Consider the following 67,287-nt stretch of genomic DNA (forward strand, 5'->3'; position numbering starts at 1 on the left):
TCAGAAAGGGGTATGAACAGGAATATGGAAATGTGGAAAAGGACAAGAGGCAGCAGAGGTCATACACTAGGGACATCATGGAGGATTTGGCAAGCAAAATGTAAGCGGTTTCCACCATTCCAGATGAAGCATCCCCGATACACTCCAGTTAATAAATGTCCCTGGCTGAGTATTTAACCCTTATCCTCAGCGATTTCATTTCACCTCAGTGTTTTCTTGCAACTTATTCAGGAGTAGGAGGCCACATTTTGCTTCATTGTAATCTGTTTGACATCTTCAACATGGCCTTTGGACAGCAGTGGCTAGCAGGATTTGTATATTCCATACTCTGGCTTACTGCTTTTAAAAATGAACAGACACCATCCGCTAGCCTGCTCTACACACCGAATTCCTCTTCACCACAGGGTGCCATGCATTTGGTTAGCAGCTCTGGCTGTTGCCTACAACTAAGAGATGAACAAACCATACCACTGCCTCTTGGATGCAACTTCACAGAACCCTGGAATGCAGAAGAATTTAGGGGTCATGTTTCCATTGAGACCCTCGGGAACTTAATTGCTTCTGCCCACCGCGCCCCGCTCCCCCGCTAAAAAGATGGACATTCCATGTGCATTCCTTACACAAGCCCCAAGATCCTGTTTCTTATACAATCAGACTTTATTGGGGCTAAGGAGAAGAAGGAGGCGGGATGTAAGGGTTGCTTCAGTAGGGGTGTTTGAAGGTGTGTTCCATGATGGTCATAAGAGCCAGCCAGGTCTCCTCCGCCGTGGGGATGATCTGGGAGGCAGGCAGCAGGAAACCTCTGAGCCCAGTGTCTCTCAGCTCAAAAGTGAAAGAATACTTGATCCCCTGGCTGTAGGTCCAGTCAATAGTGCTCCCACTGGCTTGATCTAGGGCAGGAGCAAAGCCAGAGGAGAGAGTAAGTGTTGATCACTAGAAATATCTACACGGACTAAGTTAACACCCAAAGCGCAAAGCCCTGTGTAATTCCAAATAGAGTCAATGTCTTCTAGGTGCTGCTGTTAACACACAGTGGGGCTTCCAGGAAACTTTTGCTGGGTCTAAACGCAAGAGGCCCAAATAGGGGTCCAGCAACCAGTAATGGTTGTCCTATTCATTAGCAGGATGCCAAAAAGTCTGTGTAATTGCAAAAGCCTGTCTGAAAACTGTCTCCACCCAACAGTCAACTCAATGACACCTCTAAATATGCCAGAGCTCCCTGCTTGGGTAACCAGCAGTTGATCTCTGGGGACTCTGGTCTGCATAGGAAGTGCAGAGTCATAGTCAAAGCAAAGCCTGTCTGTCTTTCCTCAGGAGGGAAAAATCTCACAGGTTTGTGGAACACACTGGGTGACAAAGCTTCTTTTGTTGAACTAGGCAGTAAGAGAGGGAAATGGGCTTCACATTAGAGTTTTACTTCAGAACACTAAATACAGCAAAATCACTGGGCCCGGGGTTGGAAACCATTTCCAAAGAAAGCCTGGAATCCTAAACAAGTTTCTCCTTGGGTAAGACCACAGCCCGTTCCCCACTGTGGAGCAAGCATATGAAATGTGTACTCCTCCCGCCCTGGGACCCATAGCCTGCTTTCGCTTGCCAGGCAAAATCTTTGATGTAAAAAAAAATTCCCCAAACACTGCATACCACATCACACAGCACAGCCTTTACTCTAGAAAGTTCTTCTGCTTGGAGGCCTATTACCTAGACAGCCTCTCCTGGCTTCCTTCATTTCCTTCACCACTAACCCAAATTCCTCTCTGTCTGAAAGCCTGCCTCTCAGCCTGGTATCCAACCTCCACCCTAGAACTCCTGGTGCCCCTGGCCGGCTGTTCCTTCCCCTACATCTATCACCCGATCCACTGCGGTTTCTAAGCACATGCTCAGTCTTCCTGCCTGGAATGCTGTTTACTCCTTTTATTCACAGCTATTTTCTAGGCACGCAGGGTGAGGCCCGGTGCAGAGCAGATGGTCAGTAAACACCCCTGTCAACCGTCTTCCGCGTGCATGTAACAATGATCCCCCCAAGGGCATCCCTTGTATCCTGTAAGGAAGGGTGTGGAAAGGCGTATCTTAAACAGAATTTTATGGAAACCTATAAATCCCATCAGAGTTCCAACTCATCTGTGCAGGGGTCCAGATGTAGCCTCAAGATAAAGGAATAGATATGCTTGGAGGACAGATAAGACGCCCTCTGAACAGTGTCAGAGAAAACAGGATTCAATATCAGGAAGAGGCACTGCCCACCCTTCAAATGGTTCAGCCAGCAACTCCCAGATCCGAGGCAAGAAGAACCAACTGATGCCTGTTTCCAGGCCTCCAGTAACTTACAGATTGTATCAATGATGCTGCCATACTTGAACTTGGTCCCATGGAGAGATGTCAAAGCGGTCACAGCAGCCTTAGCTAGCTGATCCTGGGGAAAACATTGACCAGCACCACAGTTAGGGCCCAAGTAACTCAAGTACTGTCAGGGTGGCCCAGGAGTGGGCAGGAGCATCAGTCCAAATGCCTCTACCAGGGTCAGCCCTACACTGTGACAGCTTCATGTTCCCTCTGTCTCTTCAAGACAGGTGGATGGGGTACCCATCTCTCCAGTCATACTGCAGCTGCAGAGTCTAGCCTCGCCTCTTCCCTGTCACGCAACAGAAGTGACTCAACCACACGCTATGCTTCTGTGCCCAGCAAATGAAACAGGTCTACCTTGCTGGCTGGCACAAGCCATCCTGCCAGACTTCCCAAATCATTAGGAGCCTGGGAAAAGGTAGGCACTGGGTACCCTGGTAGGTTCTTAGCCCTTCATCAGCTCTGAGGGGTGAAACCCGGTTTCCTTAAGGTGGGAGCACAGAAGGAGCCTGGCCAGAGGGTGGTCAGCTCATCACCCACCAGCTCCTCCTTGTCAGGAGCTGGTGCTGATGTGTAGCCGTAGGGGTAGAGCAGGAGCTGGGAATAGCTGTGGATGGAGATGAAGGCCTTGATATTCCCATGGTTCGTCACAAAGTCCACGATGGATTTGACCTCCACTTCAGAGTTGGGAAACTTGCCACGGTAAGTGTCCGAGCAGGGGTTGCTACTAGCTCCAGGCTCTGTGGAAAGGCAAGAATACAGCTATGATTTCTTAAACCCCAAACTTTCATGGCTTCTGGTATATTTCATGGACTTAGTGGGAAGTGGGCCACAGGGAGGCCTCACCCCTCCCCTGGGCTAAGGAGCAGCCATCACACTGCCTGGGGGCCTGTCTTCTTTGCCAGCCAGGCTTTGGTAGAGCAGAATCCAGTGTACACAGTTATGACCAAGGATGGCAAGAACTGATGATACTAAGGCATCCCCAAGAGAAGCTCTCAGACCCAGATCGAGTCTAAAAGGAACTTTCTTTTTACAAACAAAGGCCCATGTCCCTGAGTGCTACCTCCAACCTGAGAAGCCCCCAGCAGAGCAAAGAGCCCAGCCACATTCTCCCTTACTCCTGGGTCAGGAAAGAGGTAAGCAACCACGCAAAGGAGGACAAGAAGTCATGTTGTTCCCATCCATGCCCCATGGGAAGTCTTACTCCCGAAGGCAGCATCCCAGTTCCTATTGGGGTCCACCCCAACGCAGAGGGAGCCCTCGGTGCGTGATCGAGTCTTGCGCCACATGCGATTCTGAGGGAGGAAAGAGGGTAAGCCAGGGGCCAGCACTAGTGGACTGCTATCTTGCTGCATTAGCTACAGAACAAAAGCATCTATGGAAATCAGGACTGGAGCAAGGATCTCGACTGAGGACAATGTCAACTCCCCAAGACATTTTGCAGTGTCTAGAGGTGCTTGGTATTATTGTAACAGTGAAGAGTTGCTAACAGAGTCAAGTAAGTAGGCTGTTCAACACCTACCATGCACAGACAGCCCCCAATAGCAAAGAATCGATAGAGCCTAGGCTGAGAGTCCCAGTCCCATGGGGACAGACCTACTTGCCCCTTCCTCTCTACTTGTGGGACTCAAAGGTACATCCAACTGTCCCTGGGAACAAGAGGCAGTTTGTACCGTTTTGTGGGTGTAGACAAAACCATCAGGGTTGGTGACAATCTCCAGGAAGATGTCCATGTTGTCAAGAATGGCTGTGAAGGTGGGGTCCTGGCCATAGTCTTTGGTGATCTGTTGGGTGGGCAAGGAAAAGACAGAATGTTAGTCATGTTGGTGCAATGGACATATCCCCTGGCTACCCTCCCATGGTCTGAAGAGAGCAAGAGTTCTCCTTATCTCCCCAGCTTTACCTTTTTTGCAAACCAGACCCCACTAGCCTGGGTGACCCACTCTCGGGAGTGGATGCCGGTGTCAATCCAGATGGCTGGACGGTTGGTCCCTCCAGTGCTAAACTGGAAAGAGGCAGGGAAATGGTTAGGGGCAACTTTTCAGCCAGGCCTGAGTTCCTCCCCTGCAAGAGAACACACCTGAGCCAGAAGCTACCTGCTCTCTTTATTTCTAAAGCTGAGGGGGACTGTTTGTGGGCCCATCCTTTGGGAATTATGGGATCAGGGGTCAGAGCTATAGAGCTCGGACTCTTGACCTCCAGCCTCTGGCCCTGTTCTGATGCTCAGATGCATTGTGGAAAGTCACCAGGAAAACACTTTATCTGGATGCCAGACTCCATGATCGTCTCATATTGCAGCACTTGGTTGGTAACACTGGGGTCACCTTAAACGTTGTGAACATGCGTACAGCCACCGAGGCCTGCACAAACGCTCAGACCTCCCCAAATATATGCACAGAAACTGTGTAGAACAGTATACTTTGTTTCTTGTCTGTGAGACTCCACACCCCTATATGGAGGTCCACATGAGGGCCCATTTTTGCCTGTGTGCCCTTGTCTATGTGTGGGCTTTGTTTACCTTCAGCACATTGATGGGACGGCCTTCAAAGGTGTTGCCGATCTGGATCTTGCTTACAAGCTGTGGATGCTCCGCCACCAGCAGGTCCATGAACTCATAGATCTAAGACGAGAGGAAAAGGGACTAATGGCTTCTGCAAATACAAGTGTCTCCTACGCAGAACCAGGCCAGCCTTGGCCCTGGACTGTATTCTGCCGACCATGAAGAAGAGTACGGTGGTGTGGGCAGCATCTCCCGGGGCTGTCCTCACCTGGTCCAGGGTGTGATAGGCAGAGTAGCTGAAAGTGTCGGTGGACAGGGCCCTGGCCTGCGAGGTGGACATCTGCTGCTTCTCCTCGTCCAGCAGTGCCTGCACATCTTCAATCATGACCTCATAGCTAATATCATGATATTCCAAGAATGCTTTCACAGACTGGACACTGGGGAAGGGCACTCGGACGTCAATGGGGATACCAGCCCGGGCAGGGTCCCTCCAGAAGTCCAACTAGGAAAAACAGAAGCCAGGACTGTTTCTGTGGGCTAGAGGCACATTCAGGGCAGCCGAGCAGGAGCCTGGGAGAGACGTCGGCACTAGAAGCTCCCACATGGCTGGAGCTGAGGAATGCGTGCTGGGAACAGAGGAAGAATGGGGAATGGGGGAGCTTGGGAACTGGACAAAGTCCAGTGTGCTCAGGAAATAGCCAAAATGGAAAGGTTTTAAGGAACAAGGCAAACAGGAAGCAGGAAAGTGTCCTGGTGTGTCATCGGATTCTCAGGGGCACTAAGATCTGAGTCTGGGGTCTGAAGTCATTTCTCAACCACTCAGTCTCATGGCCCTTTGCCAGCAGACTGGGCCGGAGCCTAGGGACTAACTGGGTGGTTATGGGAGTTGGTCCCGGACAGCCAGGAAGTCTTGTGGATTCTCAGGGAAGACAACACCGAGTCTCTAACCTGCAGATGCTCCAGGTCCTCCAGCTCCTTCACTTGCCGCACCTGGGCTTCATCGGCTGCAGAGATGCGGAGAACCTGGTGCCTGGGCAGAGTGGGAGGGGCTCTGAGAATCTGAGGTACCCCAACACTCCCCAGGCTGAACACGTAAAGGCACAAAGGGGGCCTGAGCAATGGGAGACCTGACCGTCATCTCTTCTCTCCCTGTCTCTGGAAGATTCTAGACTTTCATGCTATACCACTGCAGTTTAGACTGGGTTATTCCCAAGCCAACCAGACCTCCTCTTTCTCCTCCTAAACATTCCTTCTCAGGCTTTAATTCTCTCGGTGACCAGAAAAAGCTGGACCCTTCCAGACCCTGCCCTGCCTGCCTCCCCCCAGGCTGCTGTCCCAAAGTGGTGTCGGTCTGTCTTCTCTGTCTGTGTTTCCATGTGTCTGTCTCTTCTAGACGCCAACTTGGGAGAGCAGTTTTATCCCTGCTTAGAATCCCCGCTCCTCTCCACACCCTACCCCACAAAGTTCTCCTCGCCAAAAACTGCTCCCAGCAGCACACTCAGGATCAGCAAGCTCTGCATAGTGAGAAGGGTCCGGCTGAGGCCAAGACTGAGATCTGAGGCCTTTTTAAACACTGACAGGTTCTTGGGGACAGCTCCCTCACATCTGGATCAAGTCCCATGGGGAGGGAGAGGTAGGAGTTCCAAGCTGCGGCACCTTTCCATTCTTCTGATAAAGGATCGGGGAACAAGGCAGGTGGAGAGATAAGCCAGGCTTCTTCTACCTTTGACCATGGGGTCAGCTGTGCCTGAGATCTCCCAGCTGGGGCTACTCATCCAGTTTCCCACAGCCCCAGATACCTCATTGTGAGTTCACTGTATCAGAAACAAGGACGGACATATTTGTGTTTTTACGGTGTAAGGACCCATTGGATAACAATAAATGCACACCTTACATCAATTCCAGTGTCTTTAATTCACCAACAATGAATTTCACTTGATATCCATGGCCGTTGGCAAACACAGGATCTTCCTGATGACCGATATTAACTCTATGATCACACATTATCCTTCACAAATACTAGAGAGATTTCCCCCAAAGAGTTAAAGTGGCTGCTGAGTTCAGAGGGACCTTAGGAAAGGCAGGGTTGGATGCAGGTGGTGTGATAAGATAGTGACGTAGCCGCAAGCCTATTACAGAGCTGTTCAGGCTGCCAAGTGCTAAGCCTATTCAAGGTCCTGAGCTGGCTTGTGGCTTTCTGAGCCTGAATGATGGGATAGGGGTTGGCCATGCCAAGCAAAGAGGTCACGCTGAACAGAAAATCTAGGAAGAGCCCCAATAGCTTATTGCCCACCCGAATCATAACAGGCGTACCTGATGCTCTGACGTACCCACCCAGTATTTGGTGGCCCAAGTGACAGAGTTGTATCACTCACTGTTATGTTTGATAAGCTCAAGACCTCCCACCTCCATAGCATTGAAATACCCCGAAGCCCAGTGTTCCTGATTTAAGTTGGTACGTTCCTAGGTGGTTGATATCTTGTGTAAATAAGTTATTTTTCAGCCTGTACCTCATGGCCTGTGCCAGGTAGATGATGGCTGGGTACAGACATGAACGAGGTGTAGAATCATTCTGCCTCAGCACACTGCTGGGTTTGGTCTGCTCGTGCGGTTGTGCATGTGAGGGTCAGAGCATAATCTGTTCATATCATTGTTCATTAGGAGGTATCCCTTTGTTCTTGTTTTTCATTTGTTTTCTCATTCCTCATGCAAAAGCCACAGCTCAGGGGTGCCTTGTTCCGGGGGAGGACCACAGGTTCCACTGTTCTTCCATACAAGTTTTTATCAAGATACAAGTTGTTTTTCTGATACATGTGACGAGAGAGAGAGAGAGAGAGAGAGAGAGAGAGAGAGAGAGAGAGAGAGAGAGAATCTAAAAAGCCTACAAAGACATTCCTTCTTTAACTTCAGAAGAGAACAGAATAGGATGGAGAGGTACCGGCTGAGTTAGAAACCATGGCAATCTCTGTGGGGCCCTCCAGCTGTGGCACATTAAAACCCCAGGGCGCTTGGATTTCGTCTTTAAAATCAAGTCATGGAAACACGTCTCAGTCGGACACCGAGAGCTTCACATCAGATCTGTAGGGCAATCAGAAGCCACTGTGGGTATTGGGCTAGCAGCAGGAGGTAGCCAGGACAGTGTAGGTGAGGACTTTTTTTTTTTTTTTTTTTTTTTGCTGAGCCTTTGGTGTGGCAAAGTCACCAGGCTTGAGCTTGTGCTGGATTTTGGGGGGACAGGGGCCGTCTGCTAGTGGCATGTGTTTCCAGAAGAGGGAGCAGAAATTAGGCCTAGAGTAAGCGCCCCCTAAAGAAAGAGACTTTCCAGTGACAAGGGTCTTTGGGAATGTCACATCAAAGTCCAAATCTTTGCCTGTGACAAAGAAAGGAGCAGGCATGATCATAAGGACAGAGCACTTCTACTGAGCTGAGGGGATGTCCGGGAGGCTTGTCCCCATCAACAGAGAAGGTGTAAGGGTTTCCTCATGGAGGACATGAGCGTCAGCACCATGTCCGGCTTTCCTGTTTTCTATAGTGTATTTCCTGCTTGCATTCCAAGTACAGTTTTATGAACATCTCCTCTGTGGTCTTCCCTCTGCTTCAGGAAGTTGGGGGAGGTGGGCTGGGGGATCGGAGACAAATGAGAACCACATGGCTTTGTTAAACTGGCTTGGAAGAACAGGAGGCCAATTGAAGATCCCAAAAGAATCCCAGAGAAGCTAGCAAGAAGCTGGCCCAACACAAGGGCTTTGAGCCTGTGCTATTATCTCTGAGGGATGTTACAAATATGCTGGGAAGAACTTTGGAAGGCTAAATAGGTTGGAGTTGCTGAAGAGGGGATGTGCCTGGCCCAGTTCAGTCATCTGGAGGGGTAAGGGGCAACAGGAGACTGGCAGTGCGGCCACTAACTCAAGGAAGGGCCTATGGAAAGCAAGAATGGCTGTAGCCTAGGATGAGTTTACAGGTTCCACCTTAGTCAGCCCCTGTTCTGATGTGCCTGGGACCATGCTGGGATAGAAACCTCCCAGGCAGAGCTCTCAAACATCAGCATAGTGACAGCACTCTTCTGGAAAAATAGGGAAGGGGGCACTGAGGGACAAATTTGGACATCTGTCCTGCCTCTGTGGTTCTCAGAACCCAAGTATTTAAGACAACTTTTGGACAATGGTAGCACATTCCACAGCTCCGTGTGGTCTGGCCTGCCGGTGGCTGGCCTCTCTTCTTATCCTTCAGCGGGGCCCCTGATTTTTCCAGGAGGCCCCTCCTGGCTAGCTTGGGAGCTCTTCGAGGCCCAGTGTTCCTTGGACTCCCCTGCAGCCTGCACCCTCTAATGGACCCCAGCCTCCTGCTTTTCTAAAGGAGTGTTTAAAACCTTGGCTCTTTTCTATAGCCATTTTTCCTGTGTTTTTGTCTCTTGTGGGCTTGGTCAGAGGGGAGAGGAGGAGGCTGGGATGGAGGAGACAGCACCCGCGGCACTCCTGAATAGAGGGCAGGGCCCTTCACCCTGGGCCTCTGCCTCTGGCTGGCCTCACAAAGCCGCTCACATTCCAAACTGGCTGGCTGGTTTGTTTTCTTAAGAAAGCAATAACTGTGCATTCACTGTGGTTCTTATGGCTTTCCATATGTATAATCACTCTTTCTCCTGCACTTTTTCCAATTTTTTTAAGCTTTCAAATAAATGCTCATAAATTTTACGGGTGAAAAGGACGGAAAAATCATACCTAAAAGCGGCAGCTTGTTGGAAGAGGGAAGAAAAGGGGAAAAAAATGTAGAAAAACTGAGGTCCTGTTCAGCTTTACAAATGTGAGAAGATGGGAGGGGGAAATGGTTCAGGCTTATGAAAAAGAGATTTTAAAAATGATTTTTCCAGTGCTAGCACATCTGATTCTTGCTTGAGTTGTTGGTCAATTCACTTAAATTCTGGCCTGTACCTCCCTCATCCTCCTGAGACCTGGTAGGGGTCTCTCAGCATGTAAGTTGTGCAGATCTCATGATGCAGAGGCCCCATTCCTTCTGACCTCTGGATAAAAGGGTCTGGCTACAGCAATCTGGGAACTTCTAGATTAACTAGAACAAGAAACTAGTTCTGAGGCCCTTCCCACGCTCCCTCCCCCCATAGAAGTTGTCACAGACTCCATTGGGTGTCTTTCCAATATCCGTTCTTCCTTCCTCCTCATGAGCAGAGGAACTCTGCTTTTATTTGAAGCTGTGGTGTGACCAGCTGCAGAGCAAGTTCCCAGCCTCCCTTGTAGCTGACCGGCGCCACATGGCGCGGCTCCAAGCCATAAGATAGGAATTTAAGCCATAGACCGGCCGTGGTAGCTTACACTTTAACCCTTTGCTCTCCTTGCCTGGAATTCAGACTTGTAATAGCGTATAAGGCACCATCTAGAAAACAGAGGTCAAAACTCCAGCCATGCTTCTCATAAAGGTACCAACAGTGGTCCCACAAGACAATAATGGAGCTGAAAAATTCTGGTCACCTAATACCACTGTAGCAATAAAGCCTGTTTCATAAAGTCTTGGGAACGAAGTGCATCACCCCTGCATCAGGCTGCTTAGGGGAGACCGGCCTAAGCAGCCCTATTTGCTGCCAGGGGTACAAAGTAGAGTACGGACAGTTAAACACATCATGTGATTCTTGATGGAAGTACAAACCTGTGTCCCTGCTTTCTCTGCGTACCAGCCCATGGTTTTTATGGCCATTTAGAATCTACTTGTGATGATTTGGATGAGACATCTCCTCCACAGGCACGGATATGTAGAGTTGATGGTGGTGATGGTTAAGCAGGCCATGGAACCTTTAGGAGATGGAGGATGTACATCACTGGGGGGTAGGCTTTAAGAAGCGCTCCCCATTTCTGGTTGGTTCTCTCCGGTTTATGTTTCATAGGCCAGCACACCTCCATTATGCACTCTCCCTCTGGAACCACATGCCCTTCAGTAAGTTGCTTTTGATTATAATATTTTATCACATCAGCAAAGGGTAGCCAATACGGTCCTGTCTCTCAATCTAAAGACACTTGAGATAGCCGTGGGCAGGCTACTTGAGAGACAGCCAAATACGCCTTGCAGGTTGCAGGGGTGGCAGGGGTGGCAGGGGTGGCAGGGGTGGCAGGGGTGGGGGTTGTTTCTGGATCTGCTGGAGATTGAACTTGAGGCCTTGACCGTGCTGAGCAAATGCTCTACCACTGAAGCAAATCCCGAGCCCCAAGCCCCGTGCCTTGCCTCTCTTGATGATGTCACTTTTCCTTGTACTCAATCTCTTTTCTTTCTGTGTGGATTGAGGGCCTAGGTCCTGCCATGTGTATATGCTATGAAACCTGGATGTGCAGCAGCTAAAGCATCCAAAAGTCTATGTAGAAACACACACTGACATCTGCTCAGTGGTGAATGCACAGACAATACATTTCTTTGGAATGTCCCCACAGTTATGATACATGTATCTGTGTAGCAGGATGGCACAGCAGATAAGGAAGGTCCAGATCCCCACTGCATCAAAACCAATCACTGAGACAGCCTTAGACTGCCTCTGCCCAGTTAACCTCACCTGTTTTGGCCATAGTACCATGAGTTTCTTTCACTTAGAGCAGCGCTTATGTGAGGCTGAGGAGAGACTGTCCTTCCATGAATCGCCAGTGTCTTTCACAGGCCTGGGGCCTCTCCCAGGAGCTAAGGGAGAGTAAACAACCCAGATACAGAGCCTTCCCTCGAGGCTCTCAGAAAGAAACAAAATGGATTGGTTGCTAATGACCACAGCTTCCAAGGAGACAAATGAGGTCTTGGGAAGGAGGATTGTGGGAGACAGTCACCTATAGCCAATGGATAGTCTCAGGCTTAGAAGAAATATTAAAGGAGAAGACTGGGAGAATGTTTCAGAGAGGAGAAACAGCATGTGGTATCTCTTGTGGGAAGAACTGGGAAGGAGTTGGGGAAGAAGGGCTGCAAGGGACAGAAACTGGGTAGGAGAGAGGTGGGTTGGTCATGTGACCTTGGGTAGGATTTTAAATCATTGGAGGTTTTTGTTGGTTGGTTGGTTTGGGTGTTTTGTTTTGTTTTTGAGAATGGGCCACATTCATACAAGCAGGGAGGCAAAGGCAAGCAGATCTTGTGAACTCTGTGAGTTCAAGACCAGCCTGGTCTACAATAGTAAGTTCTAGGACAGCCAGAGCTATATAGTGAGACCCTGCCTCAAAAAAACCAAACCAAAACAACAACAAAAGACCACATCTACCCACCAATGTCATTCTGATCTTTTGTGGAAGTCTTCCCTGCACACAAGGTCTTGCCAACCATGTTGTGAAAACAGGTTCCTGACACCTTGTTCTGGGAGACTTGAAAGTGAGGCAGCTTCCAGGTTTGAGGCACAGGAGGAACTCTGGGCCCTGAGGGACAGCCACACCCTGGCTGAATGGCTGTGGTCTTTGCCTGTTGCTGATGATACCACCGAGTCTGAGGCTTCTCATCAAAACTACAGTCGCTTACAGTTCCACCTAAGATAGCTAAGAGGAAGCAATGTGCTGAATCCCACAATGTACTGGGAACTGGATTGGCCCATAGTAAGAGCTAGGAGAGAACTTAAGACCACATTACTAGAAAACCTATCAGCCCAGCCCTCCTGCCTCCAGAACAATGCTGTTCCAGCTCTAGAAGAAGAAATATCTGTCTCGCCCCAGAAATGCTAGTTAATTATGAAGATGAAATCTTAACACCTTCCTGATAAATAGGTTTTCACAGACTCCACTACTGGTAGCCTACTTGGACAAATGGTGACTGAAGTTTCAGACTGTGTGGCCTTGTAAGGGTTTTGAAATACTCTGAAATAGCATTCCTTGTTTTAAAAATGAATTTATTGAGTCAGGTATGCTAGTTCACAAGAGGCTGAGGCAAGAGGATTGCCATAAACTCAAGGGCAGCCAGGACCACACCAATGAGTTCCAGGCCAGATTGAACTACAGTGGTTGATTCTGTCTCAAATATTTTTTAATTTAAAAATGAGTTTATGAATACCAGTAATGTACTTTCCCATGATGATAAAATGAAAATATTTGTGTAGAAGGCATAAAAGTTATAACTATGGCTCTAGTGTGCAGAAGGAGAGGCCATTTTATTTATCTATAGCTTATGTTAACGTAGCTCATGACCCTGTATTTACAGTAACAGAAAATTGCAGGTTGGAAATTCCAGCCCGATTAAACCGCTTCCAGCTTTAAAAATCAAAACACCTCAGTTTCTTGTGGAAACTCTAACCAGAATGTTCTGACCTCCTCCATTGCTGGCTCATTCCCTGAAAATAATTCAGGCTCTTTAGGGGTTAAGTACCCCTAACTTCCTTGGGGTTTCCACAGTTGGTCTTTTGAATGTCCATAATATAGTCAATATGTCAGAATGTTATACAGGCTGTATTTTCTCTTTTTATCCTTCTCCTTGTCTCTCTGTCTCTCTCTGTGTCTCTCTCTCTGTGTATCTCTGTGTGTCTCTCTGTCTCTCTCTCTGTCTCTCTGTCTCTGTCTCTCTCTCTCTCTCTCTGTGTGTGTGTGTGTGTGTGTGTGTGTTGCTCAGAATTCCCAAAAGCTATAGCTCATACAGTTGCCTCTGATATCAGCCCAGCCCCCTTCCTCGGATGCGTAGTAATTTGATGCTTCAGCCCTGCAGTGAGTACGGGCCCTGTCTAGGTTTGATCTAGTGAATATGGGTTTGATCATTTGAAATCACCTTCCTCCAGCAAATGTCTCCCTTTTGAACAGGCTGTGTTGAAGAGGCTTATTTCTGCATCTTTCTACTTTCCTTCTCCTCTGTGTCGCTCAGGTACTGGTTTACAGGCATCCAGAATCCTCGCACGCACGCGCGCGCACACACACACACACACACACACACTCATGCACATGTGCTCACAAAGGGCCTGACTTTTGCAAGTAACAGTCTTGTTCTTAAAACTAGTGCTTCTGCCTCAGGCTGCTGCAAACACGTGGAGCCTTCAGTTGATTTCTTGCTCCTAGGACATAGCAGCAGGCCCTCTTCCTGCTCCCCAAAGGCAGGAGCTGGAGAAAACTCCTCACTAGGGTCTCAAAACGCTGTTCTCTTACTCTCAGTAAAGTCCACTCAGTACATGCCTGACCTTGATGGCCACAAACCAAGGACTTGTTCAGATTTAGACATGGGTTTAGTGAAATCCTTGAATAAGCCCCTTGAATGTGTCCTCCATCCTGTTCCCAGTCTGAGAGGGTGGAAGGAAAGGACTCTCTTCTCCCTCAAGGGGACAGAAAGTTCACCACTGGATATTCTGTTGTTTAAATCAAGCCTAATCCCCTCTGGATTTATTAAAATGTCAAAAACTGCTAGGGCAATGTATATTTTGGCTGTTCCCAGGGATTGGGAGCAAAGATAGGGAAAGGTATAGCTCAGGCCTCATATTTTCCTGAAGGCAGCAGGGGGTGGGGTGTTCCAGACTTGACAAACTGCCCTGAGGGAAAGCCTAAACATCCCAAAGATGGCAGCCAACACTTGAGGCAGGGAGGCCTGTTCAAAGTAGCTTCTATTTGCTAAGGGTCCAACGACAGTTTGGGAAGGGATACGTAATTCAGAGGACATTCAGGGAAAGGGGTGAACCCCAGCTGCTCTGGCCTGAGTAGTGTGGCTAATAGGGGTGATTCAGGGTGTGTTTCATGATTGTCCGTAACGCCATCCATGTTTCCTCGGCTGTGGGAACAATCTGTGAGGCTGGCAGCAGGAAGCCATATTGTCCTGTGTCCCGGAGCTCAAAGCTGAAGGCATACCTGATACCACTGTCATAAGCCCAGTCCACCGCGATCCCACTGGCTGAATCTAAAAAGAAAAGGGCCAAAAAGTGCCTGGGGAGAAGGTAGAAGGTGTAGTCACAGGATACAGAGGAATCCTGAGTGGAAAGTGGGCCCTGCAACCCACCTGAATCCAACCACACCGAGCTTCCTGATTCAGGCCTCATCCTGGGTCCTACCCTGCCCAACCCCAACCAGGTTCCCCCCTGCACAAGTCAGCCGATAGACTGAGAACCTTTCCCCTTGGAGGACTTTGTAGCAGAGTCTGTGCACTGATACTGCTGGGAAACAGATGCGTGGGTGCCACCATCCACCAGCCCATCTAGGTCAGTGGTATTGCTCAAGCTGCACCTGCCCTGCCCCAGGCGGATATGGCTCACTCACAGAGGGTGGTGCTGATGCTGCCAAAAATGTACTGCATCCCGTGCACCTTGTAGAGAGCCTTTACTGCATCCTTGGCAAGATTGAACTGCAAATGAAAGCCAGAGAGTAAGAGGAAGGGGATTGCCAGCCCTTGCACGCTCAGCAACTGGTGAGAAGCCCGGGCCTGGGACCCACTGACTGGAGATAGGACAGTTCCTCCAGCTTTGAACTGATCACACGTGGGAACAACTCCACTGAGTCCTCCGGCCGTGGACTTTTCCTGTCATTGGTCCAGACCCTCATACTGGGAACCAAAGGAGTCCTCTGCACATGTACCAGGGCTCTCTGCTTTCCCACACTCTCTCCAGCCAATCTTACCAACTCCTCATGGTTAGACACAGGCTCCAGAGAATGGCCATACGGATACATGACCATCTGAGAGTAGCTGTGGATGGAGATCATAGCTTTGAAGTTCCCGTGGCCGGTGATGAAGTCCACAATCGCAGCTACCTCTGGCTCTGACTCAGGTGCAGGCCCTCGGTAAGTCTCTGAGCAGGGGTTTTTGTTAGAACCATTTCCTGAAAGCAAAATAAAACCACTCAGTGAATTAAAGTTCCCAGGTGTGGTAAAACAGTATTCAATTCACAAAAAAAAAAAAAAAAAAAAAAACCAAGAAAACCTTGCAAGTTGGTTGAAGTCATGTGATTGCTTCTGGCAAATGAAAATTTAAGCAGAAATGATGTGTCATTTCTCGTTTGAGACTGTTAAGAGGAAAGGTGGCCAGGCCTGGTAGTGCATGCCTGTAATTTCAGCAGGGGCAGAGGCAGACAGATTTCTGTGAGTTCAAGTCCAGCCAGGTCTACAGAGTGAGTTCTGGAGGCCAGTTGAAGCTACATAGAGAGATCCCAGCTCAAAAGGGGGGGGGGGGGAGAGAAAAAGAAGAAGAAGAAGAAGAAGAAGAAGAAGAAGAAGAAGAAGAAGAAGAAGAAGAAGAAGAAGAGGAGGAGGAAGAGGAAGAGGAAGAGGAAAGGAAAAGGGGGTGACTGCATTCTCTTGTCTGTGTGACTGAAACAAATCTGCAGAGAAGCCCCCCTTTACCACTGGAAGACGGGCGTCATTGAGAGCAAGCTGCTCACATGGGACTTTGTGCACAAGCTAAACTCTGCGTTAGGCCATGTTTATTGTTGGATTTCTCCTCATACATCAGGATGAAGAAGGAAGCCACAGCCTGTCTCAGGACCCCTGTGTGTTTGCAGGGAGCACCCACTGCTCACGTGCTTACGTCAGAGAGGCAGGTCTGCCTGCCGAGATACCCTGAGGCCCTGAGTCTGTCCCAATCCCAGCCTCACCTATAAGCAGCACCACTTTTGCTAGCTCTTTTGGGGTCTATTGCTGGTCAGGACCTCAGATGCAGTTGTTCCCAGCCATCGCCCTAGAAGCCCCATGGACTTGCACATCAGGGGAAAACAAGATGGATCCCCACAGTCCCCATGGACTTGCACACCAGGGAAACAAGATGGATCCCACAGTTGCTTGAGGCTCAGCTGAGAATCACAGAAGTGGCTTTTGAGAGTTTTTCTCAGGGAACCTACTTGGAGGAGAGCACAGAGAAGGGTTGAGTGTGTGTGTGTGTGTGTGTGTGTGTGTGTGTGTGTGGTAAGCGCTCTAATGACTCAGCTTGGTAGCTGAGCTTGTTGCTTCTCTAAGAAGCTCTGCCTGTGCTTCCCTCCCCTGACACCATGTCATACAGTACAAGTCAAGATTTGTGGGTGAGCAACCCAAGGGGAAGGAAAAGTTCCTACGTCTTTCTCCCCTTCTTCCTCCCCAAAATGGCCGCATCCAAGCCTTATGGAGACCAGAAAGCTTCCCCAACTTTTGAAGCTTTGTGAGGGTGAGCAGCCCCTCTTGCCCCGGGGCCATCATCAGACAACTCAAACTAATCCTTCCCTGTAGTTCAGAGGCATGGTTCTCTGAGGGTTACCCAAGATACAACAATTAAGAAAATATGAAAACCTTAAGCTAGGTCTTCCCACCTGAATCACCTGTTATTCCTGGCCCCAGGCAGCCCCAAAGGCTATTCTGTCAGCAAAGAGCACATCCCCTCCTGGTTGGGTGTCCTTGCCTAAGGTTGGGGACCCTGTCTAGAAGAGGGAGCACAGCGGCCCCTGAGGGCCTAGGCTCACAGTAGCCCTGTTTGTGTGTCTCTTGAGCTACTGCACCTGCTCCACTTGATGAATGACACAGCAGATGAGCTGAAAGCTTTGTGTGTTTGCAGCCCACGCAGGGCAGGCGAGAGAGGTTCCCCTGCCAACGGCCAGGTGGCTGTGCCCAAATATGGAGAAACACTTCGGCCCATTAGTTCTGGTTTGAGCTAAGAAGAATAAACCAATCTTCCCCTGACCAAATGGGAATTAGCTGCTGCCTCTCTGACGTCCACAGTCAAGGTCCTCTGAGCCTGCCTGCCCCACAAGTACCTGCTAATGGATTCATTAGCTGTTTATTTTTCCTTCCCTAAAAATGTAATTTGTAGCAAAGGGAAATCTCTGAAAGTACATGGTGAATTATTAAAGCACTAATCTTCAGGTAGTGGGATTATGGGAGCTTTTCCACCCCTTTGGGCTCTCCTGGCCCAATAATTGTTTTTTTGTGCATCGTATAGCTGCAGATTTATTTATTTGTTCACAGGGAGATCCACAATGTTATTTTTCTCTAAGACAGAATTTACCTCTAAACTGGGCAACCTCGGGATTTGTGTGTATTATCAAGCCTGAGAGCCATTGCCCACCTAGGTCAGCCCTGGTCAGCTGGGGTCATACAGCTCTAATTCTGCAAAGCCGTATTCTCTTGCCTTGTTTCTCACATGGCCCTGATACTCAGCCCCCGCCACCACGACCTAGGGACTTTGCCTTCCATCCTTAGAAATTTCTTTATTTTCCATCATGAATGACCTCCAAGACACCAGATTTACAAAGACACCTAGATATAGACTTACGGATCTGCTTGTTAACAGGGGCATGGTGCCCCTTGGAGAGGCAACCCTTGTCTCCACAGTGGACTATAAATGCCACATCTGGGGCTGAGGTTGAGTGTACCCGGTTGACTATCCTGACTAGTCCCAGCATCCCACCCATTCAATTGCTGATTTGCTAGGATCCAGGTTATTTTCCCTGGGTATTCTAGTAGATTTGGTTTTCTTACCTAATCTCTGAGCCTTTGTCGTGTGTGTGTGTGTGTGTGTGTGTGTGTGTGTGTGTGAGAGAGAGAGAGAGAGAGAGAGAGAGAGAGAGAGAGAGAGAGAATCAGAAAGATCACTAAGAAACCAAGCCAGCCATGGATGGTCTAACCCTGCCAGAAGGAGCTAGCCTCCTTGAGCCTTTCTCTGCCATGTTCAGGATCTGAAACTTGCAATATCTCTTCATTTTAATAGCTAAGGGTTCCCTTAAATGTCCCCATGAAGGCTTAGCATCTAGATCCATGTATCACACGTGCAACCTCGCCTACATCCCACACTCGGACTTAGTGATGTGCTCACCTGACCCTGGTCCTGACACACACAGATTACACAATGGTGATGTCCCGTGCCTCCCAATCTATGAGTCAGCACACTCTGATGGTGTGAGAGGACCTACCAAAGAGCAGCTCCTCCTCCTCAAGTCCTGACCCTGGATGCAACAGTCTGCCATACCTCCAAAGCCTGTCTTCCAGTTCCTGTTGAGGTCCACGCCAATGCAGACGATGCCAGGTTGACTTGACTTGTTTTTTCGCCACAAGCGATTCTGAGAACGACCAGGTCATGCAGCCTCATTAATTGGGCCCACCCCCAGAAATGGGATATATGACATCCTGGCTCATGAACGGGAGAGGGGGGTCCTAGTGGGGCAGGAAGAAGCAAAGGGAGGGAGCTCCTGGGGACAGGATGGGCTGACATGGAGCTGGAGTAAGCCGATTGGATCTGTGGTTCAAGTAAGGTATGGATAGAAGTCTAATCACAGGCTGGTAGTAGAAGCTTCCTTGGGCAGTGGACAGGTTGTTGGGCAAGATGGTTTTAATCCCGTAGCTTTAATACCTCAATAGCCCCCTTTTTGCCAGCCAGGATCTCTGCAGAAAACTCCTAAAGAAGCCAGTTCCAGAGGCCACCATGACACTTCTCTGCCCCACACATACTCCAGATGACCACTACTGAGGGTCCCCAGCTGTTCTTACCATGCTATGAGTAAAAGCAAAGCCATCAGGGTTGGTGACAATCTCTATGAAAATGTCCATCTCATTTAATATTTTTTTCAAGACATGGTCTTTGCCGTATGCACTGACAATCTGCAAGAGAGGGTGATAGGAGGTGCTTTGCAGGTATTCCCCAGAAGTACAGCAGGGCTCTAAAACACAGGGGGGATGGCATCAGATGCATCCCTCATGGAACCAAAAGCTTAAGTTTTAAACACCTGGAAGACAGGAGAGCCTGAATTCCCTACTTGTAAAAGGCCAGAGCGTATGCTAATGTTCCCAAGGACAGGAGGTGATAGAGAACCCTGATTTTAAAGGAACTGAGTCAAACTTTTCAACTACAGGTTTCTTTTAATAAATAGCCAAGCATCCCTTCCCCCTGGTCCCAGCCCCTGGGCTGTTCCTCGGCCGCCATTCCCAGCTGGGCTGTTCCTCGGCCGCCATTCCCAGCTGACCTTCTGTGAGATCCAGATGCCGGTGGCCTGAGTGATCCACTCTCGGGAATGGATCCCGGTGTCGATCCAGATGGCCGTGCGATTCGGACCTCCAGTGCTGAACTGGGGGAAAGAATGAGACCACAATCAAAAGTGTGACCAAGACAGCCATGGTGCTGTCCCTCAAAGATGCATCCTCACTGTCTGGGATGAATCTGTATGTCAGAGTACTTAACCCGAGACTAGGTTGGTTACTATGCTGGTCTACGTACCTACACCTACAAAGTGTGGCCTTTACCTTACAGTACTATTCTTGGAAGGCAAAGTCACCCAACCTGAAATACAGAATTTCTCAAGACTGAAAGTATCTTACAACTTGTGCCTCTCAAACTTCGATGGACACATGTGTCTCACGGAAATATTAAATAAACAATATGCAGGTCTATGGAACAGTGGGTCGGGGGGGTGTAAAGTTTGCATTTCCAATTTTAGGCTTCTAGGCGATGAGGGTGCTGATGTACAAAGCCATACTTTGAGGAGCAAAGATGTAACGAGAGACTGTGGTAATGCCCAGTGAGAGCCAAAGTAGAAGCAAGTTCAGTCAGAGCAAAGTTAGGCAAGGCTACGCGACTGTCATCTCCCAGAGCCCCATGAAGCCAGTTCCCATCACCGGTGACAAACAATGCCATCGCCGGTGACAAACAATGCTGAGTACCCATGTGGTTCACATGGAGCACAGGCTGTGGATTGATTCCCTTCTGGGGTGTGACCAAGTCACTCCAGTGACCACATCTGCTCAAGCTTCAGTGGCTCCCATGAAGGGCTGGAAGGTTTCTCCAGTGCTGCATGCCCATCTATGGGGCTGTCTAAGGCAGACAACCTCAGTCATTGTCAAACCAACCCTACATGCACCTCCGTTCTCACTTAGCAGGTGAAGCAAGTTTGGTAACAGGAAGGGTGCTGACTCACCCACACTCACCCCAAGCTGAGGTGACAACTGACATTCTACAGCCCTGTCTCATTAGCACCTTCCACTATTTCCTGCCCAAGTTGCTCCACTGCCACCTGTCCACACTTACAAGGGTGAGTCCTAATGACACAAGCTCATGGACCTGTAGCACAGTATACATGCGTCATTCCTAGCCAGAAACTCCTGCCCAGCCACTTATCAATGAGCTCGATCTTAGGATAGACGCTCACTCTGTAGTCTACGGCCTGATTCAGTGGGCTCTTACCTTCAGGACCAGAATGGACCGATTTTCAAAGCTCTTGCCAATGTGAATTTTGGAGACAAGATTACAGTGTTCAGCTACAAAGTTGTCAATCCAACTATATATCTGAAAACAATGAAGTCTTATCAGACTGGGAGTTAAGTGGGCAGAGGGATGAACCCCAAGCATGTCAGTGAATGGGGTTCGTTCATTCACCCCACTTTTTTATTGCTTCCTACCTCCCCTGGGAGTCTAAAGAAAATATAGATCAAGAATTACAAATCCTGGGCTGGAGAGATGGCTCAGTGGTTAGAGCACTCACTGCTCTTCCTAGATCCTGAGTTCAAGTCCCTGCAACTACATGGTGGCTCACAGTCATCTGTAATAGGATCTGATGCCCTTATTTGATGTGTCTGAAGACAGCTACAGTGTACTCATATACATACAATAGATAAATCTTAAAAAAAAAAAAAAAAAAAAAAAAAAAAAGAATTACAAATCCTAAACATACCCTCAGAGCTAAAGGACATCGCATCGTGGCCTGGCAGGTTCCTTGTGCCCATGCAGAGCTAGTATTGACCTTACTCAAATCCTAGACATGCGCTGCCTGTGGCACCATGCGTCTGTGGAGCCAGAGGCAGGAGGACAGGCATTCAAGCAGCCTGAGCTATACAGGAAGAGCTATCTAAAATATTAATAACAATCAATTAATTCCTAGCCATGGCCTACATGGGTCTCTGTGTTAAAATCACTCTCTTGCCTTCCCCCTGTGGTCTGTTTTATTCATGTAACATCTCATACACTGTGGAGTGTTGTTTTATAACATTTTCACTCCTTCTAGTCTAAGCAGCTGAAGGGAAGGGTTGTGCTTTATTTATTGTTAACATCAATAACAGTGACAGTCTATATTAGTTCATTTTTTTGTCCTTTCAATACACACACACACACACACACACAAACATACATATGTGTGTGTGTGTGTATATATATATATATATATCAATAAATAAACATTAAAGTGGATTCTCCATTGCAGTCTTGGGGAATGAGAAGAACGACAGAGCAAACAATATCAATAATGACGTCCTTTAGCAGGCAAATGAGACCCTTTCCTTGGGCTTCTTTCTGGAGAGGAAATTCCTGCACTCACTTGTATGTTTTCTCTTAAACACGGTGACATCACTAACATCTAGCTGGGTGTCACTACATCATACATTTTTGCCAAGTAAAAGCAACTGCTTATTTCCATGGCCATGGCTTCCCAGTGTGCCTGGATTGGTGCCTCTCAGGAACACCAGAACTAGTTACAAGGAGATCAATGAATCACTTACCCAGGGGATGGGCTATGAAGTAGCCTCCACCTACTTTGTTCTGGCCTAAATAGATCTGCACCTTACCATGCCAACCAACGAACCATGTCGTAGACCCTAAGCCCACCTAGGTGTGCTTCTGAGCTGTTTTTCCCTTCATCTGATTCTGGACCCCTTAGGGCTGTCTACCGCCAAACATCCCTTTGCCTGTGCTCGTCCACGTTCATAGTCTCTATGGTCTCAGAATCCTTCTCTGGTCTCTGCCTGACCCTCAAATCCCAAGGGGTTCAGACCTCATCCAGAGTGTGATAGGAGGAATAACTGAAGCTGTTGGTACTGCGTTCCAGCCTCCGGGACCTCGCCATGGTGTCCCTCTCTTCATCCAGGAGCACCTAGAAGATAGGAAAACACACTGGAAAGGCAGAAGACGGCTTTGGACCTAGAGCATTGACACCAGGGGGAATGAGCCATCACATGCAACAGGAGGACATGTGTGGTTGAAGGGTGACTCTGTATATACTGGCACAGGACCCGTCAGTCTGAAGAGACTGGTGTTAAGTCCATCTCGGATCCCAGCTTATGGTAGAACTTGCTGTATGTAGCCTCAGTTTGCCTAGCTTAAGGACCAGGACAACAGTCTGTGCTGAGCTGCCTGGCAGGATAAAATGTAGTGGTGGATATGAAGGCCATTAAGAAAGATGATCATAGGTTCCTGCCACAGTTGTTTCTGTACTTAAAACACTGAGCCGTGGACCCTGGGCACCCTGAGGGAGCAGATTGGGGCTCTGACTCCCAACATCAACTCCTCTCCCAGGAAGTAGCTTCGACCACTGGTATGCGAGCCATTTCAGAGAGCCAGCCCAACCGCGATGAGTGTGTCAGTATTCCCACCCTGCTCCCTGCCTGCCAGATACAGCACACGTGAGCCAGAAGCAGTGTGCTCGAGAGATGGTTTGTTCTTGACATTTGACCTTCCCATGAAGCTTCCCACTGACCACAGGAAAGGCGGGCAGTCCGGTGCCTGTGTTGAGATGACTATTGACCCCTCACACGACCCCCCTGATGAAATCACTGCTGGGACACTTTTCCCAGCTTAGGTCAGAGTGTGATAGGCAGGTCCAGGACTAACACTGACTATGCAGAGTAGAAAGCTCCCAAGCCCTTCTGCCCGACACATCAACCAACATCCTCAACCACTCAAAGGGAGCTGTCCATGTGCTCTGGGTCACAGTTTGGACACTGCCTTATTTGGGGACCTTTGGTCTATGGCATCTTTATTCCCATGTTCTCTCTCACTTGGTCTGGTCACACCAGGTTCCAGGGAAGGAATGAGCTCGTGGTGTTTGGAGATAAAGCAGATTAGATACTGACAGCTCTTCAATGCATAGCTAAGAAGCGGCAGCATTGAGATAAAAAGCAGACCTTCCTGTTCCCAGCACTGGAATCCCAGGCCTAGCAATGATAACATATACACACAGATATGCATGTTTGTATAAATAAATATAGATAGAGAGGGAACGGGAGTACGCAGAATGCTGAGGGCTGAAAACTCTACCATACTATCCTTGCAATTAAAAAGTTTCTTCAAGTAATGAAAATCAAGTACCCTCAAGCACAGGAAAACAAGACACTAAAATGCCAAAAATAAATACAACAAAATGCTAATGGGGCCTGTTTGAATAAGATTAGAATTTGGAGCATCTCCCCCCTCACTCTCCTCTTCCGTTTGGGCTGCGTGCTTACGCTAGTTGTGAGTGAATAAATAATAACAGAACCAAATCCTTTGTGGCTGGTGTGAGGTGCCAGCTGCAGTGTCTTCAGTCCCTGGGAGAGAGGGTCCCCGCCCGATGCTATTCGTGACACGACTCACCCGGTTACTCATCCTTCCCCAGGGCCCTGTCCACTTGTTCACGACTCTCAAGTTCATAGATTACAGATTTTGAAATGGGACTAGAAAGTTCATGGCTCAAATGACTTCGTGTCTCAGCAGCAGCTACATGTTCGGGAATTAGAACTGCCATGCTTCAGCCACACTGGTCTAGCTTGGGGTTTTGCATTTGGGCAAAGCCACAAGGACTGCACATGTCAGGCATGGCTGGAGGAGGCCTTGCTTGTCCTTGAGGGTTACTCTCAAGTACCACCCTGGGAAGCTCTCACAAAAGGAGTGTATCTACTTCCCAGGAAATCCACCTAAATCTCCCCAGCCCACCATGACCAATGTGTGTCTGTCACTGAGGGCTTGGCAAGACCAGCTGTGGTGAGCAGCGGTGAGCAGGCTGACAACTGGGTCCAGGCAGGCCTAGTCCTGTTCTGCACCCAGTAGAATGAAGTTACAAGAGGTCATATGTCCCAGAATGTAGCAGGGCTTAAGTAGGATGATTTGGGGGTTGGGGTAGAGGGAGAACTGGGGAGAAAGCCATAGGTGGCCCAGGTCTTGCAATATGGCCAGAGAGACCCATAGGAAACAACTTTGAAGTGTTGAACAGCCTTTGTTCAAGAAATCAGGCGGAGGCAAACAGGAGGTTGGCACTAAATTGCAAATGTCTTTCCAAACATCCTCACAGCCCCGTGGAATGGATAAGACGCCCTCCTGGGGGCTGGGAATCCTCAATTCCAGGAACATTAATCTACCCTGGCCTGAAAACTGCACAGATGTTTGCTCCCTGACGGGGGTGGGAGAAGAAGACAGGGCTGAGAATGAGGCCTCCCATGGGTTCAGGATGTCAAACAGCCCTGTCAGACTCCTCAAGGGGGGCGGGGGCAGAGGAGAGCAGAAGCCAGCCATCACCTCCTTGGAGGCCAACAACTGACCTCAACAGCTAGGCCTGCCTGTGAATTCAATCATTACAGGATGCAGAAAGCAGCACCCCTGTGGTGAAGCAAAGCCGTGCCCAGGACCCCAGAGGTGGAGCTGAGGCCTGGAGAATTCCTTGCACCCTTGTTCCCACCACAAACCTCGACAGACTCAGAACATGGTGGGGAGCTGGGTGCTTTCAGTAGGCGGTCCCTGGCTTTCCTTTCTAGAACTAATGTTGGCTATTAAGCACCGTTTCTGGAAAGTGCTACCAACTGGATATTTTCAATATGGACCCCCACCAGCAGTTAAGGCTGAACCCTTGGGCAGTGAAACCCACACACAACCAACCATCTTGGCTGCTGAGGTACAAAATAGTATAAAACACAGTGTGGTCCGTGGGTCAGGCTGTCTCAATGACACACCAATATGGTCATCAATCTGAGCTCTGCCTCAGTTTCCCCTCATATGACAAGGATCATTTTATCGTACACTTTAGCATATACTCAAAAGTGCCATCACGTGGCCCATCCTGGCACTCAGTAAGCAGCAGGGAACATTAGCTAGGACAGCAATGGCCATGGCGGGAGAGAGGACGGGAAAGGTGAGAGCTGGCGTGGACAAAGGGATACCTGCTAGGACAACATTCCAGCAATGACCCCAGCAAGTACAAAGATGAACAGAGATGGGGCAGAACCGTGTCAGGCACGTTCTAGGAACATCAAAGAAGACAGCAGACACAGAGCACTAGGAAACAAGGGGGACCCACTTGGGGGTGGCTCACGTGGAGCCTTGGTCTTTTCAAGAACTTTGCATTTACGGAGCTTTTGCGTCTACACTCTCTTCCGTGCATTTCATTTGTGTCTGTCACTTGCCCGCCCGCCTGCTTTTCTGACAGTCTCACTATAGAGCCAACCTGGAATTTGACACCCCCCTAGCCCCATCTCCAGAGGGGTGGGATACCCAGCCCCAGCTGGGATTGGATTTATATATTTTGTAAAGGACAGGCAGGCAAGGGTAAGGCTGAGGAGGACAGTTAGATAGTTCCTGGAACAAAGTCTGGCTCTCCTGTGATCCCAGTTCTCCTGAAGGCAGAGGATGTTGAGTTTTGGAAAGACCCTTTGTGGTCACTGATATAGTTATGCTGACCCGCAGTGGTAGTTGGGAAGTGTCAGAAGTGTTTGAAGAAAGATTCTAAGGTTTGCAATAGGCGGGGTGGAGGGTTTGAAGAAAGATTCTAAGGTTTGCAATAGGCGGGGTGGAGGGTTTGAAGAGTCCAGAATGACTCCCACCTGTAGAGGTTGCAGGGCCCCTCAGACAGTCAGGGCTGGAGTTGCTCAGGAAGGATTCGGCTGGAGGAGGAGGGATTTAGCTCCTTTTCCCTGGAGCAAAGTATAAAGAACAGTCTGAGTTTTCCTGCAAACAGGAACCCTGTGGTTGACAGATCAACCAGGGAACCAAGACAGCTGGGGACAGTACAGCGTCCTGGGGTGGGGGGAGGAGAGGAGAACCACCATTGAACTGCACCCCAGAAAGACAAGCAATTAGAGCCCAAGTGGACTGGGCGTTCCACGTGCTTTTGTCCTGGGCCCTTTTGGTGAAGTGAGGGACAGACAGACTGCCAAAGGGGATGATGGGCGAGCAGAACAAATTAAGAGTCAGCATTTCTAGTTTTGTTCTAGAAGGAAGCAGAGAGGTGGGAGCTAGCCAGGGGAAGAGGGGATCAGAAAGACTTTTCGGATGGGCTCAGTAACTGCCTGTTTGTATGCTGATGTGCTCAAGGTCCCAGAGAGCTGCTGAAGCGGTATCCCTTCTAAATTGTATTCCTCTCTGGATGGTCAGATCCTGGGTGATTTTTGTTTTCTTCTTGTGCTTTTCTCCTGTTTTCCAAATTATCTAGCATGAATATTTATTAATTTTTGTAATCAGAAAAAAAGCCATTAAAATCCCAAGCGCTGGCTGCTCAAGTGAGGCCTTTGGTAGCGACTCATCCCAGGGGGGAAACGCTGAAGGACTGAAAAGAACGAAGAGGTGAGAAAAAATTACATGCAAATCAAGCGCCCTCGGAATCAGATAATTTCTTGCCTGGCCCACTGCAATTTCCCGACCAACCAAGCTCCTGCCTGTCAGTCTCCCAGGGCCCTGTAACAACCTCAGTAAGAGTGATGTTTCAGAAATGCAAATTTTGTGGTGTAAAAGACCCTCCTAAGTCTCCCCTCTGCCCACTCCACGGGGCAGAAGATACCGTTCACAACAAGTCCGGTCCCATCATCAAATCCGGGTGGCGGCTTCTTTTTCCTAAAGCCCCCCTCCCCACGCACATGCATGGGTAATTACAGCTTCACAGCGTCGGCGGCGACGGGCAATGCCTCCCATATTCGCTCCCATAGCAACCTGTGCTCACTCCATCAAAGCACTCACCCACTCCACCGCAATCACCAATCATGCAGTTCTTCCCATCCCCCACCCCATCCCACTGTCTAGCTCTCCTGGATACAAGACCCTGAGTTTGATGGGCTTGTTTTTGTATTCAGTTTCTGTGTTTCCAAGGGCCTTGTCCAATAGTCAGCACACAGTAGGCACATGTGTGCGTGTGCATGTGCGTGTGCGTGTGTGTACATGCATAAGAATGCCGAGGGCAGGGGCGGGTGCTCAGTGGAGTCTTTCTAAGTATTCCCAGATGCAGAGGTAGAAAAGGAAGATACAGGTCCCCTGCTCAAAATTTTTCCTCTGGACAAAAACCAAAAAAAACCACCAGCAAAGTTTTCCATGATCGGCTGTGCCTGTCCCTCACTGCCAAACACACTTCCTTTTTCTTCGTCTTCTCATATATATTAATTCAGTTCACATTTATTAAGTCCTAACCAAGGCTAGAGGTCTACAGATGCGCAAGAGAAAAACAAAGGAATGTAGGAGAGACAATGTATCAATGGGGACCCCCGCACTTGTCAGTCCTGGGCAGCTGGAGTTCATCCGGGCTACCATTGAAGCTATGCATTGAAGGCTCAGTCTGAGGGAACAGATAGGACTAAAGCTGGGCCTTTGTGTTCATAGCTCAAATAAGCTCGCTCCTCATCAACCTGGGTGTGCAAAGCCCCTTCTAGTTTTGTCAGTGCTTCTGAGCCTCTCTGACCTGCACCCCTCCCCCACTGTCACCACAAATCAACCAGAAACAACAGCCTCTCCCCACCCCTGGTGCCCTCAAAGCCACAGAATGACCTCAAGGAGGGCAGTCCGGGCTTAATGTTTTGCAGATTGCACTTTGGAGATTTGCTTGCAGAGGTTAGAGCAGAAAGCACAGACATTTTCCAGGGAAGGAATGACAAGTCTCACAGGAGGTCAGGCTTGGGGACTTCAGGAGAGGCTCTCGCTTAGGGGCCAGTGAGGGGAGCTCAGAGGATGTCCCCCGACATACAATAATCAATAAAGTTTGTCAAGACTTCTAAGTATCTGTTTGCCAAATGCTGCTGGCTTCCCAGGGCTGTCTAGCAGAAGCAGGGAAATGAGAACTTGGAAATAGAGCATGGGCTAAAAATGAGAACTCAGTTCTGGTCTTTTGATGTGGTAGCCCCTTTTGTCTGTGTGAGTTTCCCCATTTTTGTTTGTGGGGGATTTAATTAGAGAAACATCCCACCCCCACATGTTGAGCAGGAAAACAGATGTGTCTGTGAAGGATAAAGGACTTTGAATGGACCCAGTGCCCCAGCCCTGTGCTGCCCTGGGAAAGGAATGTTGCCTAATGCGTTGATCCCTTGGCATTCGGTGTCAAGTGTGTGCACGTTGGGAGGCCCCCTGTTCCCACACTCTGAGCCCTTAGAGGAGATTAGTGCGACCAGCATGGCTAGGAATGAATCTCAGTGGATTCGATTCTACAGGTACACAGGCAACCGCAGACTCTGCACAAGGGTGCAGCATGGGAGCCTCAGCCTCGCACAGTGCCCAAAGCTTTGTTATGGAAGGAGGCTGTGTGACTCATGCGCAGTGCATGTGAGCGCCCCAAGTCAATGTCAGGCATCTTATTCAATCACACTCCGCCTTAATTTTGGAGACAAGGTTTCACGCTGAACCTGTTGTTCTCTGATTATAAACTGGCTAATCAGAAAGCCCCAGGATCCCTGTCTCTCCCTTTGCCCCTGCCCTTCCCCATCCCCCACCCTCACAGCACTGGGATAACAGGCAGCCATGACACTTGTTGGTCTGGGTGCTGGTGAGAACATCAGCCACCTGAGCCATCTCCCCAGACCTGTGAGGGTTTTTAGGAGGTCCCCAAATGGAGGCAGGATGGAGTAGATTTTCACAGAAAAGAGAGTAAGGCATGGAATGAAGTGGGAACTTAAGATGCTGTTCTCCTGGTCCCAATCTGGGTCTGCCCTTCTCCCCAAACTACTGGAAGAATCCCCACTGGGGGGAGATGCTCAGAATGCATTAGGCACAGAGAGAGAGAGAGAGAGGCATGGCAGGGTTTCATGGGGCCTCTTTCCTCCATAGATCCCTCTAGGACTGTATGAGCCATAACAGAGAGCAAGGGGAAGTCATTAGAGGTACCAAGGAAGGACCTAAACTGTTCCCTTCTGCCTCCATTTTCCCTCTTATTCTTTGCTGCCAACTCTTCCAGAAAAGCATAAAGTCCATAGTTGCTAGACTTCCCTGCCTCTGTAGAGAAACTCTGTCCCAGACTTAAATTTCCTCTTTCATTTTTCATGTTTTATTTAGTTTGGCTTGTTTTTGCGTGTGTTCACGTGTGACGTCTTATTCGTTTGCTTTTTATTTTGAGACAGGCTGTCAAGTGCCATAGGCTGGCCTTGAACTTACTACAGAGCACAGGGTGGCTTTGAATTTATAATGTCTTCACCTCCCAAGATTATAGATGTGTGTCACAATGCCCAGTTTTAAGACTTGCTCTATGCAGAACCTTGGGCTTCATGCATGCCAGACAAATAGTCTAACAACAGAGCTATATCCCCAAGCCCAGAAATGTACAATTTAATTTCTTCCATAGCATGTCCATAAACATACAACTGCACACCCATGAGCAAGATGTCTGCTCTTAAGCCTGAGGGTGTCCCCACCCTCCCAAATGTGGGAAGTGAACTCCTCACTGTGAGTCAGGGTCGGCTCTCACCTGTATGTCCTTTATCATGACACTGTAGGCAAGGCCGTGAGACTTTAAATAAGCTTTAACACTGGGCAGCTTAGAGAAGGGAACTCTCATGTCCACAGGGAGGCTAGGTCTGGCCGGGCCGCGCCAGAAGTCCACCTTGTTCACAAAGAAAGAAAAAAGAAACACAGCTGTGTTTATCGACTGTCCTTATAATCAGTAGGCATCCTGGAGAATGAGGTTTCTTTTATACTTCAAAGAGATCCAGTTTCATTTAAAAGAAAAAAAAAAATCCCAGGGGCCACAGATAGGAATAAAGCTTCTCCTCACCAAGGTTCCTTCCTCACCTCCTACTTCACCCCCAGCCTCACTCACTCATTGCATAGACATCTGGGTCCACACAGCCTAGGGCTCCTACACATGAGGCCATCACTGGACGTCAGCCTGGACAAGAACCCAGGTCAGGAGAGGGAACATCACTTCTTCTAGTCCCGAGAGAAGCAGAAGAGGCAAATCTGGAGCCCGTGCCCTGTGTCTGCATTTCACATTTGTAAGATGAAGACACTCGGAGAGCAGTGGAATCCCTCATTCATGGGAACACTCATACAAATAGCTGCGAGCACTCTGGGCCATCTCCAGAAAAAGCTGGTTGTTTTACAAGCCCTCAAACAAAAGCCCTCTATTATCGTTGTCAAAGAAAATGTTTTCCATTGTGAAAACTTGTAGAGGACAAATGTTCTTGGAAACAGATACCCAGGCTGACAGACACAGACCCAAATACAACACATTCGCCAAGTGAAGCCATTCCAATTGGAAGGCAGATGTGATTGGGGCCCCTATGGAACATGGCACTGCAGTGGGGACATCTGCGCTTTCCTATGGCTTTAGGACATTGCAGCTGTTTTCAGAGTGTGCTCATAATCCTCCGTCCATGAAAGAAGGGAAAGCTAAAGGAGTCACAGTTTACAAAGGCCATCCAACTTTTCGGGGGCATGTCCTTAACATATGACAAAGAAGCCACACTGGACTTTTCCAGAATCTAATGATTCTTTTTGGAGACCTTAGGAAGGAAGGTTTGGGATTGAAAGGTTTAAGGGGGCAAGGCGAAGAACTGGGGTGCAAGTGTAATGATGATAGTATCCCCGGGAGCAGTCCTCACCTTCTGGGGCTTCTGGTTCTCCAGGTCCCTGAGAAGCGACAGCTGCTTCTCATTCTTGGCCAGGATTCGAAGAACCTGGTCTCTGGGGAAACATAGGGGAGGGTGAAGAAAGCTGTGGAGGCCTCCTGAAATGCTGGGACAATCGAAAAAGCAGGTGTGGAAGGGGGCAGGGGGGTGCTGAGCTGAAGAAAACCTGGACCATGAAAAAAGGGCTGAGGAGTGAGGCAGATGGATTAAAAGGGGCTGGGGAACCAGTGGTGGTCCCTGTGCTACCCCCTCCTCCATGCAAGGGGACATCAGATAATCCCAACCTTGGGGCAGAGGAGCTATGCCTGCTTCATTCCACGGGGTAGAGTCCCACATCTCAAGCTCCAGGGTCTGCACCCAAGATGCTGCTGGTGTTCAGCCTGTCTGGTTTTGGAACCCAGAGGATAACTCCCCTTCTAAGCTGTGTCTCTTTCTTACTGAAAGTCTACAGACCATCTGTCTACCTTCTGGGCCACTGGGAGGCCTGGAGTGTATGCTTTAACTTGATGCTTCAAAGAAGGATCATAGTACATCTACTTTTGGTATGAATGCATAGTCTAATAAGGGTTACTAGTCTCCTCAAATATTTTAGAAGAAATATAAACCTTCAGCCCTAAAGAAGAAAGTGTATAAAATCTATTGCATGTGATTTCCAGGTTTTCAATTGTTTTTTAACTGTCCTATATTAATTATATTTGATAATACTTTTTATGCATACATATGATATATTTTGATCTTATCTACCCCCTGCTCAATTCCCTCTCTTGTCCCCTCCCACTTCTGATCTTTTTCCTCTTCCCAATCACTCTCAATTTTAGGGGATCTTCTCAGAGTGCAGAAAATTTAACACAGAGCTTCAGAAGTGGAACTTTAGATTTGGAGACAGATAATAACGAAGCCAAGTTGTCCGGCCTGAAGTCTGAGTGGGAGACCAAAGCAGACTCTGAATGAAAGTTGAAGCATTTGTCTAGTCTCACCCAAGAAGAGACACAGACAGACACACAGATACAGAGACATAGACACACACTCCAACATTCACAGACACATACACATATATACACACTCTCCAACATACACACACACACACACACACACACACACACACACACACACACACACACATACGTAGAACATAGGTCTCCTCTCTCCCAGCCAGCCTTTCCTCCCACCAAGCAGCAGCAACTCACCCTGTGAAATTCACTTGGCTCCAAGCTACAGCCAGGATGAAGTTGCAGAACAAAAGTGTCCGTCTGTCCACAGGGCCTATTCCTTCTCCTTGGATACCCTGCATGCTTCTTCGTCCAGGCAGGCTTCAAAGGCTTTCCTCCAGCTTAGGCATGGCCCCGGCCTCACAACAGCGCATCACCGAAAGGCCAGCAGGCTGGGCCTGAGAACAGACATGAGACTCTAAGGAGGTTGAGCATGTGGTACCCACATGCCCGTCCTTGGAAGAGCTGGGCCACTCTCCTCCCTCCTTTCCTCAGAAGGGAATGGAAAGATGGAAAAATGAAGACAAGACCCTTAGTGTTTCTTTCGTCTGCAGGATGGGTGGGAAATTCCCTGTTCCAACCTCCTTCAGAGCATCAAATCCTCTATCTCCAGAGAAAGAGAAGTAGCTAGTGGCCCTAAACTGCCTTCTCTACCCAACTCTCCCGACCTCTTTCTTTCCATCCACTCACACTGCCTCACCATACACTGTACCCAGAGGGCTGTGAGCATCACTGAAGGGCCCCAGGACCAAGAGTCAGGAAACTGGGATGCCCAGTCCCTGTCTAAAAGAACTGGGGCCTCTGACCTAGTCAAAGTGAACTAACTCACCAGTCAGGTGGTGTTGAGAATACCTTCCTTCCCTCCCTACCTCACAGGAGGCCTGGGGAATTAGATGAGACAACCCAGGTTTGGTGCAGCCTGTGACATGTAATGTCTTATTATTTCGAAGGCATCAGCCCTTAATCACGGGTCTGCTCTCCTGTTGCAACAGGGAAAACAAGGGGAGAATGTGGCAAATGAATATATATTGTATAAGAGAAGAACTTCGGTCAGGACCCTTGTCCCTGTCAGCAGATAGTCATCACTCTACGGGGACAGGTGGAGTAAATTCTGCAGGACATGAAGGCCGTAAAGGGCTTTTGTATGGTTTTAACAACAGCAAAGTCCAGTTCTCAGTCCTGCTGAAGCCCCACTCAGTCTCCTTGTGGCTTGGCAATAGCACAGATAAAGCAGAGGCCCATACACGAAGTGCTCATCTTGAAAGAAGGAAGTAAAAGATGGGTCCTGAACGACACGGGATGAATCTAACAAAACCTGAAAGTGGTAAGAGTCTGGGCTAAAGGTTGTTCCGTCCACAAGGGCCACCTAGCCATCACTAGAGATTCTCAGCAGCACCCCCCCACACACACACATACTTTCCCACAATAGCCAATTAACTGGCCGTGTGTGGAGAGGGGGGGTCATTCTTCTATTGATAGCTGACCCCGCACTCCGCCCCGCCTGACCTACTCCATTACTTCATGGGTCAGCTGTTCAGGCACACCAAACTCTCCTAGAACCCCAGCTTTGGAAACGCTCAGAAAGTAACATTAGCAAACGGCTTAAGGACCTAGAAAAGAAAGCAATTGTACAGCTCTCGCCGTTGTGAGAATAAAAGAGAGAGCCGGTAAACAATAGCTCAGAAATTCAGAAGAAAAAAGGTGGGAATGGTACTAGTCACCGAAAGCTCCCAGCATCCTCTTGTTCAAAAGCATCATTTTAAGCCACTGACAATGAGACAACTATTCCTGTACTTGGTTTAGAAATGGAAGATGGAAAGAGAGAGAGAGAAATTAGAGTGAGAGCAAGAGCGAGGAGAAAGAAAGAGGAATTCTGGAGGGTTCTACAGCAGCCCTTCCAATAGAATATTCTACAATAATGGAAGCATTCCACCCAGAGCATCCAAGAGGATGATGACCTGGACCCTTGGCATGCCTGAGAAATGATTGTGTTTTGCTTGTATGAGTTTAAACAACCCAAAGTTTAATGGGAATTTTACCCACCCTGGGAGTAGTACAGCCAATGGCTGAATTTGAAGCAGAAAAACATGTATATGCTTAAGAAAATACTTCATACTGGCTTCTCATTCATAATTAATGATTCATTAATCATTTACTCACTAAACAGTCTACTTGAACACTTATTATGTGCCAAGCAACCACTGAGCTCTGGGAGTGAAACCGTGTGACATAGTCATGTCCCTTACGTAAGTTCATGAGGAGCACGCAGCAGTGAGTATGTATATGCTACGGGGGGGGGGGGGGGGGGGGAGAGCGCCTACAGACATATGTCTCTAGAAGTATCCTTAAATAAAACTTTGTTGAAAGACTTTTATTTCCTGCAGGTAAGCAGGGTTAGACATCTAAACAATCCTGCCCCAAATAGAACAACTGGGACGAAAAATTCAATAACTTCCATAATGACTTTCTCAATACATCACTGGGGTGCCACAAAAGTGGGTTTCTGCAGATCCATACAGTCTTAAAAAGCCATCCAGACAGCCGAGAGGCAAGAAGCCGCCTCAGGGGTTCTGGGGCCCTGACTCCCCCTCATATCAAGGGAACGGCTCCATTTGTTCGGAGTCACTCTCCTGAAAATGGTCTTGGTTTTGGTTTGATTTCTTTGAAAGAACCTTTGTCCTATTGTAGTAGATACAAACTCCACTCCATCACTGTTTTTCTCTCCACACACTGGAAATAGAACCTGCAGGACTCTGGCTTCCATTTTCCTCTTTAATTGGCTGGCCTATCTGCTCTGTGATCTTTGAAAGATTTTGTCCATTTCTGTTGTTTTTAAAATCTCCTTGCTTTTTATGTCTACAGTTTTATTATCATTTATAACGTCAGGAAAGGTAATGTGCCTGTACGCAGTCTTCTTTGTTCTGCTGTGCTTCAGACCTTCAGTTTCCTGTGTTTGGCTAGTAAACGCCATTTTCCAATTTTCTCAGCCATTGAGCTTTTCAAACATTGTCTCCTCTCCAGTCCCATCACCTCCATCTGGAGCATTTGCTTAGATGACGGCCTTTTCCTGCCAACCTCTCAGACTTTAAATCATTCCGTTATGTTCTTTCATTGTCTTTCTGGGTCACACATAAGAGAGTTAATTTACATCAAATATTTGTAACTTTGTCCTCAACTGAATTTAACAAATAATTTAATTAATCAGCTGAGTTTTAAATTTCAAATGCTTAACACATCAATCCTAAAACAAATTTTCCTCACATTTGAAATCAAGAGGCATTCATCATGCAGTTGGGCCACACCTAGTAAGTAGCAGTGCTGTTGAGGACACATAAAACCAGGCTGTTTCTTACGATTCATGATGATATGACTTATCATCAATGAAACGGGGCATTTACACGGTCATTTGTAATTCTAGTTGGTATTTCCTCAAGCTCAGCTAATCAAATTCTTGGCCCTTTCCCATATATGCCAGGCAAGTGCTCTGAGCTATATGTCCCTAGCTTTGTTTCTTAACAGTTGCACACATTTATATCATATGCTATATACACACATATATAGTGTATTCTATATATACATATATACACCATATATGTCTCATGCTTGTGTCTACTGCTACACTTCTGTTCTCACCCTCTTTTCTCTCTGAATCCTTTCCTCTTCCCAATAAATCTCTCAGTTGGCTGTACCATTAAAGAAAATGAAATTACCAGGCAACCTTTGAATGTGTTATCCTCCTGCCTCAGCTCCCAATAAACTGTTTTACAGGCCTTAGCCACCAGGACAGCTGTATTTTAGTTTATTTAAACTTAAATATTTCAGTATCCAGAGATTACGTGAAATTCCTTTTACCCCCCCCCCAACCCTAACAATGGTTACACAAAACTTAACAAGCTGCATTTGACAAAAACAAAAATTATAAGTCAAGTTGATGCTGAAGAGAGACATTTTAGTCTACCATGTTTCAGACAATAAAAAGCTGTAGGGAGATAAATAGATCATATAGAGCACAGAAACCAGCCCAAGCACATTTGCAAACTTCACCTTTTCAGACATGGCCCAGCAGATCAATGTGGGACAGACAGACCAGACAATGAATGTAGCTGCAACTCTTATAGATCTGTATGGAGAAATGAAATTAAATCTCTATTATACCACATACAAAAATCGATTCCAGGTAGATTAAAATTCTTAAATGTAAAGGCAAAACTATAAAGCTTCTAGAAGGCAGAATGGAAGGTATTTTTTTTTATAACATTGGAGTAAGAAATGACTTTTAAAAATAAACCTAAGAAGCAGAAGAAAGTAAAGGTTTTGTAAAAAAGGGAAAGATGAGCTACACGAAAATCAGGGCCTCGGACTGGTTTTATCTAAAGCTCCAGTGCCCTGAGGTGCTTGAGCAAGGAGATTAGGTGAGGCCAGGCCAACACAGCAAGGCCCTCATCCAAAGAAAGGAAAGAAAGAGCAAAAAAAGAGAAAAGATTGTCGGGCATGGTGCATACTCTTGGGATCCCATCTCTGTTGAAGTTGAGGCAGGAGGATCCCAAGTTGGCGGACCGTCTGGCATACATAGTGATAGCTCACCTGAAAGTAAATTTAAATTTTAATTAATTCTAATTGTAAATGAAAACTGTCTAAATTTGGCACAGTGGTGTACACTTATAATCCTAGCTACTCAGGAGGTTGACGGAGAAGGTTTACAAGTTCAAGGCTACTTAATGTGTTGAAGGCCAGATTGGGCCACTTAACAAGGCTATATCTCAAAGAAAGAAAGAGGGGAGGGGGGTGAGGGGAAGAAAGAGAGAGAGAGAGAGAGGGAGGGAGGGAGGGAGGGAGGGAGAGAGGGAGAGAGGGAGGGAGGGAGAGAGAGAGAGAACATCTGTTTTTTAAGATTCAAAATTGAGAACTAGGAGGGTGTATTTGCAAATATAAAACTGGTGAAGAATTAGTAACCCCAGATTATATGAAGAACATGTATGAATCAATTTCTATGAATTATTTTTTAATAAAAGGTTATGTTACAAAAGAGGGCTCATAAATGCTCTGTATATGTACACAATTCAGTGAGATAAAAGCAAAGTTAAGACCACAATGACTACCTCATACCAACAAATTAACAAAAGTCTAAAAAGTCAGTCAGTGCAAAGAGTTAACAAAATTAGATGTGGAACATACAATCCGTCATTGATGTGTAACATACAATCCGTCATTGATGTGGGACATACAATCCGTCACTGATGTGGGACATACAATCCGTCACTGATGTGGGACATACAATCCGTCACTGATGTGGGACATACAATCCGTCATTTCCCGATAGAGTTTGAAGTGAAGTAATGTCAGAACACTTGTGCAATCAGGCTGGGGAAATAGCAGGGTACCTACAGTCATGTCTGAGACTCTAGGCTGTCTCCCTGGCACGTGGAAAGTATACGTCCTCGTTGGCATTACATTGGCGAGCAAGGTGGGAACTATGCTGCATACCCTGTGCCCTTGCACACTGACTACCTGCCTGAAGAAAATGGACGTGCCAAAGCCATGTACAGACTGGAGAAAGAAACGGAAACAAGAGCCAGGCATGGCGGCACACGCCTTTTATTCCTGGGTTAAGAGGCAGAGGCGGGCAGATCTCTGTGAGTTCCAGGCCAGCCAGGACCACCGAGTGAGAAAAAAACAAAGGAATGGAAACAAGTCAACACCAGGAGCACACACCCAAGGGACAAACCGCACAGATGAGAATGGCAGCGACAGAAAATGTTTGTTTCCGTTCACATGGGCCCCCAAAGCAATAGGTTGCCTGAAAATCTGTACCTATGTGATAATTAAGAGGAAAATCGAGGAAATCAACAGCACAACTTGGTGGCCTTTCCTAGGGTAAGGAGGGCATGAGTTTGAGGGGCTGTGGAGCTCTGCGGTGACGTCAGTCCTTGTTCTCAGGCCAGACTGAGCATGGCAGATAAACTGGCCCATGTGTGTCATTGTATTTTTTAATGAATGAATGAATATCATACAAAAAAACACTGCTATTAAAATGTTATGTATAAATTTTAATTATACACTCATGAAAAAAGAGGAGGAGAAAGGAAGAAGAGACAGAGGAGGAGGAAGGCAGTGTCATTTGAGCCCATAGGTAAGATAAGAAGGAGTTAAGTAGCCAAGGCCAAGAAACCTGATGCTAGCTAGCCCTGAATCCCTGTCATTAAAGGTATTAATTCCCACTTCTGTCAGAGACCACCCTGAGGGTCTCTGAGATCCATAGGGTACCTCAGTGCTCACAAATAAAACTCCCAGACTAAATTATGTTTAATCTCCGCAAGCTCCCTTTGGGCACTCTACAGAAATAAATACGTCAACTAGAATCTTTAAAACAACAGAGAAACAGGAGGGCGCCATGGTTCACATTGGAATCTGTGATTAACAAGTTAATTTTCCACAGGTCTTTAAAATAGCAGATTCCCCTCAGGACACTCCAATGTGATTGAATTAGCTGAAAAACAGGTCTGTCCTACCCTCCAGAACAACCCCAAAGATGAGCTTTCAGAGGGAATTAAATAGTGGATAGCCCAATAAGACAATGAGCTACCAAAAGGTGGGCTAATCTCGCCAGACACTGGAGTCTCTAAAAAACGACTTCCTCATTCAGAATTCCACACAGGGTTCCTCACCCTCTAGAGAAACCACAACCGCTAACTGCACGTCCCTGGTTTAGCTGCTCCTGTCTTGAGCCTCCTGTCCCAATCCACCACACACTTGAATTCTTTCCAGGTAGCTGACAATACACAGCTAACCCCTTGCAGGCTGGAGTTTCTGTTTGACTTCAGGGCTTGTGTGTGTACATTAGACCATGGCCTAAGAGTCATCTGTTGCCAATTCTGCCCTTTCATTCTCTGGAAACATTTTTTCCAATCTTAGAGGGAAGAACTGGAGTTCCTGGCCTTTCCCAGTGCCTACTTCCCTTTCTGCGCCCACCTCTCAGAACTCTGAGACCTTTGTATGTCCTACGTCTCTGTTTTTACTTCCTGGACCCCAGTCTTCACTTCCACAGCCAGAGATTCCGCCTGATGTCATCCCTAAGTGTAACTGCCCAACATCACCATCTTGCACCGTCCCCCTTACCCCTGTGGTTGATGACAGGCCATATGGCTGCTCCCACAGGCATCCACTGTTCTCTACCTACTGCCCTTTCAGCTGGTCCCCAGACCCACGAGGGAGTTCCCATTCTAACCCACCTCTGGGCTGGGAGCTATACACAAACATTCCTTGAGCCTCTGTTTCACAGCTCTTGACACCCTGTGGCTGGGAGTGGGGGAGTCTGGCTACCCAGGATCCAGCTCATGTCTACTGTAGAATGGACTAGCACTCACAGGTCGAAGGCTGTACACCACAAGCAGAGGCGAGATCAGTTCTGCCGGTTGCAATGTGTGTGGCCCTCGTCTAGTTGAAGGATGGGCAATCATTTACAAGACTAAGCCAAACCTAGCAGAGGTGGTGGATCAGTGCTAGGGGGACGCTGATTTAGAAACCTCCAAAGGGGGGGTGTTCAGTCCTGATGAGGTAAAGAAGGAAAGATCGGGACATCTGCACTGCAGTCTTATCTCATCCTGTCCCACTTCAGTTTTCTTTATGTTTTATAAAATACAAAATATGGATACAATGATATTGTGCGGAATTTTGAAACTATGTAATTATGCAGGTTGGGTGTGACGTGCTAATTTTTTTAAATTATAGGAATGAAGCAAGAAGAAAAACTGAAGCGCGGTCTAATCGAGCATCAGTTAATTTTGAAAACCTTCACACTGTCACTCCTTTGTTTATAGAAACGTCTCTCACACAGTGCTGGGTGGCAGGGTCTGATTTTTAATTACTTTTCTGTTAAATAAATGCTGATAGGCATTGGGGAATTTCACTCTCCTCCAAGTTGCACTGTGGGGAAAACACTGAGCAGAGGTTTGAGCAGGCATCTGTCTGTAGAGCCTGGCGTCTGCTTGGGGTTTTCTTGGCTGTTCCTTGTTGTCAGAAACATCTAACCCCAAGGCAGGCCTTTGGGATCAATAATTTTCAAACTCCTGCTGGGGTCGTGTTGGCTTCAGGCTAGGCTTGACTAACATAAATTACACAGCAACGTTCCCTGTGTGCTCAATTCAGTCCCCTGAACAAAGACAACTTTTGTACAAGAGTGGAAAGATGGGGGGGCTGAGGGGGAAGGGGGCCTGCCAGGTGGACCGCCTCTTCACCTGCACAGCAGCATTTCTGTGTGCTTCCAACAAGTCAGTAGAAAATGGAGAATTTATTACTGGCTGAATAGTTTTTGGTAACCTTGATGCAATCAGAATAGTGGTGAAGCCAACATATTGGAGGCAAATTATTAGCCTCCATCTGACATTTATTGAATTAACCCAGATAGCTGAGGATTAATTTGGATAGAAAAAAAGGTTAAAAAAAATTGGAAAGGTGTATTCAAGGACTCTGAAGGAAGGCTGAGAAAATGGCTGTCAGCATTTTTATTTTATTTATTTATTATTTCTATTTTTTGGTGGGGGTGCTTTTTAAGACAGGGTTTGTCTGTGTAACCCTGGCTGTCCTGGAACCCACTCTGTAGACCAAGCTGGCTTTGAACTCAGAAATCTACCTACCTCTCCCCCCACCACCAACCCGCCCCTGGAGTGCTGGGATTAAAGGCATGTACCCCACCAGCCAGCTGTCTGTAAAATGTTTATCTTGCAAACAAGAAGGCCTGAGTTCAATCCTATACATATTGAAAATGTCCAGTATAGTAGCATACGGTTGCAGTCCCAGTGTTGGGGAGACAAGTTTGCTGGCTAGCCAGCTTAGTGTGTTCAACAAGGTGGTGAGAGACATCATCAAAGCTGAGGTGGATGGGTCCTGAGGCTCTGTCTCCCACGAGCACATGCAGAAACACACACATAGAAATAAATCAAAATAGAGGCTAGAGAAATGCAGCAGGTGAAATATACCTGCTGTGTAAGATGGTGACCGAAGTTTGGAGCCCCAGCACCAATGTAAACACCCAAGCACAGCAGGTGAGAGGACAGTAGTGGAGGGGCCCTGGGAATTAACCGGCTAGCTGGCCTAACAGAATTCATGAGGTCCAGGTTCGCTGAAAAACCCTGCTCCCAGCCCCCCCAAACCCCAATAAGGTAGCAACTGAGAAAAATACTCAATACCAACCTCTGACTTCCACACACTCACACATGCATGCATAATCACACACATGTAAACACCCACAGGAACACAGCCATATACCATAATACACAAAGTCGAGATTATTTTTTAAAAATAAAGAAACTGAAGAGTTTGGGACTTTTTTACACTTCTTGTAAAATGAGGAGGTTAGGCTGGCACAATTTGACGGAAGACACACCAACTCTGACTCAGGAATAGTAAGTAAACATTTGCACCTCTGTCTCAGCCCAGGTTTCTCACAAGGCAACCGAGGGGACCAGGGACACCTGCAAAGCCAAAGGGTTGAGTGAAAGAAGAGTCCTGAGCCTGGAGAATCTGAAACCTTTTATGATTTCCATTCTTATAAGCTCTTTGATATTTACAGCCCAGGATGTGTCTACCTCAGTGTGAACCCCACGGGGTCTTGGAAGGAGCGCATGCCAGTGGCCGTCACATAGGTTATCCTGTAAACGCTGAGGATATCAAACTGATGGATAGCACTGTTTGGGTTGTCTACAAATTACCAAAAGGTGAGTTTTTAAAGTCTCCAACTGTAATTGTAAATTTGGGTTTTCCTCATGGTTCTGCCAAATTTCACCTCATGCACTTTATCACCCTTAATCTGTAATTGTCTCTAGTTTATAAAACTCTTTCAAATGATACTATACTACCAGGCCTTGTAACTGGTAAGTCTGAGTCCTAATTCCTGGCCTTTATAAGGTGGCTAAATTCATTTATTGCTCCGTTTGCTGCATTCTCAGTACACCAACATTTTATTACGCAGTTATCCATTAGATACGTGAAGAATGGGAAAAGGCAATCATTAGATTTTCCCCTTCAGCTATGCTTTTCTTCTTCTCTTTCTTCATATAGATCTGAATGTCCAACCTACATCATTTTCTATGCCCTGAATCACTTCTTTTAATATTACTTGCAAAGCAAGTTTGCTGTGATGAATGCCCTCGAATTTTGCTTGCCTGAGGAGATATTGATCCTTGACTCTTGAAGGATGATCTCACAGGATATAGAATTCTAGAACATTGGGCTACTCTCTCAACACCACAAATATTTCTAACAAAACGTCTAAGTGACCTTAGTCTCGACTTTATATAAGGTGGCATCCCCTCTTGACTTCTTTGCTTTTCTGAAGTTAGATGATGATGTGTCTGGTTTCCTGGTGTTGATGATGCTAATTTGTGAAAATTCTCAGCCACATTATTTCAAAAGTTCCTTCTGCTCTGTTCTTTCTGTACCTTCTAGTGTTCCAATTACACATATATTATACCTCTCATTTCCCCCACAGTTTTAGGTATTCTGTTGCTTTATTTGGAAGGTGTTTTTATTTTCTCTTTTGAATACTCTTTCCAGAAGTTTCTATTGACAATATCTTTAATTTTACTGATTCTTTCTTCTAGCCATGTGTAGTTTACTACTGAGTCCACCAAAGCATCTTTCTATTCTGTTACAATACTTCAGATTCCCAGCACTTCCTTCGGGGTTTTATCTTCTTTCTACTGGAATCAAATTAAAGAGTTTCCCACATGGTGGGCCCTTGTACCACTGGGCCACATCCCCAGTGCCTTTTCCATCATTACCCGAGTCCCATCTCTCTGCTGCCTTTATTACCCATGTGGTTTTGTATATTTAGTCTTTCCATATTGATCACATTTGCTTTTTAAAGATGTATTTCATCGTTAACTGTGTCTATGTGTAAATATGTCTACCTGTGTGTGGGGACCCTACAAGGCCAAAAATGAATGGCAGAGTCCCTGAGGCAGAATTCATAAGCAATTACGAGCCATCCTACATCCATTCTGGGAACTGAACTCTGGTCCTCTGCAAGAACAGCAAGTGCTCTTCAGCACTGAGCCTAGTCCCTGGTCACTGTTATTTTAGTCCCCTGAGTGATGGTTCCCCAGTATGACTGGTCCTGATGCTGATGCTTGCCTTGTCTACTCAGGGTTATTTTTTCCCTTATCCTTATGACTTTTTGTTGAAAGATAGATACAACATACTGAGTAACCAGAACCAAATTACTTAGGCCTTTGGTGTGAGGTTTTGCATTAACTTTGATGGAACCTGGGCTACTTTAAATGTTGGTCAGACGTGTGCGATACCAGAGCCTTTAGATACCTCAAGTGTCCTTTTCGTTTTTTCTTGCCTCTTTAATCTATAGTGAGCCCCATTGGTGTGGTAAGTAGGAATTGATGAGTTCCTGGACCAGCTTTTTTCCCCCTCTTCTCTCCCTTAGGTGAGAGAAGAAGACTGGAATAGACTGGATAAAGCCAGGCAACGCTCACTCAACACTCAGCAGGGGCTATTTTTAGGTTGGTGTGTAAGCATTGTCTACCTTCATGTGGATCCGGAGGGATATTTTGACATATGTAATCTATATGCCATAATCAAATGAGAATTGCCAGCATGTTCATTAACTAAGACATAGATCTGTTCTTTTGGTTTTGTTTTTTGTTTTTGTTGTAAATTTAATTTTTTAATGCGTGTGAGTTTGCATCCGTGTACCACTTGGTGCTTGTGGGGGCAGAAGAGGCCATGGATCCCTTAGGAATGGAGTTACAGACAGTTGTGAGCCACCATGTGGGTACTGGGAATCAAACCCAGGTCCTCTAGGAAGAACATCTAGGGCTCTTAACTTCTAAGGATCTGTCCAGCCTCACATGTCTTTATGTTGGAACATTCAGCCTTCTCCTTTCTACAGCGTGAGTGGAGAACGTGTTGCGCATGCTCACAATGGTTGACTTTCTCTTCCCTGTCTCAGACAACAGAAAAGTTTTCTTGGTTCATTACCAGGAGACCATAGTGAGGTTCTAGAGAGAATACCCACAAAACCGAAACAAAACAAAGCAAAACACAGGCACAAGGAGGAAGATTGAGCTGGCAAGTTCCTGGGGCATCCCATACATGTGCAAATCCACACTCAGCCTCCAGACACATCCAAGTCACTATGGAATTCAAGTCTCCCACCCACCATGGCTTCTGCTCTGGGTCAGCAGATCACATCTGTGACTGTGAAAGGGCCTCTCCAGCTTCTAGGACATCGGTTTGGCCTCTGACCTCAATTCTCTGGTAAGTCCAAGAAAAGTCATTGATTTTCAGTTTATTCAGCTTTTTGCTTGTTGATAAAGCAGGAGAGGCAGGTTTCTAAGCTTGTCACATGTCAGAGCTGAAACCCAAAGACCCTGAACTTTTGTAACAGGCAGTGAACCCAACCACCCTTTGCTTCAGAAACAGACATCATTTTTATTATACTGGACAGTAAATAAATCTACCCTTCACTCCAGAGGGAAACATTATCTCCAGCTTCCAGGGCTGTTTATTGCTCTAACATCCTTGAAAAGACAGTGGGATGTACAGAGAGATGTAAAAGACCCACAGAGGAGTGTCTCTCGGCGGATTTACTAACACCAGAGAAATGGCCTGAAAACTGGGTTGAAAACAGAGGTGCTCAGCTGCGGCCAAGCAGTACAACCAGATGTCCATAAAGCTGGGTACAGAGGTTCTGTTTTCACCCATGGGTGTAGAGCCCCAAGCATCAGTTCGCTAAAGTCCCCCCACATGACTCTAATATAAAACCTGGGTAAAGATAACCTGTCATACTGAAAGGTATAATTAGCAACATGGTAGGCAGGGAGGGGCGCCGTTCAGTATGTCCCAAACCTTGGGGTCCCAGATGCAGGTCTGATGCAGTTCGACAGCAGTGGGGCTGGGGTTCTATTTCTCAGCATCGCCCTGGCGTTACCAGACTTTACCAATCCATTGGAACAGAAGGCTTTGTCTCACTGTGCTTCTCACTACAGCCTGTGTCTCCAGCTTGAATTTTCATGCCCTCTGAAGCTGTGTTCATGAATGGGTTGTGTGTAAAACCAGAAGGCAGCCTTGCTGGAAGGAGGTTCTTATAGTTAGAGGGAGGGGTCCTTCACAGGCCTATAGCAATCTCATGTGCACTGAGACCAAAAGATATTTGATGTATACATCAGAGTGCTGAGGGAGAGAGAGATGCACAGATACACACACACACACTCACATGCTCACACTGACACACCTACCTGCATGCACATATATACGCACAGAGTAAAATTTTAAAAGGAAAAGGGAAATCCAATTTTGGGCATTAAATCTTAAGAAAAACTTTACTCTGGGTCTTGTGTTGTTTAGGTGTCTAGATCCATCTGAGGAAGGATCTAGAAATTTGGATTCAAAACTCAGAAAAATTCAAAGTAAAGTATCGCTGAAGGAAAGGCTTCATCAGGCATGTCCAGAAGAAAATGTCCACCTCTGACAAGCGACCAGGCAGCTTTATCTCCCCTCTTGGCAGTGAGGGGCTTATCCCTGTTCGTCTTCATCCCCGGTCCCAGTTTCATTCCCAAGGTGATGATATCGCAGGTCCCTGGAAAAGCTGGTGCCTGGACCTCTCCTCCTCTCCACAGCCTTTCTCAGCTCAGGGCTGTTCTTTGACTCACTGACAGGCCTTTCCCCACCCAGGACTGTCCCCTTCCCAGTGTGAGCAAGTGTCTTTCCTTCATAACAGGAGCCATTAGCCAAGAAAGCCCACGCACATGCAGAGATATCTACCCCACTGATATCTCTAACAAGACGGACAAAGACCTGGTGTCTTCTTCGACATGCCTCCTTAACCAAGTTAATACCTGTCTCTTCAGCAGCACTTTAGAAAGATTGCTTCACAGTGCTGAGACAGGTCATCCTTTCCCACCGGGCCTGGCTTCTCCTGAGTTTTCTAATGTCCTCTGAAATTGAAGCAGAAAGTGTTTGCTTTCCTGACCTCTGTGTTCTCCCCATCCATCAAAGAGGAATAAAGATGGCTCAGAGGTAAAAGCTAGCGCCGCAAAGCTGACGCTCGAGAATGATCGCCTACCCCACAAGGTGGAAGAGAGAGCTGACCTCTGTAAACCACCGTCTGGTTTCCACTCATGCGGTAGTGCACTCACAACCCCCCCCCACAAATAAACAAATGCCATAAAAAATTGTTTAAAGTGCAAAGCCATGTGAGCGAGAGAGGTTGTCATTGCTAGTTTGCTAAATGAAAAGACCACACTAGACTCCTGGTTCTGAGATTGACACAGTTGTGTGAGCCCATACAGTGGTTTTGTTATAGTGCGCCATTACACACCGAGGATCCCAACCACACAAAACTGTGGCATTGCCTTGAAGCCCCAGACCCAAGTTAATGAGCTTTTTAAGTCTAGGCCAAACTGTTTAAATATTGAAACAGAGAATGTGTATTTGCTTGTTGACAGGAGTGGACACTTTGTCATCCAAGGGTAAGAGAGACCGATGGTCAAATGAGGCAGGTGGTTCTATGCATGTCAGACGGAAGCACATAAGGCCCCTGAGGGGTGGGCATAGTAGCTAGCGGCTTATTCTAGATGCACCATATTAAATCATTGCTTATGGTTTCCCCCGCAAGAATATCTTGAACAGAGGCCATGGGGAGGCATTAAGAACAATATCCTCCTGGTGACTGTGTTTCCTCAGCTAGCGGGACAGCCAGCAAAGATGGCTTCCTCATCCATCCCTTCCGGACTGCAACCCTGAAGAGACCCAAAGGGCAGGCAGATAAACGAGGCTGTGAAGCCAGCGGGACGGCTCCATCAGAGCATTCACGTTCACAGGCAAAGTCTGAAGCATGTTGCTGGACCCTGCTTTCTCATCGAAGACAGAGTACAGCTTCCTTTCCCAGCCTATGTGATTAAGCCCACAACCACCCCCTTCACTGCCTACTAAGGAGCGGATAGTAGCATTCGGCCCGCATACATCACCAGGTGGCTGCAATAATTTAATTATCCAATATCTATAAAGCATTTGACAACTATAAATCACTGGGAAACGGCAAACAACTTAACCAATACCGAGCCTTCCTTATGGCCCCATGTTTAATTTATGCGGCCTCTCTCAGAACTTAGGGACATGCATTTCAATCTCTTTTCCAGAATTCAATGTATCATTTTTTGTTGGGAAAATGCACCCCTTCCCTCCATTTAACGTGTTGAGAGTATGGCTTATGAGATTGTTGACTGGCTGCCTGTAGCAAATCAAATCTACAAATATTTACTCAGCATGGTCTTGCTGAGCACAGCCTTGCTGAAGATGGCGGTGGGGGAAATGGAATGGGGGGGTCAGGATTCACTTCCTGCATTAAATGAATTCATTGTCCAGCTGCACCACAATACCCCCAGACATCCTAGAGGAGAAGAGAAAAGCGGCCGGTGTTCCCTTGATGCCCCCCAATACACCTGGAGCTTTATTTCAAATACACAAAACAGCTGGTGTTCATGATTTAAGGCTCAATGCAAACAGCAGAGGGAATTTATTTTACAAGCTGCCTGGGTTGGCAAAATTCCAGACTTCATCAAACAGAAAGATAAGGATGATGGCAGGGATAATGGTGGGAAGACGCTGCCTTGCTGTCTTTGTAAAGAAACATAAAAGAATCGTGGCCTTCATAGGAAGTTCCAGAGTTGCAACACGTCCTCAGCTTGACCCAGAACAGATTTAGAGCAGAGCCTTCCCAGGACCTGTGAAACTCAAGAGATGACCCCATGTGCTTGACAGGACTGTGTGGGAAGCTGGACCTCAGAAGATTCCAGGCAATGGTACTTTGTTAGAATCTAGAGGTGGTTGTATCTATATAGAACCAACAAACAGCAAAACTGTATTTTAAAACTCAACAATACTACATGTGACTTTGGATTCAACTGTGCTTTTCTGTAAACTATTGAGGTCTTCACTTTTGGTGTCATAAGCCTCAAACAAGCAAGACTCCATTTAGAAAAAAATGCCAGTGACTTCATTTATAGATGAGTTTCTACCAGCTGGCGAGAGGAAGGGCCGTAACACACACTGAGGGCTCCTGCTGCCACAGAAGCTATGAGATACTGTGAGAGTCTTCATTAGCTCACTTAATTCTCTAGTTAAGTCATTGCTGATCTGGACATTATTCACACTTGAAAGATAGAAAGCCAGGCATGATGGTGCGTTCATCACTTTTGGAAGGCAGGAGCAGGTGTATCTCTGAGTTGGGGCCAGCCTGGTCTACATAGCAAGTTGCTGAGGAGCAAGGACTACATAGTGAGACCTTGTCTCAAAACAAACCAAAGCAGAACAAAAGCACATGAAAACAGGCAGAGCTCTGCAGAGCTTAGGAGTGGAGCACCAGTAACCTGTGCCTAGGTGGTTACAGTTGCAAGCTGGTATCACAGGCAGCTGCAAATTCCACCCCATCCTCAGACTTCCATCCTTAACCAGTGGTTTTACAAACATCACCTTTTGGTCCTGAGAGAACAAGGAATAAAACCTGAAGATGGTTCAGAGCCCTGACTCCTCCACCACACACACCCATACACACAGACCTCGAAGAAAACTCAGGGCCGGGAGATGACTTAGTCTATAGAGTAATTTCCATATAAGTGTAAGTACCTGAATTTGGTCTGCAGACTCACTCCTCCACACACAGCAAGTGCTTATGACCCCAGCACTGGGGAGGTAGAGGCAAGTGTGTCCCTGGAGGAATCACTGGTTAGCCAGCCTAGTTAAATTGGCAAGCTCCAGGCCAATGAGAGGTTCTGGCTCTAAAAACTCTGTGAGCAGGAAAGGCCATTTACTCCAGGGCCTGACAACCTGAGTTCAATCCTTGGTACATGAGCACACATCACACACCAAGAAAGCAAGAGCCATGGCTGAGGAATTGGCTCCTCTCTATTCTCATGGCCACCCTTGAGAAACCCCGTGGACATTTGGCTTTATAAGGGGCAGAGGCCTTAAATGCTTTTGCAAAATTTTAGCTGTGTCTGTGAGGGTTTATAAGAGTTCAGATTTTCTTTTTCTGTGGGGTTTTCATTTAGAAAACAGAACATATTAATTATTCATCTAAGACAAGAAACATGTAGCCCTTGAGACATTTCACTCCATAAACTGTAGAAAATTAAATCTAATTCCCCCTGTTCACGTGGCTTAGGGAAGGAGACAAAGAATAATGTTAAAAATAATTTAAAACAAATGCCCAAATGTTATCTCTGGTTTCTTCAGCCGACAGAGGTCCTTTATCACCCATCGCTCTCCTTCAAGCAGCCTGTCTTATTTATTTATTATTGTTTATCCAAATAAACTTCTTACTTTCTCCGCTAACACGGGTCTTCCTGTCTCTCCGTCCACAAGTCTCCATGCAGGAAGAGACTTTTGTTCTGGTTTGCTATTACAATGCAGTCTCAGAGACTGTCCCCAGCACCATAGAAGTGCAATAAATTCATGATACATGGGAGCGTTTTTAAATTAAAATCTCTATCTTTATACATATCTTCTAAAATGGATCCAGGTCTGCAGAACAGATTCATCATCCGCCTTGGTGAATGGCATTCTCATCAGCCATGGGGCTTATCTGAGGCCCTACCCTTCCTCCCGCCTCTCCAACTGTGATAATCATCACTTGGAGTACTGGGTTCTCTTCCGGTTGTCTTAAGCCATCTCCCCAGAAGCAGAGCCTGCAACCAGTCTTCAGTGAGAGGCTGAACTCCAGAGGCCAGCTAAGTGAAAGGGAGCTTAGCAAGGATGACTGGCCTGAATCTGATTGTCAACCAGCCTCATCCTGACCCCTTGCAACATTGATGTTCAAGTACTGGCCCCACCTTGAAGCAAAGAATAAACTATTTGTACACTTGAACCAGAGAGTCATAAACTACATTGTAGGGAAGAGAACGAAGGGGAAAAAAATCATAGCTTCCTAACTGAGGCAGACCTTATTTGGTCAACATCAAGTCTTGGGGATAAGAAAGAGAGTAAGACTTGGACCAGCTCATGGCTCTATGGGTGAAGGCACTTGCTACCAAGCCTCAGAGCCAGAATCCGTATGGTGGGACTGACTCCTGAAAGTTGTGCCCTGACTTGCATGAATGTACACACACACACACACACACACACACACACACACACACAGAGAGAGAGAGAGAGAGAGAGAGAGAGAATAAATAAATGTGGCATTGTGTTTTGTTTTTTAAGAAGAAAGGAAGGAGGTGAGATTTAAACTATGCACAGTGAACACCCACAACAGCTAAGGGGTCAGCACATTACACAAGTGCTGGTATGCCAGCTATGTCTTCCTTCCCTTAAATAATTTTACCAAGATGTATATGTCTTCCTTATACGTGTTTACATTGTGTGTGCATGTCCATGAATGTATCTGTGTGGGTATGCAGTTTTAGTTCTCTTTAAAAACACAGTAAATTTTGATTCACACACATGACTTCAGCGTGTGACTATAGCATGCTTTATTTATCAGTATCAACAGTGATGATGACTATTATTCCCGTCATCGAGTTATTTCCTGGCCTTCCTGTGATGAGCAGTTCCTCTGTGACTGCTCTGCCTAAGTCTCCCATTGAATCTCTCATGTTTGTCTCTGTGGTGTAAGTAGCTGGATCATAAGCTACAGGCTTTGAGAGGTACTGATCTGTCCACTAAGAGTATGTAATTCTGGAATGGGCCTTCCATTCACAACCATTCCAACGTTTGTATTGTTGTTCACTGGGTGAGCGGGGTGGCTCCTTGCTCTGGATACCCTCAGTCACCCATCATCCCTTCAAAAACACGTTTGTCAGACATACGTCCCTCCTCTTGCACAATATGCTTATGCTTATATATGCTCAAACAGCTTGTCCAATTTCCCCGCAGGGTTGTGTTCTTACTGACCTGCAGGCCTGCAGACAGTCTTTGTTGTATGAATTACAAATGTGAATCTCTTCTAATAACTTATTTTGCTGTGTCTCTTAAAGAGCTAATGTCCCAGGTTTGATTCTAGTCACATGCATCATTATTTTCTCTCTATGGCTCTTCGTGCCCTGCTTAAGAAATCCCTAAAGGAAAAAAAAAATCTGAATCTGAGGGCAGTGGCCAGAAGTGGAGCTAGGTCACAGGTGGGCCACAGAGGCAAGCATTGTGGTGACTACAAAGATGTTGCGTTTGTGACAGCCCTAACTACCCGACACAAGTGGCCAGCTGGCAGGCGTGTTCTGGTTATGGAGGTAGACATATCATTCTATTAGAGTGGGGCTCCATTAAAAATTCTAATCATAGACTGTAATTAACTTTCCTTGCTCCGACGCCTGCTCACTAAGCAACCTTCTGATTATAAATTGGCTGCCCATGTATCTTGCCTACAGGGAGAGAATGCACTGAGAATATACTGTTCAGCCGACGTGAGGATCCAATCCATTAAACAGTTACATGCCATGATGTAAATTAATAAATTCGTATTCTGATTTTATCATCGGCCTCATCTGGGCTCCAAAGGCGTGAGTCAGCATCCCCGGGTTTAATCAACACGGAAGCTCTAAATATCAAGCTTCTGGGGTAAAAACCAAGGAAGTAGAATCAGCCAGAGTGAAATCACCAAGGTAACGTTGCCCCAGAGGCCCCTCAGCCGGATGAAACAGTCTTCCATACACGTCATGTGAAAGAGACAGGGGTTAAAGTTTACTTTTGACATTATAAAGAGCTCCGGATTCAAGACTGTTGCTCAGTTCTATTCGGGGAAAGGCAAAGAATAAAAGATGATCATGAAACCCATATTGAATGTTTATTGGTTTATTGAGGGCATACCAGATGCTGCCCAAGTCCTAGGCAGAAGGTTAAGATTTATAGACTTGATTGAAAAATAAAATAAAATAAAATAAAAAAAAACAAAACCACAACACAAACAGCGCAGATGGTATATGCTAAAGAGGAAACAGGAAGTGTTAGCTGATGAGGAAGTCTTGTTCAAGGTAGGCACTCAGGGTCCAGGATGCCAAATAGAAGGTGACATTAAACAGAGGAAAAAAGACCTGGATACTGAAACACAGGGCACACCAGAGCCCAAGCTGGAATGTGCTGAGGCCCTAAGATTATCCAAGATATAGGGATGATTTAGGACCTGTGGGGTGAGGTCAAATCTTTGAAGTGAGTTCAAAAGGCAGCGTGGTGGTGAAGCTGACGGGACAGATGGTGCTAATCTATCCCTGCAATCTAGCCCTGTTTCCCTGTGTCCCCTGTGAGCATTACCTACAGCATAATTCACTGACCCCTGTGAGGATCCCAGTAACGCCAAATATAAGGAAAAGAGGGTAAAAAAGGGGGGGCATCATCTGAACCCTGAGCCTTGTAATGGACAAGAGCTTGACTGTGTACTCAAGCCAATAGAAAAGAATTAAGATGAGGCAGGTATGGTGATATACATCTTTAATTCCTTTAATGTATGCTGAAGGCAGAGCCAGGCAGATCTCAATAAGTTCCAGGCCAGCTTGGTCTATATAGCAAGTTCCAGAACAGTCATGGCTACATAAAGATATCTGTCTCAGTGATAATGATAATAATAATAATAATAATAATAATAATAATAATAATGAAATGGAGTAGGAGGAATAAGCAGAGTAGAAACAGCTATGGTGGTGATTTAATAGGATTTATTCCTCAAAGTAAATTGTGTTCTTGATCTGCAAACCACAACTGGGGAAGCTGGGGCAAGGGTACAGTTTGACCCCAGGAGCTTCAGTCTAGCATGAGCTAAATAGTAAGACCATGTCTAAAAGAAAAGAGAGAGAGAGCATGTCCAAAGGAGAAATTACAGAGTTCTAAAGACAAGCGTTGCCTCCCCCAGCACCTTCCATGGTGCCCTACCTAAGGCTATGTGTATAGACTAGAGAAGCATCAAAGTTCTAAAAGTGAAGTAACCTTAGGCTACCAGGAAGCAATGACCTTGAATGTGGCCTGCCTAACCAGCTGCATACACAGAGAGGCATACCAAAGGCTCAGCAGAGCAGCAGGACCAACCACTCCACCAAGGATTTGTGATCTCTGTGAAGCCGAGCTGAAGAGACACCAGCTGAGTTCTCTACCAACCCGGAAGGCTCTGACCTATCCATGAAGAGGTGATCTTTAACTGTGGGGGCTTAGGGGTAAAATATGAGAGTTCTTGGACTAGTAGAGGTTGTCCCGAACGTGTTCCATGATGGTCTTCAGCCCTAGCCAGGTCTCCTCCGCAGTGGGGATGATCTGGTTGGCTGGCAGGAGGAAGCCGTAGTGCCCAGTGTCTCTGAGCTCAAATGTGAAAGCATACTTAATGCCGTTGTCGTATGCCCAGTCAACACTGCTCCCACTGGCTGGGTCTGTAAGTCAGAAGAAAATACCATTGAAGCCAGTCCAACTCAAGAATGCCTCTAGGTTCTACAGAAAAGGGTGAGAGCTCTGTCTGGATGGTGTCGTTGGAATCCAGAGTTCTTTCAAAGTCGTCAGGCCCTGAGACATGTTCTAAAGGCATATAGACCCCAATTCCATCTTAGGTCATCTCATACTGTGCAGGCCAGTTCTAGTCTCAAACAAAGATTTTAAATCGTCATTCCCAAGGCTGGGGAGATGGTTCAGTGGGAAAACTGCCATTCAAGCTTAAGTAGTAGACTTCAGCCCCCCAGAGTCCACCTAATGTTCACGAGCCATGGTGGCCACTTGAATTGCAACGTTCAGGAGGCAGAGCAAGCTGCCCAGGGAGGCTGGTGACTCAGCAAAGAGACCCGCTTAGATAAAGTGGAAAACAATAGAAAAAGTCAGTAAATTCTTCTACATGCATGTTCATATACAATTATACTTAAACATGTACAAATACATACGTGTGTGTGTGTGTGTGTGTGTGTGTGTGTGTGTGTGAATACTGATTTATGCCCCAAAACTGTAATGTCATTCCTATCTGGTCACTAAATCACTGCAATCCTCCAGGAAAGTCCAATCTACCCTGTTAAGAATGGAGTGAGGCAGGCAACCCCTCTAGTGCCAGTGGCCACGGTCCCCTTGAAATGTTCCCCTATGTCATCCTCTTTTAGACAGAAGTAAAGCCAGCCTCATATCTGGAGTTAACATGATTCTACAGAGAGAAGTGGTCATCGGAGCCTTGCTTGTCTTCAGGTCTCTGGGTCTGGGGAAAACCCGCTGCCACTGATGTGAGGGCACCCGGAAGCCCAGTGAAGAAATGCATTGGCTGGGTGAAGAAATGCAACCTCCTGCCAAGAATCAACATTAATCCACCAGGCCCGGAGCCAGCTACCCCACCAGCAGACCACCCAGCCCTGTGTTCTGCCTGATTGCAATCCGGGAATGCAGCTTAACCTTCTGCAAGACCCTGCCCCAGACTCGTTCCCATAAGATGGTCTTAAATTCCTGACTCACACAAACAGGGTAAAAAAAGAAATGTTTATCATGTTAAGCTGAGAGGTCTTAGCTTAGTTTTGTTTGTTTTATTTTTTTTTTTTTCCACACAGCAAGAGATAAGTGTCACACAGAGGAAAAGGAAGCACATTCCTTGGGACTTCCCTTTGCCAGAAGACTTGAAAGAGATAGAAGGTCTATTATTTTTCTGCTTCTTCCCAAACTGCCAGAGCAGGAACTGGCCTCCAACTGTCACTAATAAAATAATGACAATAGCAGATACTCTTTCTCAGCATCTGCCATGAGTTATGGTTGTTATACCCAACACTTTACATCCATTGATTCCATAATCTCAAAAATGCAGTGACGGCCGTTACTGCCCTTAGTTTACAGATGGCAAAGTCCAGGCTCAGCCAGGGCACAACAGCTAAGGAAATTCTCAAGCGGACAGAAAAGGGCAGAGTTGGAATTTAAGCCTACATCCTTTTCAGTGGTCTATCCAATCTACTTGAGGTCCATCTGGAGGATTAACACATCTGATAAATGTAAACCCAGGCCCTTCCTTTCCCTTCTTTCTGAGAACCATTTCTCATGGACGTGTGTGTGACTTTTCTAAAGACACAGCTTCCACAGAGATTGCCTGTTCCCTAGGGAATGGAATGGGCTCTGCTCTCAGAAATTCTTGTGTGATCCCCCATGGTCTTTCTACCCTGAGAAATGCTCAAAGAAGGAGGAGGAGGAGAAGGAGGAAGGAAGGATGGAAGGAAAGAAGGAAGAAAGAAAGAAAAAATAACCCTAGGGTGTACAGGATAAACTCAAGACATAACACACTTAAGATATAGGAAGCAAGAAGAAAGAATACTGCTTGGTATTCAAAGCTGATCAAGTTGATAAACTTCATTTTGTCTAATTCCTTGCTCAGTGTGCACCTACTCTTGCTTGTATGTATACTATTCATGTGGGGTACCTGTGTACATATTTGTGTACGGATGCATGAATGTACATATGCATGTGAGACTGAAGGTCAGTCTCTGGTGCTGGTTCTCAGTGCTGTCTACCATGTGTTTAGAAACAGGGTCTCCCACTGGCCTGGAACTCACCAGCAGGGCTAAACTGCCTCCATCCCCTTAGTGCTGGCTTAGATATGCACTTAACATGGGTTTGGGGGATTGAACTTAGGTGCTGATGTTTGCACAGCAAGCCCTTTCCTAAACCAAGCCATTTCCCAGATCTTTTCACACACACACACACACACACACACACACACAGACACACACACACACAGACACACACACCATTCTACACATTCCACCTTTGAATTAGTTGAAAATAGATTGAAGATCACTCCCTATTAGCACATATTGATTCACCTTATTTATTTAAGGGAAGCTTAATACTTCCCTGTATGAATGTACAGCTGTGTCTTTGTTTGGTCCTCTCTTACTGGGAATTTTAGATGCTTTAGACTTTTGTGGTGATTAGTAGCATTGACACAAACATCCTTAAAACTCATGATTTATTACAGCCAGATGAGCCCAAGAACTTACTAGATCAGAAGCCCCTAGTAAATCAGAAATAGTAAAGAGAAAAGGGATGAGTTGCAAGAGGCAATTGGCTCAAAGGCAGACCACGCAGCCATGACAGTCTGACAGGAGGAAGGAACCACAAGACTCTGAAGAGCAGGCAAACCAGGTTCGTGAGAACATCACCATGACAATCATTACTCACAGAGGTGCGTGAGATCGCCATGACGATCATTACTTTCTACTCTAACTTTAAAAAGCATTAACTGAAAAAAACAATAGACACAAGACTTAGAGCAGCAACACGGGATGGGCCACTTAGTAGACGGACCTTAGACATCTCAGTTCCTCAGGGGTAATAATTCATCTTCAGAAAACCACTCAGGTGTGTGGGTGGGTGGCTGCGCACTGAACTCTCTTTCCTATGCTCTGTTAAGAAGGTAAGGAGGTATGAACTACTTCTATCTCAAATGGCGACTCCAAGGAAAAGCCAGTGCTCCGAGTGACAAATGTCAACCATGCCAGAGCCCCCGGCTTAGACAGACTTTCAATATACAAAAAACGCTCTTTCAGAAAGCAGTGGAGGCCGAGGAGACCTAAGAACAATGTAAAATGTTCTTGAAAGATAGGAATGTTTATGGCTCTGAGACACTCTTGGAGGTGCCTCCCCCCCAGAGAGAGGCATCTGGTGAGTATCCCTTGACTTGACACAGCTAATGCTGGAGGAAAGAATCTTTTGATGAAAGAAAGCAAGGCCATTATTTAAACTGATGTTTCACCCAAAAGTAGGGACCCCAGTGTTCCACAAAGGCCTTTGGAAAGACCTCGTCAAGGGGTTCCTGACAAGTCTCTCTGAGTCACTGGTTCACTTCTGACTGATTAAGTAGAGGGTGGAGAAAGTCTCCAGATGCATCCTCAGAAGAGTCCCCATTTAACAACACTAATAGCAACAAAGTATGAATAATTAATGGATTGTTGTTGCAATTAGCAAGACAAACACCAGCATCATGCTAACTAATCTGAGGCAAAGGTACAATGGTTGCTGTAGAGAGGACCCTGTAGAGGGACACACTCCCTAACAAAGAAACAGACTTCTACTTCCCATGTTGACACTGTTCTCATTTAACCAGAATTGTGCAGTATGACATTTCCCATCACTTGAAGACAACTCCCCAAATTAGATATCTGGCAAGATGTCAACAGAAATCCAATAATATGCTCAGATGAGACCAAAACAAAGATGTCCTTCAAATAAGGCTGTGGGTGACAAGCTTTGAAGCCAGGATTGGACTTGGAAACTTGGTAGTTTTTTTTGGTTTTCTCCTAGATACTAGTGCCAGCTACAAGTTTCCCTTTCACTGGGCCATAATAACACCGTTTATCTCTGCCATGTATCTCCCAGCTTAGTGCTGGGAGAAATTTCCTTTGAGAAATGGAAAGGTACCTGCAGAAACTACTCAAGCATAAGAGGCTGAATCTACAGCATTCACACACACACACACACACACACACACACACACACACACGGGTCAAAGCAGACAATGGCATGGGTCTGAAACCCTGCAGACATGGCGGCACAGGTCTGCAATGCTCATGCTGGTAAAGCAGAGACAAGCAGATCTCTGGCACTTGCCAGCCAGCCAGTCTAGCCAATCGGTAAGAGACCTGGCCTCAAAAAATAATGTGGAAAACGGTAGAGATTAGACACTAGTGTTGACCTCCAGCTTCCGCGTGCACATACACATATGTGTATACGAGCACACACACACACACACACACACACACACAGACGGAGGTGAGGTTTTGATAACCTTTTGATAAACCATGTCAGGAGCCTTAATATAAATGAGGAATGTAGTCCCCCGGCTGGTAGGTCCTAACTCATCGAGAGTGTATGCTAAGCCGTGGAACAAGTGAGGGCACTGATGAAGATGGTGCCTACAGCAACCATTCATCACAAGGTCTTGACATGGATTGTGGTCTGTTACTAACCACTAAGGCAATCCGACAATAACACAGGAAATAAAGCTCCCATCTCTCCTACCCCATCTCAAGTTTTCTCCCAAGGTACATTCTAAATAGCTCATGTCCAGTGATACTCACAGACGGTGGTGCAGGTTGGTCCCACTTGGTACTTAGTGCCCGAGAGAGAAGCCAGGGCTTTGGCAGCACGCCTCGCCACATCGTCCTGGGAAGGGAGGACGGAGGTGAACAGAGATCAGTGAGCTCTCTGAGGTTCTATGCTCTGCCTGGAAGGACTTCATGCAAGCCATCAGAAAGCCTGAACAGCTGCTTGCCAACCCCTCAGGAACCTCATTAAGATAGACTACTGAGATATCCTCAGGGAGGGGAACGTCATGTTCAGGAACATGAGAGAAGGCCAAGTATGTCCAAGAGAAAACCCTTGAATAGAGAAGCAACTCTGGTCTGTATCTAGCCATGAATTAGGGGAGAGGAGCTTCTCCAGCCCATAGACTTTTAGGCTGGTAGTATCCCAGCAGACCAGCATGGAGGCATAGGCCTGCAGCTACCCTGAGATACTACCCTATTCCTGTTAGTCCATCTATAGGTGCCTGTCCTATTCCAGGGATGAGTTATGGGCCCCAGGCTATAACCTATACCCTCTTTAACTTCTCCATTAACCAGAGAGAAGGTGCCTCCCCCTTTTCCTAACCTCTTTAGAATGAGTCACGAATGCAGGCTGGACAAAGTCTTAGAACTCACAGAGGTCTTGGCCCTAGTAAGTCAGATGGCACGGATCAAATGGCAGAGAGCCATTGGTCTGAGCTCTTCACGGCACTCAGGATCCCAGCCTTGCCCTCTAAAGGTATAGATCAGCCACCTTGGCTGTGCCAAGGTCACAGCGAGCTGAGGCCAGGAACGAAGCCTTCATCACTTACCAGCTCCTCAGCATCCGGGGCCTTCCTGACTGAGTACCCATAGGGATACATCAGCAGCTGTGAGTAGCTATGCAGGTCAATGAAGCATCTGAAGTTCCCATGCGTTTGAATAAAATCCACCACCGATTTCACCTCCACTTCAGAATTGGGGTGGGAGCCATGGTACACTTCTGAGCAAGGGTTATTACTGGCCCCCTCTCCTGTGGAGAGGACTAATCAGTACCAAGTAACCCACAGGTCAAGAAGACAGAAATGAGCACCCTCAACACAAGTGGGCTAGTATTCGCCAGGCACCCCCAAGAATCTTCTCATTGCAGACACAGATTCTGAAGGGGGGACAGAGAGGGAGTTTGGGGTTGGCTACAAATGAGGAAGTATTGGGGCTTCTTTTTAAATGAATAGAGTTGACCTTACCTGTGCTAATAGCAGTTGTCATAAATAATTAATGTCACACTCAAGAACAAGTTGTAATTAATAAGTGTTCTAGATAATTAATATGAATACCAATAAATAATGAAAATTACTCCATTTATTGTGGTGTCAACTTACTCTTTTGGTTCAGGTCTTAATGGCATACTGCTGCCAAAATAATCTACTGTTGTGTTTGTTTAAAATCTCTTCATCATTTAACACGTATATCATGGGTTGCTTTCTGCATTGTTCACAGTAAAGCATGCCTTGGTGTGTGAGTTTGTTCTTGTGTGTGTGTGTGTGTGTGTGTGTGTGTTAATAGGAAAGAACTACTAGATTTAAAAGAACTACCAGAAAGTTAGTTTATTTTGTCATTTTTATCAGCCGTGCAATATTAAGATTATTTCATGAGTTTCAAGAACGAAATTTGTGGACAACAGTTGGTTCTTTCCTGGGGATGTTTTTTAAATATCTGGAACTCAGAACCCAGGTCACCTAGTTCACATTCACCTTCTATGACTGCAAGCTGCTAGCTCACACTAACGGAAGGGTAGCTGCTGGCTCACACTAACGGAAGGGTAGCTGCTGGCTCACACTAACGGAAGGGTAGCTGCTGGCTCACACTAACGGAAGGGTAGCTGCTGGTTCACACTAACTGAAGGGTAGCTGCTGGGGTAGCTGCTGGGGTGTTCACTTTGCTACAAGCTCTCAACTATTACAGAAGCAGTACTATCTGTTCTCTCTTGATCTGACATCAGGAACCCTTCTACCCAGCTACTGCTTAAGCAGTAAAGCTGGACTGGCCAAGATTAATCCGCCTAAGAAGTGGATGACTATTTTTAAACATTAGTGTAGGGGCTGAGAGGGCAGCTCAGTAGAGGAGCACTTGCCTAGAATGCATAAGGACTCATCACAATAAGTAAATTAAATAAATAAATATTTAGAATTGACATAATCATAATCACAATGCTAAGATTGTCTGGCCCTCTGTTTTCTCTGGAGGATGGGGATTACTGGCTCATCCCTCTTTCAAAGCTACAACAATAAGACTTAAAAACAAAACTGAGCACAGAAACACAGAGAGCCTGAGGTGTGTCCTTGATTCTTTCAGAGAATGGAAAAACAAACCAGTCTGGACCCAACTCACAGTCCCACTTCGCTGGCACGTGGACAGGTTCATCCAATGCTGGGGGGTTGAAACCGTCTCCGAACCTACCTGCAAAGCTAGCATTCCAATTTCTGTTTGGATCAGCTCCAATACAGCGGCTTCCCGGGTTCCGGGACCGTGTCTTCCTCCATAATCGGTTCTGGAAAAGCCACCAACCACCCAAGGGTGCGTCAAGATACCGTGAAGAGTTTCTCTTTGTGCAAAGGCCACAGTAAATGGACTGAGCTGCATATGGCCCTCACTTGGGGGTACTGGGGGGTAGCAGGGAATGGTACATGTAGACTTCAGTCTTCACTGCCTAGGCAGTCTGCCTTTACCCCTCACAGGAGATGACGTATCCTTCTGGCTTTAAAAAGGGATTTTGAGCCAGGCATGGTGACATACACCTTTAAGCACAACACTTGAGAAGCAGAGACAGGCAGATCTCTGTGAATTTGAAACTAACCTGCTCTACACATAGTTTCAAGCCAGTCGAAAATACATAGCAAGATGCTGTCTCCAAAAAAAAAAAAAAAAATGACTCCCCAAAAGTGCCCTAATGAGATGAGAACTTTCTATACAAGAACCAAGCTGGTCCCACCTGAGTGCCTTGACTAATCATTGGCTCATGCAGAAGTCAATGTCCACTGAAAACCTCCCTTGCCACAGATACACACAGTGCCAACTGTTGTCTGAGACCGTCACCTGAATTCAATCACTCTCAACCGGGGAATAAGGGAACAAATTAAATCGTACAACAAAGAAGCTATCAGCCAGATGAGGAATGTGAGACATTATACAGGAAATTACTTAGTTTCTCCAACAAATGAGTGACATTTAAAAGGATGTGTTTGGGGTGCTTCTGAATGAATAAAGACTGCAGAGACGTAGCCACAGGTGCAGCGCCCAGACCTTATTAGATTCTGGCTTCAACACATTGACTCCTAGGAGACAGTTTTAAAATAATGGGGGGGGGGGGTGTTAGAGGATATTAAAGAACTTCCATTAGTTTTCAAAGGTGACAGTGGTGCACTGGGTTTTCGGGTTTTTTTATTATTATTATCATCATCAGCTAGAGATGCACACTAAGGTTATTGTAGATGAAATAACATGATGTCTGGGATTTGCTTTATAATATGTCAAGAAAATAAATTGTGTCGGAAAGAGAAAGATGAATAGAAGATAGGTAAAATGCTGAAAATTGTTCCAGACCCACAATAGAGAGTTCCTTAGACTACCCTCTCTAAAAAAAATAATAATAATATATTCCCTGATTCTCAGCTCAGAGGATAAATAGAAAAGAAAACTCCCAAAGGAGCTCCTAACATGCACGTTGGTGGAAGTGGTCTCCAGGGCACCATTGAAATACAGAATCCACCTGGGGAATTCAATTCAGGCCCTGGCCATTCAGAAATACTCACTTGGCTTTGTGTGTACACATATCCATCAGGATTGGCCACAGGCAACAAGAAAATATCCAGTTTCTCCAGGATGGAGGTGACGGCTGGGTCCTTCTGATAATCAGTCACAATCTAAGCAGAGACAATGTGCTTGTCAGCTACGTCATGATGGGCTAGGTCCAAAGGTCTAACCAGGTGTTTCCTGGTGATTCTCAGGACCCCCTCCTAAGATGGTCTCCACTCTCTGAAACTTCCCTGAAGCCCCCATGGGCTCTCTGAAAAGCCCTCTGAGTCCCTCAAAGCCAGGGGACAGAATTGCGTAGCAATATCAACTGCAAGCAGTTGAGTGATCGATGGTGGCTTTGTCATGCCGTCCACAGACTCTGTGTTCCCTCCCAGCACTGCCTCAGAACAGTTTCTTGAAGGATCTTGGAGACAATCTGAGAACCCAGAAGGCCTGCAGGGCTTGAACGGGAATGAAGGCAAAACACATCTGAGTTTGGTGCTGAGGCTCTGATCCGTTTTGCCGGGCCCACTTTTGAAGCACATTGGCTTGCTCACTAACACTGACACTTAAACATGGTGGGATGACCTTTGACCATTAACTTCTCCCATTTACAAAGGTCCCAGCCTACCAGGTCTGTGCCAAGCACCTCGAACCTCAGCCCCTGGGCCAAGCTACATGGGATGCTGCAGTACACACCACCCCAGGCCCACCAGAATCCTTGACGAATTCCAGGCTACATGACCTTCCTCGCTGTCCAGATGGCAGTAGCCTGTGAGATCCACTCTCGAGCATGGATACCCGCATTCAGCCAAATGGCTGGCCGTTTCTTGCCTCCTCCCGTGCTGAACTGCAGAAGGGAAAAGGGGCCAGAAAATGACCTGCCAGTGTACGTCTCTCCTCACCTCTCCTCTCCCCAGCCCGCTCCTATTCATTTAATTCATTTAAGATAATTCAGAGACCAAATGTTCCTGAGGGCACCATCTATTTATCGCGCTTATCCGTGACCAGGGAGCTTAATTGGCTGACCGAAGCTCTGGGCGGCCCAAACCTCTCCAGCTTTGGGAGTAAATGGGAAGGAGAAACAATTGGTATTGTGGGTCAGGATGATTAGAAATATTAGTGCAGTCTCTTGAAAGTTCTCAAATGGTTTCCCAACAGAGAGACACAAGGGTACGTGAACCAGACTGTTTCTGCCGGTGTAACAAATGGATTCGGTTTGGAATTGCGAAGAGGAAGGCTTCACTGTAGCTCTTTGTAAATGGCAGTAATGAGCACTGCTTCCTGCCTTCGCAGCGTTGGGGCTCCATGTGTCAGAACACGGTGCTAATGAAGCCAGGGCTCTCTATCAGATGGGCAAATAATCTAAATGGAATTACTTTAAAGGAACCAGCTCAGCGGCATGGTTCCCCTTCCGCCCTTTGTTTGCTGTAAACCTGGCAAATTCATAGCGAATTCATGGTAAAAAAAAAAAAAAAAACGGCCACCAGTTGTTCTGTGGCATTTATGCCCAAATTCCTCTCCATGTGTGCAGCTGGTTACTTACGTCATGTATGTCATTGTCATAGCTCTCTGCCTCCTTCACCAGTACAGACTTGAATGTGTTGAAAATATCTAGAAATTGGGCTCCTTGCAGCCAACAACCCCAGATTGGGTTTAAAAGATTGCATCTACCTTAATGTAAGCATCCCACATTCTTTTCCAAGAAGAGGCCCTGAAAGCAGAACAGAGTTTGTATCCTGTCCTACGTGGCCAGGTGGGAATCAAGGCAGATTGTGGGCCTCTCCGGGTCTTAAGGAATACTATCAGCCTCCTTGTGATCCTTCCAATCAAAACACAGACTGGGGTGTGCTCTTTCTAACAGCCCTACAGTATAAAAACAAGGGACTCAATCAGATCAAAATAGATGATCAAGCGAAGATCACTAGGAGCTACGATGTCTGCCTTGACTCTAAAAAGGGCTCTAAAAAGCTGCCTGCATTAGCAGACCAAGGGCTGAGTCCTAGAAACTCAGATCCAGAAATGTGTGTATAGTCTCGAACCTTGGACAGGCCTTGGGCCTCACCTTTAGAACATACATGGGCCGCTTTTCATATGTCTCTCCGATCTTTTCTCTGCTTGCCAGGTCAGGAAAGTCCGTAGCAATACTGTCCATTTCGTGGTAAATCTGCAGGGTGCAAAAGCAAACCAAGAACACTTAATATTTTTTTCTTTTTTGAGATTGGGTGTTCCTATGTAGCACATACTGGTCTTGAACTTGGAGCCGTCCTACCTTGCTTTTCCAAAAGCTAGGATAGCAGGCTTGTGCTACTGTACCCAACCCGTGATATTTTAAGTGTCTGTTCCATTATGAGTTGGGTATCTGTGAGCTCTATCTTGTCAGTGTTAGGTTTCTTCTGAGACCCTGACCTTGGAGTTGGCCACACTGCCAGCATGAAGCATTGTGAACAGCTGCTTTCTGCCGTTTTCTAGACGGTGGCACATTTCAATTGTGTGCAAAGGTATAGTCCTGACTAAAGCAGAGAGACTGAAACAGATGTTACTCCCTCCAAAGTGTGAATTTTTGGTTTGTGCTGGTTTTTTTGGAGACAGAGTTTCTCTGTGTAGCCTTGCCTGTCTTGGAACTCATTCTGTAGACCAAACTGGCCTTGAACTCACAGAACTCTATTTGCTTCTGCCTCCTGAGTCCTGGGCTTAAAGGCATCAACTGCCTAATATCAACATATGATTCATTGCATTATCTTAGACTGGATCATCAGGATAGGCCTGCTTACGAAGGCTCTGGACAGCAGGGTTTGCCAAATTGTTCTCTACCAGCAAACAAAACAGAACAAAAAACATTTACAGTGTGTGTGTGTCTACATATAACCAATATAAAAAGATTGTGTATGATATAAAATAAGAAGCCATATGTGATAGTAATACCTTTAATCCCAGCCCTTGAGTGGGAGAGATAGTTGGATTTCTGAGTTTAAGGCCAACCTTGTCTACAGAATGAGTTCCAAGATAGCCAGGGTCATACAGAAAAATCCTATCTCTAAAAACCAAAAAGAAAAAAAAAAAAAAAGAAATATATAATTGGTTGCATTAATAAATGCAAAAAGAGTGCTAGAAATATGGTTCAGTAAATTAAATGTTTGCCATGCAGGACAATCTGAGCCCAGATTCTCAGCAAGCACACAGAAAGCTGGGTGTGGTGGTATGCACCTATAACTCTAGAGATGGGGGAGCAGAGGTAGGAAGGTCCCTGAGGCTCGCAGGCTAGCTCGTCCAGCTAATCACTGAGCCCAGACTCAGTGCGAGCCCGTCCCAAACAATAGTCTGTAAATAAAGTGGAAAGTGGCAGAGGAATAGACTGCTCACTTAACACACAAAGGACTTGGAAGGCTGGGTGTGTGACTCAGTTCACAGAAACTACTGAGCATTTATGAGCTGCTGGGTTTAATCCCCAGGACCCCATGAGCCAGGGGGGGTAGTACACACCTGGAACCCCAGCACTCAGAAGGTAGAGGTCGAAGGATCATGAGTTTCAGGTCATCCTCTGAGCCATAGGGATTTGGAGGCTGAGCTAAGATACTGCATAAGTCTGTCTCAAAATAAAGGGGAGGAAATTCCCCCAACCCACAGACTCTAAAGACTGAAGAAAAGCAAAGTTGATACCTTGGGCCATGATAAAAAGAGTAACTACCAAAAGTTAAAACAAGTTGGGGGTAGTAGAACCGGCCTTTAATCCCAGCACTCAGGAGGCAGAAGCCAGTGAGAGGAGAAAATTAATTGTCCTCTTGACTTCTACATTAGCACCATGGCACAAATACACCTACACACAGATAGAGCCTAGATAGATAGATAGATAGATAGATAGATAGATAGATAGATAGATAGATAGATAGGTAGGTAGATAGATAGATAGATAGATAGATAGATAGATGGATGATAGGTAGGTAGATAGATGATAGATAGAAGATAGATAGATAGATAGATAGATGATAAATAGATGGTAGATAGATAGATAGATAGATAGATAGATAGATAGATTAGATAGATAGATAGATGATAAGTAGATGGTAGATAGATAGATGATAAGTAGATGGTAGATATATAGATATATAGATAGATAGATAGATAGATAGATAGATAGATAGATGATAGATAGACAGACAGAAAGATAGTTAATTTTGTTTTTACAAACGTACAAGCTGTACCCTGAAGTAGGATGCTAATTCACATGCCAAACATCATCACACAAAGAACCTGAAACCAGAAGCCTTGGCAGAAACAAATGTAGAATTCCCACTGGGGATCTAAAAAGCCTGCATGGTCATAGAATATGGGCTATTTAATGTTGGTTTCAGGAAGAACCCCAAATAAGCTGGCCAGGAGAGAGAAGGCACAGCAACAGGCCACTGGAAGCAAGAGCTAGCTGGAGGCCACTCTCCAAGGAGCACCTAAGTCAGTGAGAATAAGAGCAAGTAGATGAGAAAGTGAGACAGACCAGCTAGTAAGGTAAGTAGATGGTCTCTCTTCGTCGCTGGATGACATTTGTAACTGGTTAGCTCAGCTCGGGAGGGCCCCACATTAATGAGACTAATGTTACGGGTTTGATCCCTGTGTGGGCCGAGTTTGCTTTCGACCATGGCCCAAGACTGAACTGAACTCCTAACTTTACCCAGCTGTTTTGCAGATGTATGTCATTGGTCACAAGAGGGATCAAGGGGCAGTGCGGTTGAGAGTGTACACACAATAAGCAAAGCTACTGACAGTCCTGGGAAAGAAGTAGGAATAGTTGGCCAGCCTTTGAACCAATCCCTCATTTAGAAAAGAAAACAACTTCAAGTACACGTCCCATGAAAACTTTGCCAGGAACACAATGTCTGCACGTAAAGAACAGCATTATTGAGGTTGAGGAGGGAGAAGAGCCATTTAGATTCAGGAGGGAGGTCTCAGCTAGTAGAGTCTGCAAACTCAACAAAAGAGACGCTTGAGACATAAAGGACTTGCATCGTGAACAGGGCTGGTTTGTTCTGCGGTCCCTTCTGATTTCTCAAGTTCCAGTATCATATGAAAGGGTTCGGCTCCAAGTTTTTCGTTTGGAAGTTTGGCCTACCTTGAAAGCCATCTGTATAAAGTGGTTTCTAACTCCTCACGTCACCAGATTGCATTGTGGAACAAATATATGTTATGAGGAGTCATGATAAATGAGTGGAAATATTTGGTTAACCTTGGAAATAACCGCCTGTCTGCTTGCCTGGAGTAGATGGAATTTTATTCTGTGCTAC

At 46.5% G+C, this 67,287-nt stretch overlaps 3 protein-coding genes across 4 annotated transcripts in view; all 3 read right to left on the reverse strand.

The window, feature by feature from the left end:
* Window positions 1-702: 702 nt before the first annotated feature.
* Window positions 703-6,363, reverse strand: CPA1 (carboxypeptidase A1; the record flags this gene model as incomplete). The annotated part of the gene is made up of 10 exons (XM_080932247.1): window positions 703-890; window positions 2,329-2,413; window positions 2,884-3,083; window positions 3,548-3,638; window positions 4,017-4,127; window positions 4,247-4,348; window positions 4,862-4,963; window positions 5,112-5,345; window positions 5,792-5,873; window positions 6,299-6,363. 10 exons carry the CDS (start codon window positions 6,361-6,363, stop codon window positions 703-705), a joined length of 1,260 nt encoding a protein of 419 aa, XP_080788373.1.
* An 8,114-nt stretch (window positions 6,364-14,477) lies between these two features.
* On the reverse strand, window positions 14,478-32,545 carry CPA5 (carboxypeptidase A5; the record flags this gene model as incomplete). Its single annotated transcript, XM_080932438.1, has 11 exons — window positions 14,478-14,665; window positions 15,022-15,106; window positions 15,379-15,578; window positions 18,686-18,776; window positions 19,204-19,314; window positions 19,677-19,778; window positions 20,891-20,992; window positions 22,470-22,568; window positions 30,093-30,227; window positions 31,228-31,309; window positions 32,442-32,545. The coding sequence occupies 11 exons, from the start codon at window positions 32,543-32,545 to the stop codon at window positions 14,478-14,480; spliced, it is 1,299 nt and encodes a 432-aa protein (XP_080788564.1).
* A 20,863-nt stretch (window positions 32,546-53,408) lies between these two features.
* CPA4 (carboxypeptidase A4) overlaps window positions 53,409-67,287 on the reverse strand; it is a gene marked incomplete at both ends in the record, with an annotated part of 20,283 nt that continues 6,404 nt past the window's right edge. For both annotated transcript variants that reach the window (XM_080932455.1, XM_080932454.1), the window contains 7 exons: window positions 53,409-53,596; window positions 58,253-58,337; window positions 59,050-59,249; window positions 60,677-60,767; window positions 62,029-62,139; window positions 62,757-62,861; window positions 64,077-64,178. In XM_080932455.1, the coding sequence (XP_080788581.1) occupies window positions 53,409-53,596; window positions 58,253-58,337; window positions 59,050-59,249; window positions 60,677-60,767; window positions 62,029-62,139; window positions 62,757-62,861; window positions 64,077-64,178 (882 nt within the window). The remainder of the gene's footprint in view (window positions 53,597-58,252; window positions 58,338-59,049; window positions 59,250-60,676; window positions 60,768-62,028; window positions 62,140-62,756; window positions 62,862-64,076; window positions 64,179-67,287) is intronic.

Source organism: Micromys minutus, assembly GCF_963924665.1.
Source record: "Micromys minutus genome assembly, chromosome: 18".
NCBI lineage: Eukaryota > Metazoa > Chordata > Mammalia > Rodentia > Muridae > Micromys > Micromys minutus.